This window comes from Leiobunum rupestre, chromosome 6 (genome assembly GCF_980474605.1).
Source record: "Leiobunum rupestre chromosome 6, qqLeiRupe1.1.hap1, whole genome shotgun sequence".
NCBI lineage: Eukaryota > Metazoa > Arthropoda > Arachnida > Opiliones > Sclerosomatidae > Leiobunum > Leiobunum rupestre.
Genome location: NC_143389.1, coordinates 47,289,208 through 47,350,155, shown reverse-complemented (window position 1 = coordinate 47,350,155; position 60,948 = coordinate 47,289,208). Strand labels below are relative to the sequence as shown.

Genomic DNA, 60,948 nt, shown 5'->3' with positions numbered 1-60,948 from the left:
TTCCCCGGAGTACGTTAGGCTACGCGGTAACGGACTCGGGGGCTACGTAGAGTAGAGAGAGATCATTCTTTAAATTACGGAGGGTCTTCTAGGCTATGGCAGTAGTCTTATATGAAATAGCACTATATAGTACTATTCTTGTGATAATCATAAAATAAAGTTAACTATTTTGAATACGTTTAAAATTAATGTTACCAACATAATCTAACTTCTAAACATGTTTAGGTTTTTTAGGCTTATAAAATGACATTAGAACATTGTATATGAGACCAGTTTAATAATTCATAAGCTAGGGGGACACTGGTCATATTGACCAGTTTAATAATTCATAAGCTAGGGGGACACTGGTCATAATGACCAGTTTAATAATTCATAATATAAGGCCCTGGGTCACTGGTCATAAGGACCAGTTAAAATAAATACCTTATTTCCAAGGCTGATCGCAACTCAACGGTTGATAAACTGTTTACTCTCCGATTACGGTTACTGAACGCGGCCTTGGATTTTTCTAATTGGTTGACTTAAATTCTTATGTACCCAATCGAAGTTTTCAGAATAAATTATGGAAAAGTAGTTCTATAGCAGTCAGTTTTCGAGAGCTCATATTTTGATATTCGTGTTTATCGCGTAATACAATGGCTAATAATCACAAATCTACGCAATGTAATTTGTACTGCAAAATTGTCAAAAAAAGAAACATCAGTACACAAACGTTTGAAAAGGGAAAAAATGTTTGTACACAAACAATGAAGCAGAGAACTTCAAAATATGATGTGGCGAATTTAGGCCTTGAACCTAGTGCAAACTGCAAACAACAAATGTAGAGAATAGACATGTGTGTGGTTATAGGATTGTTTAATTCGTAAATTTTTTTAAATATAATTTTAAATTTTTCCCAAATATTTATAAAAAGGTTTTTGCTACAAAGAACATCATGCAGCCTTAGTAATTTACTTTTATCCCCAAAAAGCTTGACCAGGGCATGGATTAAATAAGTATTTCATTGAGTTGCCTGTTTGAACTAACTAGTTATCTTCCATGGCTCTATTGAGAATAAATTATTACTCAATAAATTATTATTGTATAAATACACGGAAGTGTGTTATTTACTTTAAAATTTAAGACGAATTCCAACTTTCAGGCTATTTTTAAAAACAACCAGTGACCACGATTTTGCAACGACAGACCTAACTGCTAACTCTCCCTAAGCCGTCTGCTACCTCATTAGAGTAATGGCAGTGCTACGTCACACAACGTCACCCATGCTTTTTCCTATTCATAAAAAATTCGCGTCCACAATGGCGGCCATGGCCAAAGCTACGGAGTGCTACTACTCTATATCGGTTAAAAGAGTCGTTTACGTTTAGGCTTTTAAGTGAAAAAATTTAGTAACTTAGCTTAAATTTGTATAAACTTTCTCGAAATTAAAAATTTTAATCCTACCAAATTTCCATAACACCTAACAACTTCGACCTTTATATTATGGTTTTTCAGATGAAGCTAAAATTGGTGGCATACTGGCATTTTTCTCGCGGAGGATATTTCCGAATTTGGTGACGTGGCTCGTACGTCACTATTACCCCCTCCCCGATCCCAGTTCATTCTCCTCAGTGCAACAAGCTCCCACTGAATGATTTACCTTTCTGACACACTATTTGCTTGTCGCTTTTGGTCAAAGACTATATATACGCTTCGCTAAATAGACTGGCGTGTTCAATGCCTCAACTTGCATACGATAGCAGACGCTGGTCAAAATTTTCCCCGCCCTTCAGAGTGCTACTAGAGGCGCCTCTAACGGCTGGTCAAAGGCTTCTCCCATGTTTCGAAAGTGTTAACAGGTTTTTCTTATGGAGATGCCTGTCTAGTAAGCGAAGCGTATATATAGTCTTTGCTTTTGGTACTAGTTATCAGACGCACAACTGTTCCCGTTGGTTCTTATAACTTTTCGTTATTAACATCTCTAATTGAAGGGAAACATTAACCCACTTTTCTGGACTGAAATAGTTGCAAAAAAGTCAGAAGTTCCAAATCGAGTTTTCAAATGAATTTTATTTAAAAAATGGAGAGAAATATGCAGTGGCGTCGTTAGGAAACGCCTCCTATTATTGTTATTGTTGAGTGGGGTGGCAAGCCAAGCACTTCGACCCGAGGTCCATAGAGTAATGGCAGTGCTACCTCACACAACGTCACCCATGCTTTTTCCTATTCATAAAAAATTCACGCCCACAATGGCGGCCATGGCAAAAGCTACGGAGTGCTACTCTATTGTAACGCCTCCTCAAATTTGAGATTTTTCACTTAGCGAAAAGTTTATAAATTTTTTTTTAAATTCTTATTAAATAAAATGGCATAAAAAACTCGATTTTGCCTAGTCGTCCTCGATGTTTCAACTTTCCCGCCCCTGAACACGGCTTATGGCTTAAGCGCCACCAATTTTGAAATCCTGGCAACGCCACTGGAAATATGCCTGATCATGGATAAACTAAGACCCAATAACGTAGGGGTAGTGTCAAGCTCTAAACCTCTTGAAAAATAAGCCAAGAGCTGAACATAGAGTTTTATAAAATCAAGTCTAGATTATCGTTTTTATGTATAAAAGTCTCAAGAGTTAAAATTATATCACTTTTTATACAAAATTAGATTTGTACATGCATTATTTAACACCAAAGAGTCAAATAATTTCAAATGTAGCACAACTGAAATGTCAGTATTTATAGCGGAGTGGCGCACTTTCTTAAAAATTGATTTATTAATACTGTCTGAAAAATTGGTATATGTATAAAAAACTTAAAAAGTAGTAATATATTATATCACAGCAGTGGTTTGCTACTAAACCAAACAGTAATTAGAGTTCTAACATTATTTTCAATCAAACGACTGATTCACGTTCTAAGCTGTAAAAACCTGGACGAGCATTACGAAGCATGAGCTCAACAGCTTCAGTCGAAGATGCATGGCTCAAACCTTGAACAAAAAGTTCGTCAATGATAGTTACCATCAATAAATCAGAATAAATACTAACTTTGGTTTTTAACAGTGGTAGCTGGACTCTTAATTTGTTCCAAGCTGGTGACCAAATCTTCTCCAGAATCAGCTTGCTGCCTGGCAAAGCTGACAAAAACTTGCTCCAAAGTTGTCTGAGTTACTGAATAAGTTTCAATGTGTAAATGCTGGCGGGCGTACTCCAATTCTCGGAAGACAGAGGAAAGCAGAAGCGAAGAGTGAAGTTGGTATTCTAGTTGATTCAAATGGTGTTCTCTCAAACAAGCTTTATTGCCAAAAGTGGTCTCCATAAATAGCATTACATCTTCTACTTTAAACGAATCTTCAACTTTGAAAGACACGGTGTAACCCGCTCCATATCTTGAAAGAATGAATTTCGGAGATTAACATTGAAATGCAGAACATTTCAAAAATAAGGAATATCTTACTTGTTTTTCAAATGTTGAATGCTGCCTAGACATTTGAACTGCCCACTAACCATGATGGCTAACCTCGTGCAAAGAGCTTCACATTCTTCCATACTATTTAATTTTCAAATATATTTTACTTTTAAAGTTTTCACATATTTTACTTAAAAAAAATATATACCTATGAGATGTTAATACAACACAATGACCTTCTTTAACAACATCGGTGATGCAATTCCACAAAAATCTTCGTGAATGAGGATCCATTCCCGTTGTCGGTTCATCCTATTATACAGAATTTAACACATTGAATACACATATAGTCAAAACATTCGCACTAATTATGTACCAAAAAGATCAAGGCTGGATTTCCAACAAGGGCAATAGCGGTAGATAGTTTCCTTTTGTTACCACCAGAGTAGGTTCCTGAAGAGTTGTGAGCATATCGACATAAACCTAACTTTCTTATACCCCATCTTGCAACCTAAGCAATAAGGTTTTTTAAACACTAATCCTCTTCATTTTACTTAAATGAATAAGGTGCGTACTTTGTTGACATATTTCTCTGGAATACCACAAAGTCTGGCATAGAACTCTAAATGCTCAAGAGCTGTTAATAAAGGATCTAAAGCGTCAAATTGTGGACAGTAACCAATCATCTGACAAGCTTTATCTGGTTCCGATTTGATGCTGGAAGATGTTTTAATTAATAACCTTTCACATATTTTGCTATAAAAATGAGTTAGTACCTGTGGCCTCCTATATAGGCGTTTCCATTTGTGATGTTTGTGTTACCAGTCAACATTTTGAAAGTGGTAGTCTAAGGAATGAAAAAAAGTATAAGTTTAAAAGCGCTTATCTTCCGATAAGGCATATCTCTCGACATTTTTTTTTGGACCTATTCCCAGCATGCCGTCAACGGCCAACTTGCATATGTGATGAGAGTTCTTGATTTTGAGTGGGCAGTTGACGATATACTGTACGTACAAGTAGAGGAGAGCATAGTGGCAATTTGGGTGGGCAGCGCGAAAATCTTTCAGAAATTATTGAACTTGTTTTTAGAAAAATTTACTTTTGATATAAGAATTATGTAAAAAATGGTTTCGGAACAATGGTAAGTAAATGCTCTATGCTCTACCTACAAGTTCTGGTGCAGGGTATATATCCCACCCCTTGCCGTTGACGGAAAACGCCGTTGGGTACCTCATACTTCTCAATTTTTTTATTCTTGCATATATTTTTGAGCGTGCAGTCTACCTCCCCAAAATTATGGTACTTACTTTTCCTGCTCCATTGACCCCAAGGAGTCCAAAGCACTGCCCTGGGCCAACAGTTAAGCATAATTTACGCACAGCTGGATGTTTTTGATGCTCATATACCTAAAGAAATTAACATATTAAATATACTGATAGTTTTGATAATATCATTAGCTTACTTTAGTGAGGTCTTTTAAAAGAAGGATATGATCAGAAGTATTTTCATTGTGAATCTTTATTTTTTCCGCTACCACATCTTCATCACAGCCTTCTAATTCATCAGTAACCTCTGGTTCTGGACAGCATGGAATATGAAATCTATAAAATACATTTTATAAAAATCCAAACAAATTGGTTTATTGCAGATGGAAAATGTACCTTTTTCTAAAATATATACAATACTCTATCAGCAAAACTATGAGGAAAAATGTGATTCCTTGAGCTATTGACAAAAAATGAGATGCATTTATATGGAAATTAGGAAGTTAGAGCATATTAAAAGAAATACACACCTGCCATGCTAAAAAGGTTCCTCCCTAAGAAATCCCAATCCAAAGGATTTCTGTACATATTTACTCCTAAAATGTTGAAAAAAAAAGGTTGGCCTTAGAAGTTTGGATATCTAGAAATTTACTTTCACGCTCTCAGGTGTCATTTAAGAGTCGTTAAAGAATTCGCCAAAAGCGGTAAATAAAAAAAGTTAAAGTTTGCCTTACCAAAATCTGCAAAAGCATCAGCCATTAGTTGGTTTGTTGACATATCCATGAGACCGCGTCCAAGACAAAAGTGAGGGAAGATTAAATAGACCTAAGATGTGGTTAAAGTTAATTAAATGCTTTTTTCAGGTTAATTTTCAGTCCAATATTGACCAACCTTCTTTAGAATTGACGCAGTATGTTTCAAAGCCTGGTAAAAATAAAAATTAGATGGGTCTTTTCCACAACACTAGACTATAAAATTTTTACTTCATCATCAAAAAGCTCTAATACAAAAGTCGAAAGGGTAGAAACTATTCCAATGAAGAGATTTAGGCTAGAAGTCGCGACAAAAGCAGAGCTAGGGGTTTTAAAGACAAATGATGCTGGATACATGAGAGGAATGCTTGAGAAACTAAAAATTTTAAATAAAAAAAGTTTGAAATTTTAAAAAAATGTATTGGCTGACTTGAAAATATTACAAAGTACCTACCCATACATGAGAAGAAGGAATATTAAACCTGGAATGTTTTGCTCCGATACATACGCTTTTTCATTGAATAAAATGAAAATAATTGTACAGAGGAACCCTGGAATCAAATAATTGCACATGTCCCAAGTATAAGCTCCAATCCAGTATAAAATTGGACGCAATCCACTGACAAAGAATAAATGCTTGGAACCTGTATTGAATTTCAAAATTATAAAAGTATGTAAAAAAAGGGGGTATATTTTAGCTTTTTTCCAAACACACCTGAAGATTTGTCTTCTATAAGGACCATCACAAAACTTGCAGGAACAAACGACATGGCAAAAATAACACAGACAGCATGAAGAAGACCTAAGCCTCCTCTCTCAACCAAAACATGTTCCAGCTGATCTTGAGTGAAATTCATGGGATGATTTGTAACACCCATTCCATAATCTCTAGGGTCTTTGTTTGGGCCGAGTCTGGCCCTCAAGAGTATGTTGTTCATGGCATTCATATAAGCCACCGAAGAGACCCATCCTTTATTGTTAAACCAAACTTTAGCATTATCAATTGGTTGGTAGTGTTTCAATTTTTCATTGGTTTCATCTAAGAGTTTTTCAATTCCATCAAGTTTGAAATTACGAGACCATGGTTTAATTAGTCTCTGACTGATATTGGTGAGTAACCCTTGCCACATTGTACCAAAAGGATTTTTTACCCCAAATGAGAAACCACCAAATCTGTAACGCAATAAATTGTATTACAGGTGGTTTGTCCATAAAATTAAGTAATATACCTTTTCTTATAATATTGTTTTTCTGTTTTTAGTAGCCAATCTGAAAGATTTCTCCCAGTTGCATTTAAAATTATGTCAGTTGTACTAGTTAAAACTGCTGGAGGAGGTGGTCCTCCTGCTCCTACAGGACACAACTGCGCACCAAGTTCGCAATCACAACCAATAATTCTATTGGCTTCATCTAGGTCATACTTTGGAGTTAGAAGGCTTTCATTAACAGGAGGAACTGACTGGCAGGTGTGTCCACTAAAATATTCAGACTTAATATCATAGTCCACTAATAAATCAAAAGAATAAATGAAGCTAACTTACGGCACTGGATTATTTTTAACACATCGATTTCCCAATCCCGGGTCTTTTATTAATGAATTTATATAGCCTGCGGTTATTTTACTGCCGGGATTTTCGTTGCTTTGTGGGGAAAAAACAAACAATTATTAAATAATAATTCAATAGCTACGTATAGAAATAGAATTATACTTGTAGAAAACGTAATTGGGTGGTCCATAATGCCATGGAATCAAGTCTACTGGTGGTTCTTCCACGTATGGTGGCAAGAACTCTGTCAGCACAAGAGCCACACAAACAAAAACTGCAGGTAGAGCAACCTAAAGTAAAAAAGAAAATGCAGCATTGATTTTTAATTTGTTTATTTCTGGGAAACCAAAGAGTGCTTTGTATTATATACCTCACAAAACAATCCTTTATAGTTTCTTCTGGTATGATGAAAACGCCTTATGTACAACGCAACTAACTGTCTCCACCACAAATAAGCGCCAGTAATTCTTTTTGATGGAGATGGCGGTGGTGATGCATCACCTTTCACCAAATCTTAAAATAATAATAAAGTTATAAATTAAAACATCATAGCTTCTTAAGCCTTAGCTCTACAGCTTAAGCTCTATGCCAGAGGTAAAATTATAGCGCAAATAATATTATTATTTAACAGCCTTCATATGGATATTGGTTATTTCGTGCAGAGGGAGTGTCAGTTTTAGCCAAAATCTATAGCGTGTTCTGAAATAAGCTCTTGATTATTATTTGTTTTGAGACTCCCAAGACTCACAACTTGTCCTTGATGCTAGTTGTTGCTGAATCCTGGCTGCATTTAACAAAAATATTCTTAAAAAATTCAGGCAAAGAAAAACGTACTAAAATCTAACTTTACGTAAAAGTTAGAGACTGAAATGTTAGTCATGGCAGTTACATTATAAACAAACATTTCTTTACCAATAAAATTTAAGAAAAAAAATGTATAACTTTACCAGCATCTTGAGCTTTGAGTTCACTTGATCTTGAACGTGGGGTTTTAACAAATCTCTGAAGGCATCTCTGCTGAAAAGATGAAAATGCCTTTCTCAAGCTTGAATTGTTTTGACAGCATGGCTTTTCTCCACAAGGTACAGAACTGGCGTCAGATGTATTTGACTTGGTAGCTATATTGAAAGTTCTCCAAAAATAAGTAATTTTGCTTATGAAATGTCCAAACCAGAAATTAATACCATCTATATTGATGACAGCTCCATTAGGCTCAGCTTCCCATTCCTCTTTTTCAGATCCAGTAACTCTTAAGAATACCTCTTCCAAGGAAGTGTCAGAGATACCATAGCTATCAATTGGTAAAGATTTCTGTTGGGTCTCCAGCCCTTCTAGAAGTTTGAGCAAACTTCCATCCTTTTGTGCGGATGTAGGAATTAGGAATGTCATATCAGCACCTACATCTTCAATCAGGTCTGCTCCAGGAACATAATTCTTAACAAAAGCTTTCATTTCATCCACACCAGAGGAGCCTCCTTTAAAAGGAACAAACGTAAATAATGTAATTACTATAAAACTAGATAAAATTAAAAAAACCCACCATAAACTGAAGCTGATTTTGACAGCAATCCAGTTCTTTCTTGCGAGTTGAGTCTACTACCATCTGGAGATTTTTTATGACCATTTGTTGCATCTGATAGTAATTGCTTGTCTGCTTTCACCATGGTCAAATAATATCCTTTTCCATATTTTTTTTTGAGGAATAAGGATGACCCACAACAGCTCAGTTTTCCATTCGCAATGACGGCTATACGATCGCCTAAGAGATCAGCTTCATCCATATGATGAGTCGTCAGAATGATTGTCCTTCCTAGTACGAAATACTTAATTAGTGAACTTTGTAATTGGAAATTCGTTCAAATAATTTTACCATTTTTGTATTTCAGAAGTAGTTCCCAAATGGATCTTCTTGCATATGGGTCTACACCGGCAGTGGGCTCATCAAGTATTACAGTTTTGGACCCCGCTGTAAAAGCAATGCCAATTGACAGTTTGCGTTGCATTCCTCCTGATAAGTTGCAAGCCAGTTCATTTCTTTTGTTTTCCAAGCCCAGATCCACAATCAGTTGTTCAGATTCTTTTTTAACATCTTCATTATTGGCACCCTTTAGCCTTCCATAAAACCAGAGGTGCTCCATAACGGTTAAGCTAGAAAAGCAAAGCTTTATTAACTCAATTCAAATAATTTGACAATGGCCAATGTTAATGAACCTAAGTTTATAGATTTAAAATTTTAAGTGGCATTTTCCGTAGCCTGGATGGCGTAATAAATGGTTGTCAATTTAGCCCACACCATTGTCATCTCCCACTAATCCACTAGGGGGTAGGGAATGCTGAGAAAAATGGCACTCACAACACTCACATTGTAGCTATTGCTATCCAATAACTTTAGTTAATTAACTTCTGATTATAGAGAACTTACTCTTCAAATAAAACATTGTACTGGGGGCACACTCCCATACTTCTCCTAACTGTATCAATTTCGGTCCTTATGCTTCGCCCATAAACAAAAGCAGTGCCAGAAGTTGGCGGATATAAACCTGTCAATATTGAACTACAGAAAATCATTAGGTTACACTACATGAAATTTACTAACCTCATATTTTTTTAGAATAATTACATGGTTGTTGTTTTCCCTGCTCCATTGTGACCCAAAAAACTTTAAAAAATAATAATTTGAGTATGTGTTGGTTTTAGCTGTTTCAAGTTCTTCTTTTCTGCTGTACTAACCTTGTGATCTGGTTCTCGTAAAAGTTTAGTGTTAAGTCATCCACTGCCAACTTATTATTGGTTTTATAAACTTTAGTCAGGTGTTGAATAGAAACACCCAGCGTTAAATCCTTGGGCTCTTCTTCAAAATCTAGATTTTTACTATCTGTTAAAAAATATTAAGGGTTTGAAAATAAAAATTTCAATTTTTTTTCAACATTTCAAAAACATACCACTGAATTTTATAGGATTCCCATTAAATTCCTTGTCTATTGTTTGTTTGGCAGGTCCACACCAGTAAGATCGGGTTACGAAATAATACCATGGACGAGGAACTCCATATTGGCCTATAAAATACACAGGAATATGTGAAAAAAGTTCAGTTTATAACTTTTGAGAAAAACATTACCAGGGAAAACAGCTTCAATATAGAGAGCGATAATAAGATACAATAAAGCATCCAAAAGCATCATCCCCATGCTTGAAGCAAGACTAAATCCATCTCCCGGAATAGGACTTACAGCCATATTTGACCACTAAAAAATATTGAAAAGTCAACTAAATTAATGACCCTTCATAAATTTATTCAGAGTAGCATTTTACCTGAACACCAACACCCTCTTCTTCATACCAGGCAAAATAGCTGCACCCAAATCCAAACGCTACATTTGTCAGCAGGCTCTATTTAAAAATTAACACAAGTGCTAATCTACTTTTAAGCTTATAATAAAAAAAAGTCTGAACGTAAGTTACCCCAGTAGCTTTTTGATGAACCGATAATCTTTCTTCCCAATGTGTCATAAAAGGATAGGGAAGATATAGCATAAAAAAAGCCATGCCTCCCGCTGCAGCAGCGATATTGGCTTGTGAAAAGAGAGTTGAAAGGAGAAAACTTTTGGCTATAACAGATACACAGTAGCACATCAGGAAAACATATACCACTGTTGGATCTGACCGTTCAAGAACTTTGCCATACTGTAAAAAAAAATTTATAGGTAAAAGCAGATGATTTATTTAGGTAAGTTATTGATAATGTAAGAGTTGACCTGTTTATAGGTCAGACTGAAACTTGCCACAGGCATTATTTCTATTTCCTACAAAGTGGCACTTTTTGGAAGCAGTCAAAGGGACAATGTTGAAAAAGTCACTTTTAACTGGATTGCCAATTATTTTTCATCCCAAAAAATGCATAGCCACACTGTTAATATAGTCTGGTTCAACATTGTCCATCTGCCAGCTTAGAAAAACTGGCATTTGGGAGAAATAGGAAAAACATCCATACAATTGCAAAAATTAAGTTACCATTTGAGAGTGCAGCTTAGGTCGAACATTCTCAGTAACAAAATGTGTTCTTAGTAAAACATATGCCATAATTTCAGGTAGTGTTTGCTGTTATTAGCAAAGATAACTTCATCAGGGAGAAATCTTGTTTGCCCCTCGGCCTACACGGAATTTGTACCGGTATTGTGCATATATGTATCCACCTATTTTGTTTTTACCAATTTAACTGCAAATATGAATGCACTTTCATGGACTACACTTATAAAACAATTTTGAAAAAGTATATATTAACGCTTTGATTGATCAAAGAACCTATACCCCATTCTCTATAATCACAGTGGGTATATATAAAAATCCCACCTACTCTGACTTAGAAATTTGAAACCATTAAACTTAAACACTTAAAAAAAATTATTTTATTTTTGGAGGATACATATTTGCATTATACCATTTGTACCGCCCTCTCTCATTCCACCTGGTAATGACTAAGAATATAGATGTAGCTTTATTGAGCACTGTTTGTATACTAGCATGGATTTAACCTAATAGGATCTTCCATCGATAGATTGAAAAAGCACTGCACCTCGACGATGGCATGAATAAAAATTCAGGATGTCATTGCCAGATAGTGTAAGTATGTTTCCCCTTTGACAACACATGGAACATGGGTTCGCCCATTGCACCCACCATTTTAGGGCTTTCCCAAAGGATTGTTTATTAAATTTATGTAGAAAAAATGTTGGTTTGTAAATGTAAGCCAGAGTTGTCTATTCGAAATTCAATTGTTTAAAATTAATGTTACTTACCACAAGAATGCACATGAGAAACACGCAACTAACTGACATGACTAGAATTGATTCTAAAAACCAAGAAAGCCATAGAACCTCCGTGTCTAGGCCCATTGTCCTACAATAAAAAAAAAATGTTACCAAATTATAATTAAAACTCTCATGTTATCAAGATACCATAAATGTACTCTTAGGTGTTCTTATTGAATTTACCTCATAACTTCTTTCAGTCTTTGTTCTTTCTCAAAAACGATTCCTTTGATAATCATAGCGCAGGTATAAACCCAGGATAAGACCATAAACATGGGAAATGAACGAGAAACCGCAAGAACAAACTGGTCAAAAATGTAACAGGGGTATGGAAACTGTTGCAGGTAAATTCCAGTTTCAACGTCAGAGCCTGTTTGCACTTTAATAATTGCATGTTCCAGCATATCTTGCAAAAATGCAAAACCAAAGGTCAAATATTTCAGATCAAGAGTCGGACGTCGTCTAGGACCTGGACGGGATATTCTGAAACATTTTGTCAAATTATGAGAATTCAAATTTAAATAAATAATAGTAGGTGAAAAACAACCTGTCTTCAACTCTTTTGGTGCTATCCACCTTTTTGGCATCCATTCTGAGCTTGTACCAAAGGAAATTGGGCAATTCTTCAGTCTCATTGTCAAACATAATGTTTGTGAAAACAATTCCAGCCCATAGTTTATTCTCCTTTATCAAATCTAAGCCTCGATATATGACTTCATCTTCACTAGGGTAACCTTCAAATCTATCAACTTCAATACACTTAACGGAACACAAAAGAAATCAGACATTGAAGTAAAAATTGAGCTTTAGTTTCTTATACCTCCAAATAAGTGCTAAAATCATAAATAAAATCGGATGCTGCTGAAAATAGTTGTATAATTCTCTGCAGTTTTGGTGTTATAAATTCTTCATAAAGTTCTTGCGTACTGTATCCAATATTGTCACTTTCTAGCAGATCATTCATTCTGGTTATAAATTCCTTTGATAAAATAAAAAATATAATGCATTCCAAAAAACAAATTGAGCAAACCATTAATTTACCTCAACAGTTGCCATAAAAGACCAACTATTATTTCCATCGACAATATCCAAAGCAGATATTGGTGACAAAGAATCTATTACTTTGGTTAAATACTTTTTAGCTTCAACTATAGGTGTAAAAGTAATGTTCATCTATATAATATAAAATTTTGTGGTTAAAACCCTAACCACCTTTGTAAAACAATGCTTTTCTAACCTTTTTAATAACTTTTTCTACCGCTGGTGTGTTAGGAGTATAAAGAATTTTCCCACGAACAAAAGGTTTTACTTGTTGCCATAAAAATCTAGTTTTTTGACTTCTTTCTAATACCTCAAACAAATCGTTACATTTTGTTGCTAAAGAAGCAAAAGAGTGATTTTTTGTAATATTGTTGAGGTTATAATAGATTAAAAAGTCTTACATGTTGTATTGTCATAAGAGTATTCAAAGGTATCATTTTTTGGCGATTCAGTCTCCTTCTTGATTTGCTCTCTTAGTTCTTCCAGTTGGCGGACTGAGCCTTGGTTTTCTGGATCAAAAATTGAAGATGTGTTTCTTCCGCAAACAAACAGTTGGAAAAGTTGAGCACTTAAGTTCTCAAACTCAGATATATTCTTAGCTTCTTTCCAAGAACCAAATTTTTGGAAAATAAATGATAGACTAGGGATTTTTTCCAACTGAAAACCAGAAAATTTTGTCGTAATATAACACAATTTCCTATGATTCTATTATAACTATAGTTATGACCACCCACCTCTAGGAAAAGATCACCAAGCAATTTCAAATTTTCCTCCAACTCTTTAATATGAGGTGGCTTCATGCCAACATTTTCTTCAGTGATTTCAGAGAGCTAAAAACATAAATTATTAGAATTCAGATAATTACTAGAGATAAAAGGAAAAAGTACAAACCTGATTGTAAAAGACTTTCCATTTCACAAATTCTAGTATTTTCAGGGCAAGAGTGGAGCCATCAGAGGGGTTCAACCCACACAACTCCATTTTAAATTTCCTATGTTTGGTTTTGTTTCTCACTGTTATTAAATCACTTAGGCCATTGTTTACGCATAAATGAGTGTGAATGTCGACCTTTTGCAGATCAAACAGCTGAAATAAAAATTAAATATCAATAAAATAACTACAAAATTAATAAAAAAAAATTATATCTTACAGGTTGAATGCCTGCAATGTTTATGGAAGATTTTAGCAGAGTGTCCAAAGTATCAGAAGACAAAGATAAATTTAAACTTTTTACAGAATCTTTGACTTCACTAACATTGGAAAATATATGAGAGATGCTAAAGGCTCCTGTAAAGTTCCATGGGTGTAAAAATTAGGCATCTATAAAAGCAGGCCACAGTAATATAACAAACCTTTCACTTTGGCTTTTGGATTAGTTAATTTCCTAAGTAATCTACTAAATGCTTCTAAATCAGCCACCATTTGTTTCAAGTTTTTCACTTTATCGTCCGTAACCAGCTTATTTCCTATTTCCTCAATGTCATTGATTACATTATTTACTCTATCAAAGAACAAAAATCTCATTTGATAAATTTTCATACTGAAATGAAAGGAGTGTAAGACCTCATTATGCCAATTAGATTGTATAGACTTAACTATAAAGGTTTACATTCCCTTCAGTATTCTGATAAAAAAAAATTATATACAGTTGAGTTGTGGTGCTGGCAACTTGACTTTGTACATTATTTGTAACTTGTTGGTGACAAGTATTGTTGAACGTGCAAAGAGTGTTCTGTAGGAACGGTAATAGACCAGCAGAGGGCATTGCCTTTTCGTCAAAGTGACATTCAGGTAGATAAAGTCTAAGGCCACGACTTCTAACCCACATCAGAATCAAAAATAGAATGAGTGGCCATACAATCTCCACTATAAGCCGTAGCTAAAATAAAAGACAAAATGTCAGTTCAGGGCTATAAATATTTCAACAATACCAAAAAAAAATAACCTTGTGCCTTCTATGAAGAGTGAAATTCTTCCATAGCAATAAATATAATTTGGTTAACCTTCCCATGATTGGTAATATTCAGTCAGCTGTAACAAAAATATTTTTTTTTCTACAAAAGCCCAAAAACACATTTAAGCCCAGGAAAAGTTTTTACGAATGTTGTGTTAAAATATAAAAAATATTTTAAGGATAAAATATTCCTTAAACAATTAACAATTTTTCAAAGTAGCTTCCCAATATTTCCAAACTCCCTTTTAAACCAAAAACATTACCCTATGTTAAAATTAATTCTACACTGCACCAGCACAATTCATATCCCCATTCCACATGAGCAAACATAGTACGAAGAAAAAACTTTTTGTGCCTCATTCATTGATTCAAAGAGTGAGAGAGAGAAAATGAGAGAGTGAGTAATACATCTCGCAGATAAGCTCCAAAATTTATTGTCACTGTTCCAACATTACAATTACATACATCCTCAACTTCAAATAATAAAGTTATTTGGGGTCAAGTGAAGAGTTGAAGGGAACTACGTTTATAAAACTCAGCTAGACAAAAAGAAATAATAACTCCGACTTACATAACAAGCTCCTAAGAATCATTTTAAAATTCATTATATTAAGGTGCCAAAGTGTCTTCAGAGCAGCATTTTCAAAAGAATTCACAATGATCCTAGCCTTGAAATTTTCATAATTACACTGCAAAAAAATTTGAAACGATAAGACATTTTGGTGTCACACAATTAAAATTAAATTATTCTACAATATCTTTTTAAATCAAGATAGGATATAGGTCCACAGTAGAAAATATTAATTATTCCCTCCTGCCAAATACCATGCCATGGTGGCGCTCTAATTTTTAACACTTCACTCAAAAACCTATTAGTCACAATATTATACACTTATGGTCACAGTCACCTATGAACTGTGTACCGTTAATAATAGTATTTTAATGTCGAAAATTAATTCACCACAATTCTAGCACCGGCGCGCCTGCTCGTTTCGGTGCTGCACAGCCGCATTAAGGCATGTGCCATGTGTGCCATGGTACAGGGGCCCCCGAGGTTAGGGGACCCCGTCTTCAAACTAAATGTTTTTTTCTTTCTATTGGTATTTTATGTTTATAACCACATTGACGTTAATAGAGTCAAAAAGTAAGGTCTTAATATTTTTAGGGGCCCCAAATTCTACTTTGCACCGGGCCCCCAATAGAGTAATTTCCCTTCGTAGCTTTGGTTATGGCCGCCATTTTATGCGGGTTTTTTTCTCTATGCGAAAAAGCATGGATGACGTCGTGTCTCGTGAGACTGAAATCACTGAATAGTGTGAATCCGGCCCTGCGCGAAGGCAGTATAGAGATTGACCATAGAGAAAGAAGGATGGATTGACCTACAAATGATCTCGATTACTGTACATATTCGGGGTTGGAATATCCGAATATATAGATCCACGCCTGCCGCCAACGCCTTTAAAACTCTTTTGAGAGGAACCAGCCAACCCGAGTCAACCTAATCTAATTGTGGCAGGACTGTATTGGACGACTATACCCAACACGAAATTGAGACTCGCTTTCATTATGATATTCGCCATTAATTTTAAAAATTTCCCGGCGCTTTACGGAAAAAATTTGGCTAGTGATCAAATACCAGAAGTCTGGGGAAATGCTTTTTCTCAACTCCTCGACTGGAACTTTCACCGGCGAAGTAGCTACTAGTGTAACTAAAATACATACTCCCAAAATATTTCTCACTGATGAAGTCAATGCTAAAAGGGTTTTAAATGAGACCTTTTAATTTTTCTCAAAGGTAAAGCGCGCGTACGAAAGTTAAAAATAAAATAGGGGGAGAAACTGGTTTCGCTATCATTACGGGATAACAGCTCCCAAGAAAATTGTACACACGATAGTGTGGCGAACTTCCCAGCAAAATGAAAAATACCAGGCCAAGCAATTTAAAACGGTTCCTGTAGCGAGTGGCAAAAAGGTTTTCATCGTTAACAAAAAAAGTCAAATCTCCACAAAGAATAAAAATTTAGTTTCGAGAGGGGGGGGGGGGGGGGCAGAAACGAAAAAAAAAAAACTGGCGACCATTCGACGGCGACCTAGTAGGCCACACAAATACGCGACTTTCAACCGTTGCGTAGAGAAGTCGGCCACTGATATGGATTTCACGCCAGATATAATCGACCCGAGCGAGCGAGAGTGCGCGCAGCGACCAAGGAACAACCCATTCGCTCTTTTCGCCAACTGACCTTGTCGGACACCGAAATTGTAGATAGAACGAAACCTTTCCAAGCGCGTAACGCGCCCCCTCGAGCTACAAGTATTTTTTTTGGTAAATATCAGGATCAGAGTAGGATCAACGGACCCAACGAGGCTGAAAGCAATTCAACCACGCTGTTATATACGTAAATTCAGCGTAATCGTATCATTTTCCCGCTCCTTGCTCGAAAACCGGATCTCACCGAACGAAAGGGGAATAGTTCTTTTTATAAAGAAACGTGGCCTTCTTGTTTCAATGAGGCTCTTACGTCACAGTCTCTTCCTTTTACACAAGTCTACGAGCGTGCGCTACAGGGATGTAGGTTTTTCTAGCGCGCGTGCGAAAAATATACTAATAAAGCTGTGTCTTGTGACGTAAAAGCAACATATTATATATTTTTCTCTTATTATTATAGGAACATCTATTGATCTGACTCCGATCGGGCTACTGTACAGTCGCGAGCAAATCGCTCGTGTGAAGAGCAACATTTTAACATTTATTTTTTAAAATCAACTATTTCGTAGAATCGCGAATTATTTTAAATCATATTATTTAATTTCACATCTGGTTAAAGCTTTAGGCATTGATTCTCAAGCCCGAATACGAAATAAATAATCACAAATAAATATTCCATTATATAGAATTTCCGAAAGTGACATCCTTACCAATTAAATAAAGAAAAATGGCTGACCACTTTGTCACGCTCAATGGGGTGTCAAACGTTAGACATCCTCCCGCTAAATCAGTTTATAAGAGACACGTGACATCGGTTTCAATTCAGTTACGAGACAAGAATTTTCAGACGGTCATAAATGAGAAAGGCTTCAATTGACAACGCTCATGTTGTTGAACTTAATACATCAAGGCCTATTCGCCGTTCCCGCTTAAAATCAAGGCGGTTGGTATACGATGGTATCATCTGATTTAGAGGGAAGTTATCTATGTCTGGAATTCCATTTAATGGAGAGTCAAATCGGTCTAAAATGTCAAATCATCAAATCCTTAGAATCACGATTTAATCATATTTCAATCACGATTTAAACATTTTAATCATATTTCAATCACGATTTAATCATTTTAATCATATTTCAATCACGATTTTATCATATTTCAATCACGATTTTATCATATTTCAATCACGATTTAATAATATTTCAATCACGATTTTATCATATTTCAATCACGATTTAATAATATTTCAATCACGATTTAATAATATTTCAATCACGATTTAATAATATTTCAATCACGATTTAATAATATTTCAATCGCGATTTAATATATTAACTCGATTTAATCATTTTAATCACAATTTAATATATTTACTCGATTTAATAATTTTAATCACGATTTAATTATGATTTAATATATTTAATCGACTTAATCAAGATTTAATCTATTTAATCATTATAACCATGATTTTGAGGGTGTCCTAATAATCATGAAAGTGACTTGCCCCTCGGTAGACCGAATGAAAATATCGCCCAAAATAATACAAAAGTAGAAAGATTTCATTCAATAAATTTATATTAAATTAAAAACATGACTGCATTCCCAAGAACCGCGCTCAGTTTTGGAGGAAAACCAGCTAGAAAAGCCTAAAATATTTAGAAAAAAAAACAATATCTAAACATATATAATAGGTGTTTCTATAAAATAAATCAATAAAAAAATTAAATGTATAAAATGTTTTTCCCCGCGTCACGAGCTTAAGCTTTTTAATGCTTTATTGGCACGCGCGTTTCGCACGTCGACTTCAAATACCAAAATCTTTATCGATTCGGGCGCACGCGCTCTATTCTATCTTCAATAACTTTAGCTAGTGACGTAGAAAAAACATTTACACGTGACCTACCGTATTTTATAGAAACACCTATTTACATTGGAAATTTATAGAATAGTAAGATCAATTGAGGTTTGTCGATCTGGCTTTGTTAATTTTAGAAATTCTAAAATTTGATTGGTCGGATCCGCTATCACGAGGAGAGACCGCTTGAAATTCGGGTCGAATTTTCCAAATGAGGCTGTTGTCCTTTAAGTTAGATTTCAGTTTTGGTTGTGTTAGGTTACGTTTTACGTTAGGGTAGGTTATTTTTAGGTTGCTAATTTCACTTTTGATTAAGGTAGGTTATTTTTAGGTTGCTAATTTCACTTTTGATTAGGGTAGGTTATTTTTAGGTTGCTAATTTCACTTTTGATTAGGGTAGGTTATTTTTAGGTTTCTAATTTCACTTTTGATTAAGGTAGGTTATTTTTAGGTTTCTAATTTCACTTTTGATTAAGGTAGGTTATTTTTAGGTTTCTAATTTCACTTTTGATTAGGGTAGGTTATTTTTAGGTTGTTAATTTCACTTTTGATTAGGGTAGGTTATTTTTAGGTTTCTAATTTCACTTTTGATTAAGGTAGGTTATTTTTAGGTTTATAATTTCACTTTTGATTAAGGTAGGTTATTTTTAGGTTGCTAATTTCACTTTTGATTAGGGTAGGTTATTTTTAGGTTTCTAATTTCACTTTTGATTAGGGTAGGTTATTTTTAGGTTTCTAATTTCACTTTTGACTAAGGTGGGATATTTTTAGGTTTCTAATTTAACTTTTGATTAAGGTAGGTTATTTTTAGGTTTCTAATTTAACTTTTGATTAAGGTAGGTTATTTTTAGGTTGCTAATTTCACTTTTGACTAAGGTGGGATATTTTTAGGTTTCTAATTTAACTTTTGATTAAGGTAGGTTATTTTTAGGTTTCTAATTTAACTTTTGATTAAGGTAGGTTATTTTTAGGTTTCTAATTTCACTTTTGACTAAGGTGGGATATTTTTAGGTTTCTAATTTAACTTTTGATTAAGGTAGGTTATTTTTAGGTTTCTAATTTAACTTTTGATTAAGGTAGGTTATTTTTAGGTTTCTAATTTAACTTTTGATTAGGTTTGCTTATTTAAAATTTGATTAGGTTTGCATTAAATTTTAATAAAACGTTTATGTGTTTTGATTTCTGGTTTTTCCGTATCGTACAATACTTTAGACCTAGTTTAATTCGTTAATTTTTTTTATAAATATATCTGTAAGCGTATTTTCCCGTGGGAAATTTGGTTTACTAAATTATAATTATTTTATAAAGATAGTTTAAGCTAGGAGCAACAAACACAGCACCCCACACAAGGAGAACGCGAGCCGTCAAAAATTATGAACTTTCTCGCGTACATTTTTCATTGGCTAGACGCTTTAGCGCCTGCTGCCGTCGGAAGGGGAAAATACGGAAATTATCTTCCCCCTTTCCGTTAAACGTTCAGCGTAAAGGCTCGTCCAATGAAATTTGTACACAACACTGCGTTAGCGTGTTTAAAGGCTAGCTGCATTATCCTTGTGTTTGTTGATCCTAGCTTTAAGAAACAAAACAATATAGCGACAGTAAACTGCTCAAATCAGGTCAATCAATCATGATTATCCCCTTGAGAGAAGTGATACGAGAACGGCTGAAAAGATTGTAAATGTGCGAGCCTATTATGTGAAGTTAGCAGAGCGGCAGATTTTCATAAAGCCAAATACCGAAAAGCTTTTTAATTTTTAATATAATTCTTCCGCAACTAACTCTACCGAGCGTTAATTTTATGGCGCGAGAGGGCGTTAAATCCCGTCTTCGCCCAAGGCACCCCCCTCCCCCCCAGATAGAACAACCATAATCAAAATGGCCCAAAATCGACCCTCGCGAGGCTGCCTTTAAAAGAAAGTAGTGTTGTTAATTTTCCGCAAATCGGAAAAATAAAAAATTGAAACTAAAATTACTTTTTAAGGGTTTTTAATGTTTTTAACTTTTTATCGATATAAAATGTCTAATATCAGTAAACATACTACAAATCATTAATAGTGTTAGATTGTTAATCAGTTTAAACTAGTCTAGAGGTTTAGTTTTACTTTCAGATTCGGAAAAATGAGGCGAAAATGCCGCTTTATTTCCATTTGCAAACAATATATTAGACTAATCATGGAATGAAAACTTTTCATATTTTTTGCGGAAAAATACAGAAAATTTTCCCGAAAAAGGGCCTCGGTCATTTTCCGACTTACAACACTAAAAGAAAGTAAAACATTTCAAGAATAAAATTAAAACATGGTTTCTCAGAAAGAGCGCTCTGTTTAGGATTCAATAAATTCACTCTTCGCGTTAAAACTAAACAATTCTAAGGGTCCTAAATCCCGCTTGAAGAAACGTTTACGCGCAGTTTCGCGTCAACTAACATTCTTTAAAAAAAAAAGAGGTTGTTTAACTTTTGACCTATAAAACAAACGGGCGTAAATTATTAGCGACACCCGCGGGAGACTTTCACGATATGTTTCAATCGATCGGATGGTTAGTTTATTCGACTTTTTAATCTATCGGGATTCGGGGAGAATATATTACTTTGAAAAGAGTGATACGGACGCGCCGCTTACGAAAATCCGAGGGGTTTATTGCCGTCGGCTGACCGATGTCACGAATAACAAGTCGGCCAAGGCCGTAATAATAGTTCCACATCGAGCTGAAACGTGCACACAGTGCAGAGGTATAGCAGTAATATAGATTAAAAATGAAACGGAATTTAAAAGTCAATCGGATCCAAAATTATAAGACTGCGTATTTTTAAAAAAGTGTTTAAGGGGGTCGGATGAAAGGTGCTGGCAAATCGCCGCTAACTACTTTTAACCAGCGAAACTTGGTTGTGCAGATAGAGAAAAACCTTTTCATTATTCCTGGAGAAAACGTCGTTGTTACGTCACTCCATTAAAAAGATATGGAAGGTGTTGCAAATGTGGACGCCAACAACGCCACACAACTTTCCATCGAAAACAATAGTTCCACTCGATATATATATATATATATATATATAAAATGCTCCGGGATTTGAAACAGTTTCTGACCATTTTTAGTTCCACATCATATGATGTGGAACTAAAAATGGTCAGAAACGGTTTCAAATCCCGGAGCATTTTTCAGAGTACGTGACTAGGTTGCGCGATCAGCGGCCACCGTCCGGACCCTATTTCGAATAAACGTCCAAATGATATTTTCGCGAAGGTTCACTGCACCCTTCCGTCAACGTATCCAAATGGCCCTGCTGACGTCAAGGAACGGGACCAGGGAAAGGGGAGTTTACGCAAATTGGCAATAGCGTGACGAAACAATCGCGGTAACCACATACCTTAGCGGATCCGATTTCACAAAGGTCAAAAGCCGATTACCCCGTCAAACCTCGGAAAAATTACCCGAAACTTACAGCTTTATTCAATGGAAACGCGCTTCTAGCTTCTGGTTATTTCGACGCGACTAAATGAGCTTGTTCACTTATATCGAAACTTTAATAAATGGGAAATTTTTAAGAAAAAAGTAAAACGATATTCGGTCGTTAATTGTTTGAAGTCACGTTTTGGCTTCAATCCAATATTTATTTTTATAAAACCCATAATTTTACAAGCTCTTAATTTTAAAATGAAAAACAATTTCGCGACAATGGCCACGAGGATAAAATGTTTTGGAATTTTACTTATAATATCGGCTATTACAAATTGAAATCAAATAACGCGATTAAACGTGACATTCTATCATTCATTAAATGTCAAGTTTTCACGTTAAAAGTCAACAACGAATAAATGTTTTGGAATTTTACTTATAATATCGGCTATTACAAATTGAAATCAAATAACGTGATTAAACGTGACATTCTATCATTCATTAAATGTCAAGTTTTCACGTTAATGGTCAACAACGAATAAATGTTTTGGAAATTTACCAATAATATGTATGATAATATTTAAAGGTCTAACTAATATTTTTACCTCTCCGAGGGGACTGGACTATGTACGCATTTTCGGGGCAAAGGGTAATCGCTGCGTACGCATTTTCTTAGAATTAGGGAAAAGGTTTTTCCAACAATACCCTCTTTTAATCATTGGGTGTAGTATAAATATTTTTCAATTTGCGTTAGTATCGGGCGGGATTCGAACCAGAGCACTCCTGTACGACAGGTGAGCGTTCTACCGCAGAACCACGGATACATGCTACGCTTGCAAATTTGTTTTCTTTTCCATTTGATTAATTAAAAATATACTATCGTTAATATTTAAATAATATTTAATTACTTCGCAGAAGGATTTAGACTAGCGAGTTTTGATCCCCCGAGGCCAAAAACAAACGCGGCCTCGAAAGAACGTCCAGGGTTGCCACGAAATTGCCGATTAAAATTCCCTGACTATTCCCTGACCACTTTAAGAGATTTTCCCTGACTTTTTAGGCCAAAATGTTATATTTTACTTTTATCAGGAGTTAATTAATTTAAATGGAATTGTATTTCAGTAAAAAAGGTTATTGCAATGTTGAAATAATTATCCAAACTTTCAAGGAAATAAATAGTAATCATAGAATTTGTCATAGATCTAGAGTAAATTTACCTTCCAAAAGTGTCAAGATAAAATTGAATTCCCTGACTTTTTCCTGAATTTTTACAAATTCTTAAAATTCCCTGACCTTTTCCTGACTTTTAAGGCCCATTTTTAAATTCCCTGATTTCCCTTTTTCCCTGACGTGTGGCAACAATGACGTCTAAGAAATCAATAGCCAGAGCCCAGTCTATCCATCAGCCAGTTCAAGCAAGGAACCTATATATGTTCAAGGCTATCCCTTCATACCCTATCTAGCCGCTCTCTGACGAACAAGAAAAAGATAACGCGTGAGGAAAACCTCTAAGTTGGCGAATTTGACTCTGAATCCCCCGTCGTGGCTACTACGTGAAGGATGCTAGGTATTCCTCGAAATGGAAACCACAATATTTGTCTACTTTCGGTTTTTGTCAGTTTTATCGCGTCCTAAAAGAGCTCGTTAATCAATATCGCCGTAAAACACATGACGATGTAGTGCTAACACAGCAAATACTTTATTCACTGGGAGAATAGTGACGTTATAAAAGTATGGCAACGCGACGAATTCCCGTTATTTGTAATTTACAAGGGAGCTAAGTTAATTATAAACTCGACTAATGGTTGGATACATAAAATGCCATTGTAGTTCTGTTTCAAGTTTAGATAACATTAGACAGTCAAGGTAATAGCGTCTGTAGACGAGCCGTATTAAACCGGGGACGCTAAAGGAACACTAAGAACGAATGAAGGTTATTGAGAACGTTCGCGCCTACCTTACAGGCCCGCTTGAGACAAGAGCTTCGTCTGTAGACTAATTGTATAACGCCATCTTCTATCGGTCGTATAAACGCTTTCTTTTGTCTTTCCCAGAAAACGCGTATAATTAGTTATGAAAAAGTTAATTTAACTATTAATTTAGTTCGGGGAACTTTAATAAAACCCGAATTAGTATTTTCATTTATTTAATTAAGGGGGTTTTCCCCCGAGATCTTTGGTTCCCCCTTCCATAAAAACTTGTAGAGGTTAACGGTTAGTTAGTGTAGGGAGCTGTTGGCTCGCGTGGCATGAAGGACTTGCCACCACCCTCCTACCCGGTATAAACCGACCGCCTGAATTAATGGTTTTAAAAGTCGCTCGATGACTTAGGCCTAAGGCTAGGCGCCCACTGGCTCTCCGTTTCGTATCCGTCCTGCCTTCCATAAGGCATTGTCTCCGTTACGAAGCAAAGGCTTGCGAGAGGTAGGACGGATACGTTACGAAGAGCAGTGACAAACCGTCACTTCAGTTTTGCTCAATATGTCTTTACCGAAAAGATATATTGCGAAAACCGTCATTAGTACGCGAACAGATAAACAGCGCAGTGTTCAACCTTCAGATAAATACGCAATTTCCCATTGGCTTATTTGGCACATTGCGCCTATTTTCGTCGATTAGTAAGCGGGAGTCGAGGGGCTGATCACTCGCCGTAATCGGTGTACAAGCCTGTAGCTTTGACTGTTCCAAAGTGATTAGTCATCACTGATTGCGTACGGATTTTGCATTTCCAAAGACTGTACTCAGCTTCAAATGCCTGTAATCGCTATACAGAATTTAGGAAGTGGTTAGCCCTCGGCGGTTGTCTAATAATAATCAGCTATAGCTAATACCCGAGGTACCACCTTAGGCTCAAGTCATCTAGCGACTTTTAATGCCTTAAACAGATGGCCGGGTTACAACGCGTATAGGGTGGTGGCAAGCCCTTCATGCCACGCGAGCCAACAGCTCCCTACCCTCGCTATTACCGTTAATATCTAAAAGTTTTTTATGGAAAGGTGAAACCGAAGAAGTCGGGGGAAAACCACTTTGACCAGTGGGGAGAGAACTTGCAAACTCAACGCGGAAGGAGTGGTTCCAAGTTTTCACCCGACTTCTCTTGCTGCGAGGCAAAGTGCTAACCACTCGCGGTACCGAATTAAAATAGCTACATGATGAAATGCGACTGTACAACGAAGAAAAGAACCGTGGTGGCTAAATTTCCGTTTATTTTAATTTTTCCCCGTCTGGTTCGTTTGTATTCCGAATGCTATAAAAATATAAGGCGCCATAAAACAATTTAGTTCGAAATTGCCTAAAATATTAACGAACGTCTACCGCTAACGACGTCGCGTATGGATTTAACCCACATAAAACATCGATTTAGCATACGTCCGACTCGAGCTCAGTACGAATTTTCCTTTTTTAGATTTTGCTTACGTCTACGCGTGACGTCGTTGGAACCCTAAAAGTGTAAGCTATTTTGTCCACGCCCTGCATTTCCAACAGTATCCTGGGTTAGCCAATAACGAATGTCTTATTATAAACCCAGATGCGCTCAAATAAATTACCGGGTTCATACAACTGTTGGCACACCGAATTAGCCGATTTTTCCAAGTGCACGAGCGCCTAATGTTTTAAGATAACCTAAATGAAAACTATGTCGCCAACACTTACTTACGAGTGAGGGGTAAGACAGTCTCAGATAATCTGTACACCGAGTTCGTGCATTTAGCACTGTTAAATGTACATATTTTCAAGAGTTCGCGAGTTCCATTTAGCACTGTCAAAGGTACGGCAGTGTACAATGAGTTCGCAGAGGGTCTTACCCCTCGCTTACGTGTTAGTGTAACTCTCCCTCCGTGTCATTGCTAACTTAACCAAACTTTTCACGAAGAGGTGATTGACATTTAAATTTAATTGATTTGATATTATTATATACAGGGTGTTTCAAAGGTTATGCAAAATTTTTAAGGAGTTATAGGGGGTGAGTTGAGAAGTATGCCTGTTTTTCCCCATTTTCCTACGATGAGTTAGAGAGCTTCAAAGTGTGGCATACTAGCCCCTGGAAGTAGGCTGCAACAAGCGCAAAACCAAGCAGCAGGGACTTTGAATACAGTTTAAGTTTACTTTTTTTAAGATGGTTACCTCGATTTGTTTACAAAGTCCTTTTTTACCTGTCACACGAATCCAAACCTTAATGTTCGAGTTTCCCTGCTGCTTTATTTTGCGCTTGTTTCAGCCTACTTCCAGGGGTTAGTAGGCCACACTTTGAAGCTCTCTAGCGTTCTTTTCACTCATCGTAGGAAAATGGGAAAAAACAGGCACACTTTTCAACTCACCCCCTACAACTCCTAAACATTTTTGCATAACCTTTTGAAACACCCTGTATAAAGTCAAATCTTTAATAAGAAACTCTTACTGGTGTGAATTTGTATTCTTTGAAACAAACTTTCTGAACCCTCATAAAATTCCTTGATTTCAAATATTTTTATAAAAATTAAATAGGAAAATCCCCGATATTCCCCTGGATTTTCTGACGATTATCTAATTCCTTGTTATAGCCAGGTCTGTTTGAACCCAGTTACAAAGTCTTAAAACGTATCTCAAAATGAAATAGTATAATTTTTTTAAATATTCAGGAAAACTTGATATCGCGCGTTCCATAGGTGGCATTTTAACAAGGTCGAAAAATTAAATTATTATAGAGTTACTGGGGGGAGGGGAGGGGGCTGTTAAAGAGGCACAAACCCGCATTAGTAAATTAAGTAGAAACGAAACTTCCCGGGGAAGTAGGTCTCGCTGCAATATGACGCCTCATTTACGATCACAAAGAGAGCGCGTTTGATATTGGAGCCGACTAAGGGCCACACCGTTCAAAATTACCATAGCCATGCCTCCTCCCTTTATAAAGAATTACTTCGCGTACTTCATAAACAATGTTAATTCCGAATGAGAAGGGAGTGGCGAAATTAACAATATCGTCTACTAAACCCAATGGACGTCCACCTCATTACAATTTGCCAATTTTAATAATGTAAAGGTACAAATACCAAAAGTACAGCCAACTTCAATAGTTTTGACACGCGCTTTATTTTATCGCAATTGGCCAATATCGTACTTTGTTCGAGACTAATTTTAAGAACGCGCTGCCTTATTCAGTGCAACATTTTAGAAACCGATAGATGGCGGTAATGTTATTAAAACTGGCAAATTTCGTCACCCGTGTATTGAAATTTTACAGCCATTAAAGATTATTAAAAACTAGTGTCGTTAATTTTCCGGAAAAATAAAATGCGGAAAAATTTCTAGAAAGTTTTCCGAAAAAAATAAAAAAATTAAACAAAAATTACTTTTTAAGGGTTTTTAATGTTTTTAACTTTTTATCGATATAAAATGTCTAATATCAGTAAACCTACTACTAAACAATAATAGTGTTACATTGTTAATCAGTTTAAACTAGTCTAGAGGTTTACTTTTATTTGGCAAAAATGCCGCTTTATATAAATATGAAAACAATATATAAGACTAATCGTGGAATGAAAACGTTTTTGTATTTTTTTCAGAAAAATACGGAAAATTTTCCGGAAAAAAAAGGCCTCGGTCATTTTCCGTTAACTTTTCCGACTTACAACACTAATAAAAACCCGTTGATGTTATTTATTTAAAAAAAATCCTGATAACATTTATGGTATTTTTCGGCCAACTCGCCGTTGTTCACAGCCATGGAGCGATTAATTAAACTTGATTACTCGTCAATTACTTCTAATTAAAAGGAAACGCGTCTGACTCCTGATAAGAAGCGTAACACTCAATTTGATTCCGAAAGACATAAATTTCTCTTTTTGTAGAAACAATTTAATTTGTAACTCCTACGCCGCAATTTTATCGACATAAGGTCCGCCTACCTCTTCGAGTAGGATAGTGTTGTAAGTTGGAAAATTTTCCGAAAAAAATAAAAAAAGTTTTCATTCCAAGATTATTCTAATATATTGTTTGAAAATTTACATAAAGCGGCATTTTCGCTTCATTTTTCGAATCTGAAAGTAAAACTAAACCTCTAGACTAGTTTAAACTGATTAAAAATGTAACACTATTTATGTTTTGTAGTATCTTTACTGATATTAGACATTTTAAATCGATAAAAAGTTAAAAACATTAAAAACCCTTAAAAAGTAATATATGTTTGAATTTTTAATTTTTCCGATTTGCGGAAAATTTCCCGGAAATTTTTTCGCATTTTATTTTTCCGGAAAATTAACAACACTAGAGTAGGATATAGGCTAAGAAAACGTGCCGAACGAACTGTCAAATGGAGACGGGACAATTGAGCGGCGCGAATGTCTCCTTAGTTTAATCTAATTTAAGAAAATAGCGGAGGCGATGCTTGGCTGGTATCTCCGGCTCGGAGCTATTAGGCGAAGTTTGAGCTTATCCCATCAGGCCGCCGTTTAGATTTCCATTCAATTTTATCTTTGTCAACTGGGCCGAGTCGCCAGCGGAGAAAGAAAAATAATAGGCTCTCTTTAACGACATAGCGGCACTGTCATCGGAAATCAATGCTTTTCCCGTCCATAAGACAGACTCCGCGCGACTAGATTGGAAGGACAAAGGCTTAGGAACGGACTTTCCCTATTTTTTTTTTTGCTCAGAGGATAAAAATAGGTCTTATTATATTTATGGAAATGGACTTTCCAGAACAGGTAGGCCTCGCGTTACCGTAGCGTCATTCTTCGGAATAATTATATAATTAACGTTTATCACTATTAAATAATACCATTTTATCAATTTAGGCGTAATTAGAGCGTCGCTCGAGATAGCTTCCTACTACGCAAACCGTACCGGACGGTGTTCAGGGAGAAGTCTACTTCCAGGGTTTGGTCTAACAATGGATTCTCGGCCTGTATAGCTTACCGTATAATTACTTTATAAGTAGAAGTCGCTGTTATAAATACTAATTAGTTATTTTAAGGCGTTATTTTGCATTCCTATGAAATATTCGATATGGAAACCGCGGAATATGAAAAAAAATCAAGGCTAATGGTGGAATAAAATATTATTTTCTACGATCGAATAATTTGCCTATTCGCGCTAATCCGGTAAGGGGCGGGCACAAATTTCACAAAGAGATAACGCAAAATAATATTTGGTAATTAATTTTAGAAGACTGTCAAGGCCAAAGTTTGAAAATATTAAACAATTACCAGAATGTAAATTAACCGAGTAAAATAACTTTGTCTTTTGAGAACGAATTAAAAACCAATAGTCCGCCATAATCGCTTACAGCCGTAGACGGGATATCACTATATAATTAGGAAAATCATTATATTGACATACCTATTAAAACTTTGATGACGTTATACAGGGTGTTTCAAATGGTTATGCAAAAAATTTAAGGAGTTGTAGGGGGTTATTTGGGAAGTATGCCTGTTTTTTCCCCATTTCCCTACGATAAGTGAAAAGAGCGCCAGAGAGCTTCAAAGTGTGGCCTACTAGCCCCTGGAAGTAGGCCGCAACAAGCGCAAAACGAAGCAGCAGGGAAATGCGAACATTAAGGTTTGCGTTCGTGTGATAGGTAAAAAAGGACTTGTAAACAAATCGAGGTAACCATCGTAAAAAGGTAACTTAAACAATATTTAAAATCCTGCTGCTTGGTTGCAGCCTTCTTCCCGGGGCTAGTAGGCCACACTTTGAAGCTCTCTGGCGCTCTTTTCACTCATTGCAGGAAAATGGGGAAAAACAGACATACTTCTCAACTCACCCCCTACAACTCTTTAAAACTTTTGCGTAACCTTTTGAAACACCCTGTATATTAGTATATTACTCCTATACCTCGGGCTTGAAGGGAAATAAAATTAAAACTTGTAATAAAATTTTACAAAATGCCCACAACTACGCTAAAATATTACTGGTGTTGATGAAAATAATTCAATTATATTGGAGAAATTAAGCAACGCAAAAAGGTACAACCAAAATTTAAAAAAAATTTCACTTAGGTTAATTTACAAAGTTTAAAGAAAGTAGGTCATTTCTACGCTTAAGAAATGCGCCATTTAAAGATGACATTTTATACTTTATTCTCGACCAGTTTGGCCGAAAAATAAGAGCGAAATTTTCAAAAGACAGACATTGTTACCAAAACAATCGTATAAAATGTTGTCATATTACGATCAGGTGGACTATTTTTAGGTAGGAGATAGCTTCGATTAGCTCGTTGGTTACTATATCCAGTAAAAAGTGAACTCACTTTCCCAAACGACATCGAGGAAAAACTTCAAACAATAGAATTCTTGGGGTCTCAGATAGCGTACGGGAAAAATAATTATAAAAATTTCTTTTAAAAACAAACTTTTTCGAAGGCACTGGGTTAAGTATCCAAAAAAAAATCCGAACCCTAACGTCTGTCCCGGCAAAAACCGGTTTAGCCATCTCCCTTATTTCTATATATATTATTTTATATTTATTTCGGATTCCTTTTGAAAGTCGGCGAAAGCTGTTTGCGAAATCTCCGCGGCTATTGTCGCTTCGAATCGCTCGATTGCTCGCGAGCTGCCTCTACGACGAACACTTTTTTCGGAATCGTTATTTGGTTCCTTTTTTTTTTGGTAGCTGCTAATGTCCTTTTCAGATCAGGAGGAGACATCGCGCCAAATGATTTTCAGCGTCTCATAATAGTTTTCATTAGGTACGAGAATAGGTTTTAAATATGTAAAGGTTTAATAAAAACCGGCTGGAAACCTGTTTATATCATTTTTATGCCACGATTAAAAAAAAAACTTTTCATTTTTATCGGGCCATATTACGAGAGTCCAACTAACGTCATTAAATATAAAAAATATATAAAAACATTTTCCCCGTAACTGATATTTCCAGCCACATGTCAATTTTATACGTTTTATTAAAATTTAATTAATTAGGCCTATCGTTCAATGTCGTCAAGCGGAGGACAATGAACAAAGAGCGGTATTGTTAAATATGAATCATTGGATGATTGTGGTAAAGGAACGAGCTCGGAGATCAAAAAGGAAGTAATAGCTAATTAACTGGAAGTACGCGTAAATCCGAGGCTTAACGTATTCGCTTCTTGGCCATTATTCAGCGACTATTCCGATTATACGTTGATTATTTCCCGAATGGGTTTTACTTGGGAAAACAATCGAGAGTGGAAGGAGGAGAGGGGTGAAGTCTTCGAATTCAAAGCTAGTACAGTCAGTCTGCCATCGACGTCCGAGCGCGTTTAGCCTCTTCAAAATATTGATTCGGCCCAGGCAGCGGCGGCGCAAAAGGGTGTGTGACGGAAAAAACCTCTCGCGGGCGCAACTGGGATCGACGGAAATATTAACGCAATAACGCTTTAACGCGCGTTTAAATAAAGGAAAAACATTTTTGGTGAAAAAGAATGAAACTTACGGCAATATATGTACGAATGGACGTTATCTTTGGTTGGAAAAAGCGCGGGTTGTACAATAAAACGATATTATTAAAATATAGATTTATTTATTGTTTTTACGGCGAATTAAATTAGTTCTCACGATATAGAACTTTTTTTCGTTATTCAAATTGGTCCGTTATGTCTTTATAAAATAAAAAATATATTTATATACTTTCGTTTTTCGTAGATTTTTGTAGATACAATTTTTCAAAATAACCGGATTTCGCGACTGGTACCCCGTCTTTTCAACCCCGTCAAAAAAAAATGTCAACCGTATCCGTTTCAGCAGCCTTGGTTACCTAGTCACTGGAGGAGTTCCGAAACCATAACCCGAAGACGAGCGCGCACCAACTGCGCTCTTTGCCGCGAAAGAAGTACACCGTTGCCAGGATAGAAAAAGACCCAGTGGACGACTCAACTCTCTCACGTCGACGTAGCGGGCTAGCAGCGCGTTGGGCCGGGGGGGGGGGAGAGAAAATGAAAGCAAGCGGAAAGGGGGAGATAATACTAATCAGCTGACCAAACCATGGAGAAATAAAACGGACAGGAAAATCGGGGAATTCTCCGCTTTGGTATATGTCCAGCTGAGTTCCCGCGTACGTAGATATATTCGAGCCGGGTGCATGAGCACCGGGGATAAATTCGGTAAAGCTTCGTAGACTCGGCTTTGGCTTAGAACTGGAATGGGGAAGGAGGTGGTTTTAGCGAAAGTTGGCCCTCTTTGCGCAATGACTCAAATTAACGTTGAAAAGGAAAGGAGCGGATCTCTCTCGGCGGGGGGCTGAAGGTAATTTCAATCAGATAGGCGATTTTACCACCAGGGATGCTGACGAACGCAACTTTCTCTTAAATAACGTAGCTAGCTTATCCATCACCCTCTCTTGAGATGACGAGGATGAGAAAGTGTCTTTGGGCGAAGGCTAGAGCTCGACGTGAAGAACCACGCTTTTGACGACGTTATTATTTCGATCGCTCAAAATTCCGCGTAATTCGAAAGAATGCGCGGGCTAAAGAAGCTAATTGCGTTCTCGACTACGAAGGAATCTTATTCCGCGCGATAAATATTTCTAAGGGAAAAACCATAAAAAAAGGAATTCCGAAAACTCTTAGACTAAGGCTATTTTTAAGCTAAGTGCTGAGACATCAAACACTAATCCTAGCTTTCGTTATTATTATGATAAATACGTGTACATGTCTTTGATATTTTTTCCAAAAATGAAGAACCAAATATTGGGTTAAACCTTAAATACGACATATACAATAAAAATGCGTTTTAAAGTTTCGTAACGAAATTTAAAAGTCCTAAATCATATTTAACTAGAGGGCGCTGTAAACGTTGAGTGACTGCTGGTAGGAAATATTCAGGGGGAATGGCAACTCTTTAACGAGGCTTTAAAATGCGACTCGAGGATTAAAGCTCCGGGTTTGTGCAAAGTATTTCCGGTTAATATATATATTTCAAAATAAGATGTTTAAGTTATAAAATTACCGGATGTTAATAGGCATAAAGTCCCCCGAGAAGAGGTAACGGCTGAGTTGCTATTCCTCTTCTATATTTTTTATGAATGACAGCGCATGGCTACACAAGCTGCGAGAATCCCTCTTATCGAAAAGTATCGCGCCAAACAATGAACTGAACTGATAAAATATGGCTTCCAAGCAACCCGTTTTGTTGTCAAAAACGCGATTGAAAGTCATACTATAACGGCCCACCCACTTGTTATGTTTACAATGTCACCATGTTAAGTTTTTTAGGTAAAGTTCAAAATGGTTTGGTCAGCTCGGCTAAATTATTCACGGCCGAAACTACGAAACAAGTCTATTCTCTGGAATTAAGCAAGCACTGTGACGTTGAAAATGTACACAACAGCGGAGTTAATTCGATCGATATCGAAGGGATAGAAAGTCGATAGTACGAAATTTTTTCACAGCTTTTGGCGTGATTTTTAAATATGTAAGCTAAACGCGTCCATTTCAGCATGTTATCTGGTGGAGCAAATGGCAGTATCTACATTCATGATATAGAAAATCATGGTGGAAAACCTGACTACACTTGCAAAGCGATTGCCAAAATACAGAGGTTTATATTTTGTAAATTTATATTTCTAAGTGCTAAGAAAGGTGCAAATACATTTCTTGGTACCAATCAAAGACAAATAATAGATATATAAAGAACAGCTAACCCGTACCTTTCCCAGCATTAAGATCGTCATCTTTTCAATATAGCGATCCCTAGTACGATAATTGGAAGGAAAACAATTATCTCGAATTGAGTACACTTTTTGGTATTCCTCAGTTCTTAGCACACATGTTTTTATCTAATATGACATATTTCTGCATTAGACGTTACATTGAGGAGACAAAGGGTGAATAGCTGGCGTGGAAATTTCTATAATTCTACAACAGGGAAAAAAATGAGTAAAATTTTCCTTGAAATTATGCTTTCATCACAGGCGATCTAAATATGCCCATCAGTATAGTGTGGAGAAGGTTCAGTGGTATCCCCTGGATACTGGTCTTTTCACAACTAGTGGTATGGACTGCAGATTAAAACTATGGGACACCAATACTTTGAAACCAGGGGAGACTATTCAACTGCAGGGAGGCATATACTGCCATCATTTGTCCCCAATTGGACAAAGACATTCTCTTATTGCTGGTAAGGTACCAACAGTCTCAATAGGAAGCCTACAGTTGTAAAGTTCTAACATCACAGCTTAAGGTAGCAGAAATTACAATTATTTTCTCATCTTTCCTAAGTAACATATTAGGAGTCTGTTCGCACGTGTAAATTCTTGTCACCTTTCTTGTTGAGCTTAGTCGGTGTTGCATTCTTTTTCAAAATCTTTGCAATAAATATAACTATTCAGCCTACCTTTTCTTAACATATGGTGGATAATGTTTGACACATTCTTCAACTTTATCCATATTAAATGGCACTATTGAACCCCTAATATGTCCACCAATGGTTGCTAAAATCATCCATGGAGAATTTTAAAGTATTTTGCTCTTTACAAACGTAGGCTACCTATATTGCTCTTACCTAACATATTTATGTTTTTAATTAACAGTGGCACTAGCACACCCTCATGTAACTTTAGTTGACATGAGGACAGGGTCTAGATCTCATCAATTGCATGGCCACAAAGGAAAAGTCCTAGCAGTGTGTTGGTCACCCTCAGCAGAAAACCTCTTGGCATCAGGTGGATCTGATAACAAAATCCATTTATGGGATGTTCGATCAGCTAAAGGCTATTTATACACTTTGGACAGACATAATGGTGCGACAGATGCGCCTATGAGAAAGCAAAGCGCTACTACAGCTCATGGGGGAGCTGTTAGTAGTTTATGTTTCAGTCCAGATGGATTACATTTAGTGTCTTTTGGTACAGATGATAAAGTGAGGTTGTGGGATGTTGCCTTACATTCAAATACCTTAGTTAATTACGGGAAAATTGACAGCAGCAGTTCCAAAGGCCTTCAAATGACTATTTGCGGAAATTCCAACCCTCCATTAATATTTGTACCCTCGGAAGGGCATATTTTGACCCTAGAAATGTTCAGTGGAAACAAAGTGGATACTTTACTAGGCCATTTTAACACGGTTAACTGTTGCCAGTTAAGGCCTAATTATCAAGAATTGTTCAGTGGGGGCAATGATAGAAATATTCTAGTTTGGTTGCCCTACGAAGAACAGAGAGACGCTTATGAAGACTTTCTAAAAGAGGGATATAAAACGACTACTAATAAAGCCTCAATTGTGAAAAGAGCAGTGACAGAAGATGCCTGGAGCAGTGATGAAAATTAAAAAGCTCACTTTCTTGTGAAATAAAACTGATGTTAACTATTTATAATTTTTGGGAGTTTGGCAGAAAAATAAAATTTGTTTTACCTCTAGCAATTATTAAAATCCTATTTCCAATGCCAAATTTCTGAAATATTCCATAGTTTCTGCGTGTGTTAGATAATTGGACTCATTATTGTAAACATCAACAACTTCAAATTTAGGGATGTACTCGCAAGCCTAAAGGCAGAAAAAACTCATTTCTGACATTATTTACAAGTATCTTGTGGAGAAAAATTTACCTTCTTGCCAGCAATGATGAGATAAGGAATGCCTGCACCCCTCATGTCTTTCAATCTTTTTCCAATGGTGTATTCAGTTCGGTCATCAAACACTGCGTTATTTTTAAATACTGGGTTTAGTGATAATGTTTTAGCTAAGTGTTTCACCAAATCAAAAGAAGAAAATTCTTTGCTCCCTTCCTAGAGATATATTAGTGTTTAAATAAAATAAAAAACAGACTAGATAACCATTTACTTTTGGTGGTATAACGCCTATTAAAAATGGGGCAATTTTTAGAGGCCATCGAATTTCCTCATCACTTGACATTGATTCTACAAAAGCCGCAAGCATTCGTGTTACACCCAAACCGTAACAACTCATTTGATAAAACCTGAAAACAACAAATATTAATTCATTTAATATACTGATGCAACAGAAATTCTGAAAACTTACTCTGGTTTTCCAGATTTAGACAAAAACTTTGCACCAAGCGCTTTTGAATACTTATCTCCCAATATAAAAGCATGCCCCACCTAACATGATAAGCAATTTAAAACGCATGGTTTATTTGAAATTATCATTATTAAATATTACTTCTATTCCTTTACAATCACTCATTTTTGCTCCACATTTTGGACATTTTTCCAATTCGTTTTCTATTTCTGCATTTTCACCATAATCACAGCTGACCAGAGAGAAATATATTTAAAAGTCTAGCACTTGCAATTCAATGTAAATATTACCTACTACAAAGCCTTAAAATATCTTCTCCAACTTTGGATAAAATATGAAATTCTTGAGAAAAAGAACCCCCCATAGCACCGGATGAACCTTTAACTTTTTGGGCATTTACTTTTAGACACTTGAAAAGTTTCATGTACACATCACAAATTTCATTGTAGGATTTTTCAGCAGCTTCTTGGTCAATATCAAAAACATACATATCTAAATTTGACCAAAATAAGTCAATCTCGTTACTGAGATGCAAGCAATGTTAGAATGTTAGAAATAAACCTTTCATAAGAAATTCTCTTCCTCTTAATAAACCCATTTTAGGGCGTGCCTCATCTCTGAATTTAGATGTAATCTTCAAAATAAATTTAAAATATAAAAAGATTGCCTTAATAAAATATATATATATATATTTTAGATCAATACTTGGTAAATTTTCAATGGAAGATGTTTATAGGAATACATGTTTACACTTGCCATTAGGTTTGTTACACTTTCTTCATGGGTCTGCAATATATAATATCTTATAATAAACATTAATCAACTGAAAAATACGCTTATCAAATCTTACAGGCCCTAAGCATAGCTCATTCCCATTTCTATCCTTCAGTTTTATTAATTCATCACCCATTTTGTCCCACCTTCCAGATTGAGACCAATGGCTTTTACTTGCTAATGTTGGCATGATTATTTTCTGACCACCAATGGCTTTCATGTGAATGTCAACCAATTTTACTAGTTTTTCCAAGCTCAAAACTGTTAATGGAAGGATATGGTAGGCTCCAGGGATACCAGGAAATATTAATCCTTCATTCATCATCAACTGAAATTTGAAAATAATACTAAAAGTTAGTATTATAAGCCCTGGCCGATTATCAAAAATTAAAACCATCAAAAACAATACCGTTTGACTTTGACATGAAAACTTTCCATATTTATTCGTTGGTCTTAAGATTGCAGACATGTGTGAGAGATATCTTTCTTTAATAAAAGCCTGTTTAACTACCCATTTGCTAAAACAAAATTTCCCTAAGATTTGGCGCGACGCCCATTCGTATCTTCTGAACGCCATTTTGTTTTAACTCCTGCCGTCCGTGTGCAAGAAATATCAAAAGAGGGCGACACCTGATTCGGTGATTCCATTATTTCCAAAGAAATCGGATAACAAACTAGAACGATTTTTGAAATTTGGTCGCGTGTAGTGGTCCGATTAGAACTTTTAAAGAACCCTGCATTATCTTTGGCCCATGCTTTTCGTTTGGCTGGCAACGTAAGTTACGCCATCGGCGCCGCACTGGTGAACTAACACTCTATTTCGCCTAAGATTAAATGGCTGACTTTTTTTGACATTTTTAAAGCAACTTATGTTTAAAAAAAAAGTTGAAGAATGGCTCTTGCATCAGTGCCTACGTTATTCACAAAGTAGCCCTGATCACTAGATAAAATAAGCTTCGTGTGCGCGGCGTAGATGGTGTTACTGTCGTTTTAGCCAAGAATCTAATCGGTGGGCTGCCAGCCATTCGATTAAGCGTTCTAGTTTGTTATCCGATTTCTATGCCGGATTCCAAGTGCCTGCCATCGTCCGTCCGTGCACGGGAAACTTTCAATACTTTTTACATGGCTTTTTAGATTCCCTACAGAAATTTAATTAACAGAATTTTAGAAAAAGTGAGGACATATATTTTATTAATTTATATGTTTTAATATTAAAAGATTCTTTTGTCTCATTGTAAAAGGTGAAGCCTAACTTTTTTAAAACAATTTTTTAGGTCCAAATCAGACGAGCTATCTTCCGTGAATCAGAAGCAAAGACTCGACTTTCATCTAAGAATATGAAAACTCGGTACTTGAATCCTCCTAGCTTTCATAGTCTTTGTCAGAAGTAAATAAACAAGTCACTTGTTGTTAAAATATACTGCCCCGCCCCCTTTGTAGTTAGGCGTGCACGTAGGCAGCGCTGCAATAAAGAAATAAAAGGGGTTCGTTCAGTAACTGAATTTTACGTTGAATGAAAAATAATGAGATAGGATCATTTGATCAGAGTTAAAATCTCCCAGTTCGCCACCGCCGTTATGGGTTACAAGAGCCGGACCCCGACTCCCCGACTCCCCAGTACAGCCACCAGTTATTGCACACTCTGACCCATTAAGGGCCGATGAGTCTATTCAAGAAAAAACGTTCTTATGATTTTTTAATTTGTCTGTAGCATACGCTAGATCATAGACGCAACTTCGGAGAAGCTAGACCCGTTACGCAACCTAGGCTCGTTTCGGTCGCGAATAGCCGAAAAAAATAGTTAAAATATTAATACTAGCGACTTGATGATGGCGTTAACTAACACCCCCGAAACTGGTCGACGATGGTTCTGTTTTAATATTTCAATTAAAAATAATTTCGTGTTTTTATACTTGTATTAATAGAGACTTGCTTTCTTCAAATTTTTCCTCTTTTATCGTTATTGCACGGGAGCGCCATCTTAGTTAATTATATTCAGTAAAGATAGCCACAATTTGAAAGAAATATTTACCGAAAACAGTTTATTTAAACTATAAGATTAAACTATTTTCGTAATTAATCGACCTCACCATTGTTTTCTTAATTTTCATGAGCTTCTATTTATCTGCCACAGAGGGCGCTCTTGACGAATCATCATAAAATATCACTCTTTCACACAGGACGGGGGAAGAAAGTCCGACTTATTGTGGGGCACGCGTTTCTAATACTGGTATAGACTATAGCGTTGCAATTTAACCTCCTCAAAGATAATAGTCATGTTAACACTGATATTTGGAAATACAAACTTGAGGCAGTAGAAGCGCTTTCTACCGCTCTTAGGTGGCGCTAGCGTCAGATTAATAAAGTGAAAAAAAAAAAGTGCTGGAAGGTTTAGGCATGGGAAAAAAAGTAAGGTTGGGAGGTATTCGCGACCAAAAACTATCGCTACGCCCCCTTTGGTTCGCCATGGAAACCTAGATAGGTAGCGCTATTAGTTTTTTATCATCGTTATTCGTAAATTTGACTTTATAAATAATGATACTCATGGCCGTCTTTAACCTATTGAAGGCCCTGGGCACATTAGGATAATGGGGCCCCTATGACCTTGACAGAGCACTATCTTGTTAGAATAGACAAAGAAAGTAGATAAGCAAAGTTCTAGATTTATTTTTGTTTCTTTACAGTCACATTAAATGAATAAATATCGGTTATCGTTTTATGATCTGGCAGGAACTAGTGGGCTCCTATCGATCGCGGGGCCCTGAGCACGTGCCCAGTGGGACAGAAGGGCTGAATGAAATTTACATTTTAATATAATTTTTGCATCGTTTGCTTATATTTTAATAATTATATTTAAGAAAAAACGTTCTTATGACTTTTTAATTTGTCTGTAGCAGATGATAGATCATAGGCGCAACCTCGGAGAAGCTACGCCACCTAGACTCGTTTCGGTCGCGAAAAGGCAATTAACTTGATTAAGAATGAAAAGTAAGGAGTCGTTAATTTATTAAACCAATTGTAATTCGTCAACGTGATAACTAGGAGCAATAAACACAAGGAGTACGCAGCTAACCTTTAAACACACTAAGGAAGTGTTGTGTAAAAATTTCATTGGACGAGCCTTTACGCTGAACGTTTTACGGAAAAGGGGAAGACAGTTTCCGTATTTTCCCCTCCCGACGGTAGCAGGCGCTAAAGCGTCTAACCAATGAAAAATGTACGCAAGAAAATGCACGACTTTGACGGGTTGCGTTCTCTTTGTGTGGGGTGCTGTGTTTGTTGCTCTTAGGTGATAGCAGGGAGTGGGGTTGACAAAGCTAATAATAATAATAATAATAATAATAATTACCCAGAATGCGCCAAATAAGTCCACTCTTGTCCTTTTCTCTATGGTATAGGGAGTTTCATATCTCTGTACCAGGTGAAGATAGTAGATCAGCGGTTCCCAAAAGGTGTTCCGTAAAAGGGTCACAGGGGTTCCGAGAATTCGCAGCGCGGCCATCTTTGTTTGTGTCAAGAGTTTAAAATGAGTAAAAAAATGAGTTGGGGTTCCGCCAGAATTAGGTGGATAGTTTTGGGTTCCATAGCAAAATAAAATTGGGAACCGCTGCCTTAGATATTGTGTAAACATCGATTTTGAAATAAATTTCGTAATGAAAATAAGAAACTTCACCTTCTTCGGAATAGGAAACAAACGAATCCGGTTTGTATAACTTTTCCATTTGGCTACCCGTATCAACTTTCATGCACCATTAGAGCGCTCGGGAGTCGGATCTGCTCCGATCAGTTGATGTGTGATCCATTTACTGCTCTCGAGCTCGCCGAGATCGTTAGAAACCCATCTGCCAATTTCGACAGATCAACGGATCGAAATCGCTCTCGGAGCACTTTTTTAGTGTTCCTACGCGCACGGTCCGCTAGGGGTAATTTATTTAGCGTGTTCTTGCTCAGCTCGATAATAAAATGCTTGAATCTTCGAAAGAGGTAACAAGTTTCTAAAAAATAAAATTAATAAAAGGAAAAAAATATAATATGTTGCTCTTAAAGGCCTAGTATTTCTTCTGCCTGTTTTCCTTTAAGTTTTCTTCCCGCCGCGCAAATATCCTGGTGGTAGGCCAACGTGTTCTGCGGTTGGCCTACCACCCGGATATTTGTGCGGCGGGTCTTTTTATTTAGTAAACTAGACAAGAAGAGTCTATAAATCGCATTTTAAATTCCTTTAAGATTAATAACATTAATTTTTATTGAAATCTTAATTTGGAAAAAAAAATTAAAATGCTTTCTTTATTGCTAGTTCGTCCTTCTTATTTAATTTATATTGGCCGCCTTCGCTCAATTTGGAAATCAAATCATATTAATAAAATAAATAAAATACCCTAGATGCCAATTAAATACAAATCATCAACCAGAAACGAAACGGATATCTTTTGAAAGATCTGTTTGTAGATATTCCAAAACACTCAAAAAATAATTATTAAATTTTGGACTACATTATGTTATGGTCCATAGTATCGGACCCCCCACCAAATTTTCAAATATTCATAACAAAACACGTAAAATAATTAGCCAATTTTTAGTTGCATCATCGTATTCCTCGCCTACTGTTTCATAAAAGTGAATGGTTTCAATAGATTCAACTGAAAAGAACGCGACTTATAGGTCATTGAGTAAAGAGGCGCAAACGTTTTGCGAAAATCATAAAATTTGGGGGGTTTACTTCAAAACCCCCCCAAAATTTATTTTTTGATATTTTTGCCTCCAAAACTAGCAAACGTGGTTTTTGAACATACAAACAAGCGTGTAAAATTTCATAAAGATCGGCCGACCCATGGTGGCATGCCTCGGTGAATCCATATGGAATAGCACTACAACTATATTTTAAATATTAATTTTAAATTTGTACAAATACACCAACTTAATAAACCCAAGAGGAATTTTATCGAAAATTAAATTTTCGAGCTACCAAGTTTTTTGGAGTTAGATGACGCCTGTATCAATTGGTACGCGGGTTATGAGGTCCCGCGAATTGGCCAGAAATCTCCCTTAAAATTGAAATTTCCTAATGAAACCGAAAAAGTAGTTCAGAAATGACCAGTAATGACTTAAAATATAATTTCCAACCAAGTCGGTCTTAATTTAAAAAAGGTATGTAGATTTAAGGTCTAAAATCGTAAAAAACCACTGAAATGGAAAAATGATTAACATTTTTGGCTCAGATTTAAAAAAATATATATTGGGATACCGAGGTCGGTAAATGTCAAGGGGTGCTCACGCTTGATTTGAAATGGTCAATTTTTTTCTTTTATGTTTCAAGGGTCTGACACCAACGTCACGATTTAAAAAAGTTGTATTATGTCCTCGGATTATATTTGCTCTGACTTTTGACTACCTAACCAATGTATTTTTGATATTTTTGAGCGTACTTTATTACGTCTGAAACTCTAATCGATTGTTTTAGTGACGTAGTCATCAGACCCTACCACTTTCATTTTGTCTCGTATTTTAAGGCTTCAAAAACGTCCGCGATAGCAAACCTATATTAGCGTCTCTAGCAACCTTGGGTAAATGTAGCGTTGGGCTAGATAACGTGGAAATTTATTATCCTAACTGGTGAAGAGTTATGTACGACACAGCGACATCGGCTACACTGTACGTGAAACCAATACACACAAATCCCCTGCATTGTGTGTAAAAAGGGGGATAACGTACTTCGCGTTTATACCTCACAAAAAAAATCCTGACAGCGCCACTGTTTGCTAATTTGCGGCATTATTTGTGAAACGCTTCGCCCCAAAATAAGCTCCACTTGCACGCCACTTCTCACAATAATTTTCTTCAATCTTAATGTAGACAAGATATACTAACAAAATAGCACCCTTATTTGATAGTGCTAGACAATTTAGCTACGTTCACACTTACCCCTAAATTCGCTTCGTTTAGATAACTGGTTTTTAAAACCAACGTGAGAAATCGCTTCGTGTTTGTTCGGGAAGCAACTATATAGTCCAAAGTCAGTTTGCTTAGAATCGCTTTCAAAACGACAAGGCGGGGAAGTAACATTGCTCGTATTTTCAAAAATAATGGGGATAAAATTGTAAACAATGTCAAATAATATTACTATGTGTATATTAAACATGATTAACTAATTGTTTTGGGATACATTTTAGTATTTTAAAAATTATAGTCATATTTTGAAATGGCGTTAAGCCTTGGCTATAAGCGAACCGGGGTGAAGCGATTTCGCACGTCTGAACCAAGAATTATCGTAGCCGGTCAAAACTGGCATTCAAACCGACCTAAACTGGGTTTTAGGCTCTAGTGTGAACGTGGCTCTAGTTATAGTAAAGACCATTTCTTTGAAAAAAATCCCAAATCAGGAAATATAGGGAGAGCAGAAGTTTTTTTCAGAACCATATTTATTTCCAGGAATTCAAAACTCGTCTGGATTCCTGATATTTCCCATAATGGAGGCAAGTTCTCTCCTCACTCGTTTTGAGGGGTTTTCCCCAAGTTCTTCGGTTTCCTCTTTCATAAAAACTTGTATAGGTTAACGGCAAGGTTTTTAAAAATCGTGCATGCACTACTGGGGAGAAGCCTTTGACCAGCCGTTAGAGGCACCACTAGTAGCACTCTGAAGCGCGGGGAAAATTTTGACCAGAGTCTCCTATAGAGTAGTAGCACTCCGTAGCTTTGGCCATGGCCGCCATTGTGGGCGCGAATTTTCTATGAATAGGAAAAAGCATGGGTGGCGTTGTGTGACGTAGCACTACCATTACTCTATCATGCCAGTCTATTTGTATATAGTCTTTGGCCACCACCCTCCAACGCATTGTAACCCGGCCACCTGTTTAAAAGGCATTATAAGTTGCTAGATGACTTGGACCTAAGGTGGTGCCTTGGGTATTAGCCTAGCTGATTATTATGATTATCATTATTCAAATTTCCTTAGGCGACATCCTTTCACTCGCAGTTTTAAAAATTTGGGCGTTTCGACGTTGCCGAAGCTAAACCTTTCTATCGAAAAAAGGGCTAGATTTCGGCATCGATTTAATTATGTACGGGATAATTCCGTAAGGGATATACTTCAAAGTGTTCGACTAATTTCAATAAATGTGCTCAATTATTTCTGAAGAAACAAAATCTGCATTCCAACTTTATGTTAAAAACGTCCAATAACCTTCAGAGTATTTAGTGAACCATAGTCAGACAGTACATTATACGGCTATGATTGAACATATTTTTACAAATCTAGGCAATAAAACATATTTTTCGGGACAAAAAAAACACTACGTGTCTTCCAATAATAAGTTTTGTACAAATAAAAAAGAGAAAGATGAAACAAGATGCTCTAGACATTTGAACGCGCACAGATATGCTAAGTATGTCTTGCGTATTAAAGTTACATTTTAACAATTTGCCAATCATCCTGTACATTAAGGTAATGAGCGCATTATAACGGACTTCCTTAATCTCCCCGTCCATTCGCAAATGTAAGGCGTTGCGTTTTACCATGTCCATTAAAAATCGCATATTCTGATAAAATCAATTACAATACCGTCTCGATTAAAACTTCGACTGACCTAGGAGCAACAAACACAAGGAGAACGCAGCTAACCTTTAAACACGCTAAGGCAGTGTTGTGTACAAATTTCATTGGACGAGCCTTTACGCTGAACGTTTTACGGGTGGGGGGGGGGGAAGACAATTTCCGAATTTCCCCCTTCCGACAGCAGCAGGCGCTAAAGCGTCTAACCAATGAAAATTGTACGCAAGACAAGTTGACAAGCCAAAATTTACCTCTCCTCGGAAGAATTGTCCCTAGTGGTATTAATTTCTCGAGATGACCCTTAAAGATATATCTCCACAATTCAGAGTTATTTACTAAAAACGTAATCCCGGTTCAATCCCGCCAAGTATAAAATTTTAATTATAATTAAAATAATTGAGACGAAACAACCGAGTTTAATTTATTCAGAATATTATAAATTAAGTAGTTACAACAGTGAGTTAGACGTACTAAACAACAACAAAAATAACCAATAGAAATATATAAAAGAATATTCAACCAAAGAACAAGTTAATCCAAATACTTCGAAATCAAGAATAAATAAACTCAAATACTGAAAGTTGAAAAAAATATGTGAAAGGAAAAACGAAAAACACCTTACCGTTAGCAATATACGGCTTACAAGGCTCCGTAAACTTGGCCCCTCCAAACCTCATAATCAAAATTTACTTAATCCATCATTTTGCTCTCATTTTGCTCTATTACGCTCCGTGTCGTAACCATTTTGCTCCGTCTCCATTAATTACTTATTAACATTTTAATTGGGGGGGCTAAGTTTACAATAGCCCCCCTTACTTATGATAAAACAATGATTAAATAGATAATTAAATTGGCTTTGGTTTGCTCCATTATGCTCCACAAAAATCAAATTTTGCTCCACATTGCTAATCGAGATAACTAATTTCTAATTGGGGGGGCTAAGTTAACGCTTTCCCCCCCAGTTCACCGATCTCTTTTAAACTTAGAATATAATTTTTCGCTCTAATGCTCTAACGATTGCACTTAGTTAGAACTTTTGCTCCATATGCAATAGGGAGTTAATTGCATTTTAATTCGGGGGCCAAGTTAACATTTGCCCCCCCCCCCCCCCCCCCACCTGTTCCGATTAATATCAAAATGTGAATTCTTTAACTTCTCATCTTGCTCCGACGACCGCTTAATTCCAAAACATTTGCTCCATTTTAAAACTGAAGTTATTCAAATTTTAATTGGCGGGGCCAAAGTCACGGTCGCCCCCCCCCCCAAATCTCTTCGCAATTCGAAACGCAAATAGCCATTGTTTCGACATTATTTTGCTCCACAGTATTTTATAAAAAAATTCATTTGCTCCACAATTAATCCGGAGATATAAACCATTTAATTTTTCAAAAATTACGTTCGACCCAAATTTATTGGTAATTATTAATTAAAAAATTTACTTTGCTTCGTAATATTTCGCCGAAAATTTAAATTAGATTGAATTCATCTGGAAAGTGTTTATTATGGGTGGGGTCTCTGTAGAGGCTAACGGTTAATTTGAACAGAGTAAATTAATCGATATTACTTAATATTTTCGAACCTATAAAATCACCTAATGTGATAGTTATTTTTGGTAAAGTCACTTAATGTTTTCAGAGTAAATTATTGGATATTACTTATTATTTTCGAACCTTTAATTGTAAATATGTTCCCTAATAATTTTATCAAAAACGTTTTAAACGAATTGCTTCATTTTACAATGTAATAACAGTTCATCTATAAAAACGTTATAAAAAAAGGTTAAAACAAGACTTTTTTCACTGACAAATAACTTAAAATTCTAATGAAATTGAAAGCGTTTAATTTTAAACTCCATTCTTAATTCTGATTAATTTAATATTAATTACATTCTACAATGTTCAACAGTTTATCTATAAAAATGATACGAACGTGTTAAAAGAAGTGCATAAAAGATTAGTTTTTTTACAATTCTAGGTAAATTTAAAGCGTTTATTATAAAATCCTTTCTTAATTCTGTGTAATTTAATTTTTAATTGGTGGGATCCGAATCACGTTCTGCCTAACCCATAAGCCACTTCGTGATGAAAAACTCAACTGCACATTAATTTGCTACGAAATATTCCGACGAGATATTCTAAGATATTAGGCAAAAACTCATTAACTGGAGGGGCCAGAATCACGGTCAGCCCCCACAAACTACATCGCGAAGAGAAACTAAAATACCCATTATGTTAATCTCATTTTGCTCCGCAATATTCCGAGAAGATATCAAATTGCTCCATACTTAATTCTAAGATATTAGGAAAAAAACTCATTAACTGGAGGGGCCAGAATCACGGTCAGCCCCCACAAACTACATCGCGAAGAGAAACTAAAATACCCATTATGTTAATCTCATTTTGCTCCGCAATATTCCGAGAAGATATCAAATTGCTCCATATTAAATTCTAAGATATTATTCTAAAACTCATCAATTAACTGGCGGGGCTAGAATCACGATTAGCCCCCACAAACTACATCGCGAAGAAAAACTAAAATACCCATTATGTTAATCTCATTTTGCTCCGCAATATTCCGATAAGATATCAAATTGCTCCATATTAAATTCTAAGGTATTATTCTAAAACTCATCAATTAACTGGCGGGGCTAGAATCACGATTAGCCCCCACAAACTACATCGCGAAGAGAAACTAAAATACCCATTATGTTAATCTCATTTTGCTCCGCAATATTCCGAGAAGATATCAAATTGCTCCATATTAAATTCTAAGATATTATTCTAAAACTCATCAATTAACTGGCGGGGCTAGAATCACGATTAGCCCCCACAAACTACATCGCGAAGAAAAACTAAAATACCCATTATGTTAATCTCATTTTGCTCCGCAATATTCCGATAAGATATCAAATTGCTCCATATTAAATTCTAAGATATTATTCTAAAACTCATCAATTAACTGGCGGGGCTAGAATCACGATTAGCCCCCACAAACTACATCGCGAAGAGAAACTAAAATACCCATTATGTTAATCTCATTTTGCTCCGCAATATTCCGATAAGATATCAAATTGCTCCATATTAAATTCTAAGATATTATTCTAAAACTCATCAATTACCTGGCGGGGCCAGAAACACGGTCAGCCCCCACAAACTACATCGCGAAGAGAAACTAAAATACCCATTATGTTAATCTCATTTTGCTCCGCAATATTCCGAGAAGATATCAAATTGCTCCATCCTTGATAGGACATTTTTCCTTTGGGGACAACTCAAGGACCTCATGTACAGTCCCGGACAAAAGTTTCTGGACACTTTGTTTTTCAAATATTTTTAAGACTGCTTATAGTAGAAAGTCGAATGATACCTTTTTATAAAAGTTAAAATACGGAGAAAAATGTAGCTATTTTCGTTTTTTAAAATGGGAAGAAATATTTGACCAAGGCTTAAAAAACTAAAACATCGCCTTTTCAACCAATAGAAATTGGAGATATTCGTACACGTGACCAACACCAATCGACTAGCGGAATTGTTCCCTTTCCATAACCGGTTTCGGTTTCAAAATCGGACAAGTGGTTCCGGATATATTGAAGAAAAACGAAACCAAAAATCAAGTTTTTTAAGCCTAATCGAAATTAATTTCAAATAAAATCGATTTTAGTTGGCAGCGAGGAATCATACGATTTGTTTGAGTTTTTGACGGTATTTTACGATATTTCTTTGTAGTTTTTTCGGAAAAAACTACGAAGAAATATCGTAAAACACCGTCAAAAACTAAAACAAATCGTATAACTAAAACTGAATTTAATTTGAAATTAATTTCGACTTGATTTTTGGTTTCGTTTTTCTTCAATATTTCCGGAACCACTTGTCTGATTTTGAAACCGAAACCGGTTATGGAAAGGGAAGAATTCCGCGCGTCGATTGGTGTTTGTCACGTGCACGAATATCTCGAATTTCTATTGGTTGAAAAGGCGATATTTTAGTTTTTTAAGCCTTGGTCAAATATTTCTTCCCATTTTAAAAAACGAAAATAGCTACATTTTTCTCCGTATTTTAACTTTTATAAAAAGGTATCATTCGACTTTCTACTATAAGCAGTCTTAAAAATATTTGAAAAACAAAGTGTCCAGAAACTTTTGTCCGGGACTGTACAAAACTGAAGTCCGCCACATTGACAATCTACACCAAACAATAATTGACGGCTGTGACACTATTCCTAACACGCCCGGAATCTTTCACCGAGTTCGACCATCTTTCATAGGACGGGCTTATGCCTGTATCAGATCCCAAGGTGGTCATTTCGAACAGTTTCTGTTCATATTTGTACCTTGATTGTTAAATAATTAAAAAAATCCAATTTCAATTAAAATCTGCATTTGTAACTGCGATGACATTCTCAAAGACCTTCATTATTATTAAAATAACTAGTACACGCAGTCTACTTTAATGGAATAATGCACTTTTGATACTAATTTATCTAATCTCATAAAAAAGCATGTGGATAATAACTGAAAACAATTGGGAACAAAGCAGATACGGGACTTCACTTTTAAGGGGGTTTTTGGTGTTTTGACGGCAGATTTCCGAGGGCCCATAACTTTGAAACGAAACGCTTTAGGGCGCATGTTCATCAGACATTTTTAATTCAGTAGGACCAAAAGAATTCACCCGATAATTTATGACATTGTCTCCTGTAACACCCTGTATTTGTTACACTTTGAACTTTTAAAATTAAACGGCAACAAAAATGGTGTTGGGAAAAAGGGAACACGTAACGCGATTTAGTTAACACCATTTTGAAAATATGAGCTACTGTGGCAGTAAGAAACATTTCGCCAATTAGTTATCTCCCTTTCCCGAAATTACACTTTTTTCCTTTAATATAAAAGTTAAATTGTCAAAACGGCAATTCGAGTGAAAATGAAGTTGCTTATTTTTTTACCATTGTTTACCATTGTAACTAAAAAAATTATATAATATCTATAGATCAAGGTTCACCCATTTCCACCATGTTCGAATCTTTTGAATAAAGAAGGGCCAGACGACGGACCATTGATTTGCCGCGACTGCCTGGAAAAGTCGGCCAACGAAATTCAGTGTACTCAGGATAACAATTCCTTTGAAAATTGGAGAGCCCAAGGAGTTACAAAGCCTAAAAGACCTGGAAAGTCGTATTTATCTCCTTGTCCAGACTTCAAGGAGACAGATTTAGTTAACCTCAAGTCTTTGGCAATAAATGTTTTAAAAAATAGCAATAAAATTCGGAAAATCTAGGATATGTTTATTAAATACATGTGCTTTCGATAGCTTCGCCCAGTTGTTGGCTACAGTTTATTGCGATGACAAACACTGGAAATCAATTATGGAAAAATCTGATTTGCCAACTATGAAGTTTGTAAATTTCTTCATGAAGCAGAAAAAGATTAATCAAAGTGTATACGAAGAAAGAATGACCCTATTAAGAGAAATTTCACAACGGAGAAACATTCCAGGAGAAGATATGGAAGAAGTTAACTGCCAAATATCTGTAGCAGAACTAATTTCAATACTTTTTAGAGAACTTATTTCTTGCACTGAAACTAGCATGTGCTGTTCCGCAGATTGTAGAAGAGCACATGCTACTTTTAACCGGCCATTAATTTCTTTGGAGTGTGTTCCAGACAACGTGCACAATCTTCAAGAAATTATAGCCGAGCATTTCAGCGTATTTCCCCAGTACACCCAATGTTCGTTAAAAGGATGTGACGATTTGAAATGCACGGACCAAAATATTGATAATTGCGAATTCGGTTTATTTTTTGAGTTTGCCGCTACAGGAACGAACATGCTAAGTGAAACCAGGATGATTGTTCGTTTGTCCGAAATCCCAAACACCCTCAAAATTAAGGGAAAAGCATTCAAATTGCGTGGCACTGTTGTTTTCCGCGGAGAAAATAATCCAAAGGGCTTAGGCCATTATGTTGCGTACGCACTTAGGCCAGGTAACCGTTGGATTATTTTTCTTTTTTACACTCTCGCTCAAAGCAACAACGATTAGTATATACTAAAACTTAAAGGCCGGCTACATAAATATCGGGTTACTCTGTCTTTCACTAAAAGTAAGCTGACAGAATGGCACACGTGTATTGCAGTCAGCATACTTCCAGTGAAAGGTAGAGTAAATCGAATATTTATGTAGTCGGTCTTTAATTAATATATCTTATGTCAAATATATTCTCTAGTTCAAAGAAATAAAAAAATTACCAGTTAAATTTGTTTGGCGATTCTAATCCTTTATTTGTAATTAAAAAAAGTTTTTTTTATCAAACTTACAATATTATTCATTTAGACGTTTTACTAATCGTCATTCAATACGTTATAGTATTCTTAAAAACGAAAAAAGGCTGAACGGGGTCAGTTAGAATTGTATAGAGGTTAACAAGATCGAGGAAGGATAGACGATCAACCAGAGAAGGCCAGTCGGGTGTGGCAATTCGCTGCTCACGTTGTAGGTTTCCTAATGGAAACATTATTTTCGAGGCACGAGCTGAGACATTGTCCAACCGATTGATATCGACTCCAAAATGTGGGTTCCATTTTAGTTAGTTCTATTTTTTAGTTTATTACATGTGATTGGAAAAGTTGATAATACTAAACTTTAAAACCAAAAATGTATTTATCATTTCAAGAGGTAAAAACGTTAACTACTCTATTACTGTATCAATGGTACGCCGAAGACCACAAGGGAATAGTATATTAGGTATAAAAGATATATTTTTATAAATAGACTAAACTAAAATTCTACGAACTTTGACCTTTAATTCTGGACAAACCATGAGACCTAGGGAAAAGTGGCCATGGACAATTTTGAACCTTTGACTAAGTTTTAAAGCATATCTCAATTTCAACAAAATCCGTAGAAAGCCATTTTCCATAGAAAAAGTGCGATGTCCTTTATATCGAAATGTTTTGAACTATTTTTTGCCAACATATCACAGATATTTAAGTTTTCAGGTGCAAATAAATTAGGGGGAGATGATTTTGGCCCCGCCAACTAAATTGTTAATAGCTCCGAATTAATTATGGAGCAAATTTAAATTTTAGCGTATTATTACAGCAAAACGAGGCCAACGTAGTAGGGATTTTAGTTTCTCTTCGCCATGTAGTTTTTGGGGGCTGACCGTGATTCTGGCCCCTCCAGTTAAGGAGTTTTTTTCCTAATATCTTAGAATTAAGTATGGAGCAATTTGATATCTTCTCGGAATATTGCGGAGCAAAATGAGATTAACCTAATGGGTATTTTAGTTTTTCTTCGCGATGTAGTTTGTGGGGGCTAATCGTGATTCTAGCCCCGCCAGTTAATTGATGAGTTTTAGAATAATATCTTAGAATTTAATATGGAGCAATTTGATATCTTATCGGAATATTGCGGAGCAAAATGAGATTAACATAATGGGTATTTTAGTTTCTCTCCGCGATGTAGTTTGTGGGGGCTAATCGTGATTCTAGCCCCGCCAGTTAATTGATGGGTTTTAGAATAATATCTTAGAATTTAATATGGAGCAATTTGATATCTTATCGGAATATTGCGGAGCAAAATGAGATTAACATAATGGGTATTTTAGTTTCTCTTCGCGATGTAGTTTGTGGGGGCTGACCGTGATTCTGGCCCCTCCAGTTAATGAGTTTTTTTCCTAATATCTTAGAATTAAGTATGGAGCAATTTGATATCTTCTCGGAATATTGCGGAGCAAAATGAGATTAACCTAATGGGTATTTTAGTTTTTCTTCGCGATGTAGTTTGTGGGGGCTAATCGTGATTCTAGCCCCGCCAGTTAATTGATGAGTTTTAGAATAATATCTTAGAATTTAATATGGAGCAATTTGATATCTTATCGGAATATTGCGGAGCAAAATGAGATTAACATAATGGGTATTTTAGTTTCTCTCCGCGATGTAGTTTGTGGGGGCTAATCGTGATTCTAGCCCCGCCAGTTAATTGATGAGTTTTAGAATAATATCTTAGAATTTAATATGGAGCAATTTGATATCTTATCGGAATATTGCGGAGCAAAATGAGATTAACATAATGGGTATTTTAGTTTCTCTTCGCGATGTAGTTTGTGGGGGCTGACCGTGATTCTGGCCCCTCCAGTTAATGAGTTTTTTTCCTAATATCTTAGAATTAAGTATGGAGCAATTTGATATCTTCTCGGAATATTGCGGAGCAAAATGAGATTAACCTAATGGGTATTTTAGTTTTTCTTCGCGATGTAGTTTGTGGGGGCTAATCGTGATTCTAGCCCCGCCAGTTAATTGATGAGTTTTAGAAAAATATCTTAGAATTTAATATGGAGCAATTTGATATCTTATCGGAATATTGCGGAGCAAAATGAGATTAACATAATGGGTATTTTAGTTTCTCTCCGCGATGTAGTTTGTGGGGGCTAATCGTGATTCTAGCCCCGCCAGTTAATTGATGAGTTTTAGAATAATATCTTAGAATTTAATATGGAGCAATTTGATATCTTATCGGAATATTGCGGAGCAAAATGAGATTAACATAATGGGTATTTTAGTTTCTCTTCGCGATGTAGTTTGTGGGGGCTGACCGTGATTCTGGCCCCTCCAGTTAATGAGTTTTTTTCCTAATATCTTAGAATTAAGTATGGAGCAATTTGATATCTTCTCGGAATATTGCGGAGCAAAATGAGATTAACCTAATGGGTATTTTAGTTTTTCTTCGCGATGTAGTTTGTGGGGGCTAATCGTGATTCTAGCCCCGCCAGTTAATTGATGAGTTTTAGAATAATATCTTAGAATTTAATATGGAGCAATTTGATATCTTATCGGAATATTGCGGAGCAAAATGAGATTAACATAATGGGTATTTTAGTTTCTCTCCGCGATGTAGTTTGTGGGGGCTAATCGTGATTCTAGCCCCGCCAGTTAATTGATGAGTTTTAGAATAATATCTTAGAATTTAATATGGAGCAATTTGATATCTTATCGGAATATTGCGGAGCAAAATGAGATTAACATAATGGGTATTTTAGTTTCTCTTCGCGATGTAGTTTGTGGGGGCTGACCGTGATTCTGGCCCCTCCAGTTAATGAGTTTTTTTCCTAATATCTTAGAATTAAGTATGGAGCAATTTGATATCTTCTCGGAATATTGCGGAGCAAAATGAGATTAACATAATGGGTATTTTAGTTTTTCTTCGCGATCTAGTTTGTGGGGGCTGACCGTGTTTCTGGCCCCGCCAGGTAATTGATAAGTTTTAGAATAATATCTTAGAATTAAGTATGGAGCAATTTGATATCTTCTCGGAATATTGCGGAGCAAAATGAGATTAACATAATGGGTATTTTAGTTTCTCTTCGCGATGTAGTTTGTGGGGGCTGACCGTGATTCTAGCCCCGCCAGTTAATTGATGAGTTTTAGAATAATATCTTAGAATTTAATATGGAGCAATTTGATATCTTATCGGAATATTGCGGAGCAAAATGAGATTAACATAATGGGTATTTTAGTTTCTCTCCGCGATGTAGTTTGTGGGGGCTAATCGTGATTCTAGCCCCGCCAGTTAATTGATGAGTTTTAGAATAATATCTTAGAATTTAATATGGAGCAATTTGATATCTTATCGGAATATTGCGGAGCAAAATGAGATTAACATAATGGGTATTTTAGTTTTTCTTCGCGATCTAGTTTGTGGGGGCTGACCGTGTTTCTGGCCCCTCCAGTTAATGAGTTTTTTTCCTAATATCTTAGAATTAAGTATGGAGCAATTTGATATCTTCTCGGAATATTGCGGAGCAAAATGAGATTAACATAATGGGTATTTTAGTTTTTCTTCGCGATCTAGTTTGTGGGGGCTGACCGTGTTTCTGGCCCCGCCAGGTAATTGATAAGTTTTAGAATAATATCTTAGAATTAAGTATGGAGCAATTTGATATCTTCTCGGAATATTGCGGAGCAAAATGAGATTAACATAATGGGTATTTTAGTTTCTCTCCGCGATGTAGTTTGTGGGGGCTAATCGTGATTCTAGCCCCGCCAGTTAATTGATGAGTTTTAGAATAATATCTTAGAATTTAATATGGAGCAATTTGATATCTTATCGGAATATTGCGGAGCAAAATGAGATTAACATAATGGGTATTTTAGTTTCTCTTCGCGATGTAGTTTGTGGGGGCTGACCGTGATTCTGGCCCCTCCAGTTAATGAGTTTTTTTCCTAATATCTTAGAATTAAGTATGGAGCAATTTGATATCTTCTCGGAATATTGCGGAGCAAAATGAGATTAACATAATGGGTATTTTAGTTTTTCTTCGCGATCTAGTTTGTGGGGGCTGACCGTGTTTCTGGCCCCGCCAGGTAATTGATAAGTTTTAGAATAATATCTTAGAATTAAGTATGGAGCAATTTGATATCTTCTCGGAATATTGCGGAGCAAAATGAGATTAACATAATGGGTATTTTAGTTTCTCTTCGCGATGTAGTTTGTGGGGGCTGACCGTGATTCTGGCCCCTCCAGTTAATGAGTTTTTTTCCTAATATCTTAGAATTAAGTATGGAGCAATTTGATATCTTCTCGGAATATTGCGGAGCAAAATGAGATTAACATAATGGGTATTTTAGTTTCTCTTCGCGATGTAGTTTGTGGGGGCTGACCGTGATTCTGGCCCCTCCAGTTAATGAGTTTTTTTCCTAATATCTTAGAATTAAGTATGGAGCAATTTGATATCTTCTCGGAATATTGCGGAGCAAAATGAGATTAACATAATGGGTATTTTAGTTTCTCTTCGCGATGTAGTTTGTGGGGGCTGACCGTGATTCTAGCCCCGCCAGTTAATTGATGAGTTTTAGAATAATATCTTAGAATTTAATATGGAGCAATTTGATATCTTATCGGAATATTGCGGAGCAAAATGAGATTAACATAATGGGTATTTTAGTTTCTCTCCGCGATGTAGTTTGTGGGGGCTAATCGTGATTCTAGCCCCACCAGTTAATTGATGAGTTTTAGAATAATATCTTAGAATTTAATATGGAGCAATTTGATATCTTATCGGAATATTGCGGAGCAAAATGAGATTAACATAATGGGTATTTTAGTTTCTCTCCGCGATGTAGTTTGTGGGGGCTAATCGTGATTCTAGCCCCGCCAGTTAATTGATGAGTTTTAGAATAATATCTTAGAATTTAATATGGAGCAATTTGATATCTTATCGGAATATTGCGGAGCAAAATGAGATTAACATAATGGGTATTTTAGTTTCTCTTCGCGATGTAGTTTGTGGGGGCTGACCGTGATTCTGGCCCCTCCAGTTAATGAGTTTTTTTCCTAATATCTTAGAATTAAGTATGGAGCAATTTGATATCTTCTCGGAATATTGCGGAGCAAAATGAGATTAACATAATGGGTATTTTAGTTTCTCTTCGCGATGTAGTTTGTGGGGGCTGACCGTGATTCTAGCCCCGCCAGTTAATTGATGAGTTTTAGAATAATATCTTAGAATTTAATATGGAGCAATTTGATATCTTATCGGAATATTGCGGAGCAAAATGAGATTAACATAATGGGTATTTTAGTTTCTCTTCGCGATGTAGTTTGTGGGGGCTGACCGTGATTCTGGCCCCTCCAGTTAATGAGTTTTTTTCCTAATATCTTAGAATTAAGTATGGAGCAATTTGATATCTTCTCGGAATATTGCGGAGCAAAATGAGATTAACCTAATGGGTATTTTAGTTTTTCTTCGCGATGTAGTTTGTGGGGGCTAATCGTGATTCTAGCCCCGCCAGTTAATTGATGAGTTTTAGAATAATATCTTAGAATTTAATATGGAGCAATTTGATATCTTATCGGAATATTGCGGAGCAAAATGAGAATAACATAATGGGTATTTTAGTTTCTCTCCGCGATCTAGTTTGTGGGGGCTGACCGTGTTTCTGGCCCCGCCAGGTAATTGATAAGTTTTAGAATAATATCTTAGAATTAAGTATGGAGCAATTTGATATCTTATCGGAATATTGCGGAGCAAAATGAGATTAACATAATGGGTATTTTAGTTTCTCTTCGCGATGTAGTTTGTGGGGGCTGACCGTGATTCTGGCCCCTCCAGTTAATGAGTTTTTTTCCTAATATCTTAGAATTAAGTATGGAGCAATTTGATATCGTCTCGGAATATTGCGGAGCAAAATGAGATTAACATAATGGGTATTTTAGTTTATCTTCGCGATGTAGTTTGTGGGGGCTGACCGTGATTCTGGCCCCTCCAGTTAATGAGTTTTTGCCTAATATCTTAGAATATCTCGTCGGAATATTTCGTAGCAAATTAATGTGCAGTTGAGTTTTTCATCACGAAGTGGCTTATGGGTTAGGCAGAACGTGATTCGGATCCCACCAATTAAAAATTAAATTACACAGAATTAAGAAAGGATTTTATAATAAACGCTTTAAATTTACCTAGAATTGTAAAAAAAACTAATCTTTTATGCACTTCTTTTAACACGTTCGTATCATTTTTATAGATATACTGTTGAACATTGTAGAATGTAATTAATATTAAATTAATCAGAATTAAGAATGGAGTTTAAAATTAAACGCTTTCAATTTCATTAGAATTTTAAGTTATTTGTCAGTGAAAAAAGTCTTGTTTTAACCTTTTTTTATAACGTTTTTATAGATGAACTGTTATTACATTGTAAAATGAAGCAATTCGTTTAAAACGTTTTTGATAAAATTATTAGGGAACATATTTACAATTAAAGGTTCGAAAATAATAAGTAATATCCAATAATTTACTCTGAAAACATTAAGTGACTTTACCAAAAATAACTATCACATTAGGTGATTTTATAGGTTCGAAAATATTAAGTAATATCGATTAATTTACTCTGAAAAAATTACCTGACTTTACCAAAAATAACTATCAAATTAAGTAATTTTATAGAAAAATTAATTTATCGTTATCGTATATATAAATTAAGAGATTATTCTTTAACACTTTATTATTTTTATTGGTTGGTTCAAATTAACCGTTAGCCTCTACAGAGACCCCACCCATAATAAACACTTTCCAGATGAATTCAATCTAATTTAAATTTTCTGCGAAATATTACGAAGCAAAGTAATTTTTTTAATTAATAATTACCAATAAATTTGGGTCGAACGTAATTTTTGAAAAATTAAATGGTTTATATCTTCGGATTAATTGTGGAGCAAATGAAATTTTTTATAAAATACTGTGGAGCAAAATAATGCCGAAATAATGGCTATTTGCGTTTCGAATTGCGAAGAGATTTGGGGGGGGGGCGACCGTGACTTTGGCCCCGCCAATTAAAATTTGAATAACTTCAGTTTTAAAATAGAGCAAATGTTTTGGAATTAAGCGGTCGTCGGAGCAAGATGAGAAGTTAAAGAATTCACATTTTGATATTAATCGGAACAGGTGGGGGGGGGGGGGCAAATGTTAACTTGGCCCCCGAATTAAAATGCAATTAACTCCCTATTGCATATGGAGCAAAAGTTCTAACTAAGTGCAATCGTTAGAGCATTAGAGCGAAAAATTATATTCTAAGTTTAAAAGAGATCGGTGAACTGGGGGGGAAAGCGTTAACTTAGCCCCCCCAATTAGAAATTAGTTATCTCGATTAGCAATGTGGAGCAAAATTTGATTTTTGTGGAGCATAATGGAGCAAAACAAAGCCAATTTAATTATCTATTTAATCGTTGTTTTATCATAAGTGATACTATTGTAAACTTAGCCCCCCCAATTAAAATGTTAATAAGTAATTAATGGAGACGGAGCAAAATGGTTACGACACGGAGCGTAATAGAGCAAAATGAGAGCAAAATGATGGATTAAGTAAATTTTGATTATGGGGTTTGGAGGGGCCAAGTTTACGGAGCCGGCTTGTCTCGTACAATAAATGAGCGTAGACGAAATAGTTAGGGCTCTTTATAAATAAAAACAAACGAACCCAACTGATGAACTGCATCAAACATCTTAATCCGTCGAGAAAACGTTTAAAATAAATTACGAAGTTATGACGACCCAGTTAAAAACCAGACCAACGTAAATGTAAGAGCACGATGTATACAACTCGAAATTATCTTCATAAATGAACCATTACGCTTGAAAACTAAATACGCTAAATACACAATAGATAAAAATATACGACTGAAAAAACCAAATAAATTACAAAAAACTAACTAGGTGGACCACCCACGGGTTCTACCCTTTAACCATCTTATTTGCTGACTGCGCTAAAACAAGATTTGACATTTAAATTTTCATACGTACACAATTTTAAAGAAATGCAATTACACAATTTTAAAGAAATACAATTACACAAATTTGATACAGTTTACAAATAAATTTATAATTACAATATTTAATACTAAATGAATTAACTGAATTTATATATGATTAAACATTTTATAATGCGTGATTTAACAGGGCACTGCGAAAATATTGCGGCAGTTAGGAGAACGCAGCTAGCCTTTAAACACGCAAACGCAGTGTTGTGTACAAATTCCATTGGACGAGCCTTTACGCTGAACGTTTTACGGAAAGGGGGAAGACAATTTCCGAATTTTAACCTTCCGACGGCAGCAGGCGCTAAAGCGTCTAACCAATGAAAAATGTACGCGAGAAAATCCACGACTTTTGACGGGTTGCGTTCTCCTTGTGTGGGGTGCTGTGTTTGTTGCTCGTAGGCGGCAGCGAGGGCATGTAGTTTCCATATCGGTTGGAGTCTGGAGAATCACGTAGAAAACGGCGGCGACGGATTACGCGGTACGTGAAACTAATAGGCGCAAATCCACTAGAGATTGTGTGTTAAAAAACGGTAAGGGGATTTGTTTTTCCTTCGTTCAAACACACACAAAACTGGAATGAATTTTCTTCTTCTCCGAAGCAGCGGAGGCACGCGTTTTTTTTTCCGCTTCTTCATTTTCGTTTTGACGCCTCTTCACTCATGGCAAAAAGGCATATTCTCATTCTCGCCCTTGTTATATATATAGAAAGAAAGAAAATAAGGGAGGGGGGGGAGCGGACTGGAGAAGGAAAGAAAGCGGAGAAATATTTACTCCGCGGCGCTACGAGCTCTCCTCTCTGACAAAATATTGCTGCAAGAAGATTGTCCAAAATCAACGGTTTTCGAATTCCTTCCGAGCGTTTATTAGCTCGAGACTGGGGTGCCATCTGACGCCGCTTGTTCTTACTAACCCCCATTTATTGAAAATTCCAGAGCCGGGAGAAAGATAATATATATTGTCTCCATCGCGCCTGGAAGAGAGAAAAATACCTCGCTTTATCCCCCCCCCCCCCTAAAGAGAGGGGAGGGGGAGAGGCGAACTATGAAAGTGGATATCTCATTAAGCCCCGGCTTTCTAACCCGTAGACGTCTCCCCCATTCTCGTTTAATAGACAGTTGTAGAATATTCTTTGTAGTGCATTATACGCTGGCTTTAAAAAGGTGGCGAGGGGAGGAATTTTTCGCAGAGACGGCGTCGAACAATAGATGGCGCTAGTGACGGAAAATCCGCTGGCGCGTGAGGGGAAAGCGTCCGATACGGGGCAGCCATCGCGAGTAAGAGGTGGGGGGGGAATATTACGGACCTATTGCCTTCAGTCCGGAGGGCCCGCGTTATTGGCACCCGTAGCGCCCTACTCAAATGACGCCAAATAGCTAAAACACGCGCGGTTTTCCAACGTCAAATAGGAATAAATATGAAAATCACCGGGCTAGAATATCCGCTATTCCAATCAGCGTAGACTTAACGCATTCCGCCGCCTTAAAACGAAATAGCGGCTTCTCGAAGTGATTCCCCGGCTGAATTATGACGAGCGTACGTTTATTGAAGGAAGGAAAACCCGATTATATTAGGTCTAATCGGAAGTATTCGAAGGCCTCGACGCTCCCTTCTAAAAACCCAACACGAGCCGCTGACGCGTCATTTCGAAATGTACGGAATTTTCACCCGCTAAAATATCAAATATAAAGTCAATATAAAACGCTATAGTGACCAATATTTATTAAATATTTGGAGCCACATTTCAAAGAGAAATAAGACCGCTTACGTTGGAAAGCGTAACGAAGGAGAAGCATTTGTTTTCAAGTTTATATGACTCGCCAGATGTTGGGTCGCTAATATAAAACCAAAATTAAGGCAATAAAAACGGCAATAAACTAAGGCAAACTTTGCTTTTGTAATATTTCCTTTATCTTATAACGGCCATAAGATTTTGTATGTTTTAGCTTTTATACCCCGAACGTGGGGGGGGGTCTAGAAACAGTAGTAGACGGCGAAAGAAAGCGTTAAATCAATTGTGGCGTTTTTCCGAGCGTTTATTAATAACCCAGGCTAAACATTATTTCCCACCGCCAGTTATTTGCTCGTGATAAGGGCAAAAGCTCTGTCGGTTTCCCTACTTAAATGAGGGACGGGGCAACCCTCGAAAATGAGCTAAATTACGGGGTCATAAAAAGTGCATTTTTATCG

General features: G+C 36.2%; 3 protein-coding genes across 5 annotated transcripts; 1 reads left to right on the top strand and 2 right to left on the bottom strand.

The window, feature by feature from the left end:
* Positions 1–2,612: 2,612 nt before the first annotated feature.
* Positions 2,613–32,062, bottom strand: LOC149941230 (phospholipid-transporting ATPase ABCA1-like). Of its 3 annotated transcripts, none has more exons than XM_090177025.1 (47): positions 31,591–32,062; positions 15,322–15,439; positions 14,742–14,827; positions 14,443–14,675; positions 14,149–14,297; positions 13,947–14,083; positions 13,688–13,882; positions 13,531–13,626; positions 13,198–13,453; positions 12,993–13,132; positions 12,797–12,928; positions 12,576–12,734; positions 12,303–12,514; positions 11,939–12,238; positions 11,744–11,843; positions 10,410–10,631; positions 10,260–10,337; positions 10,066–10,192; positions 9,890–10,003; positions 9,678–9,822; positions 9,568–9,606; positions 9,370–9,501; positions 8,818–9,095; positions 8,488–8,757; positions 8,132–8,422; positions 7,895–8,065; positions 7,696–7,731; positions 7,318–7,460; positions 7,110–7,237; positions 6,942–7,040; positions 6,630–6,875; positions 6,116–6,573; positions 5,855–6,044; positions 5,632–5,776; positions 5,540–5,572; positions 5,383–5,473; positions 5,179–5,244; positions 5,045–5,108; positions 4,846–4,984; positions 4,691–4,789; positions 4,160–4,230; positions 3,959–4,100; positions 3,760–3,894; positions 3,592–3,695; positions 3,432–3,524; positions 3,023–3,363; positions 2,613–2,964 (listed from the first exon to the last, which is right to left on the bottom strand). In XM_090177025.1, the coding sequence occupies exons 3-47, from the start codon at positions 14,805–14,807 to the stop codon at positions 2,870–2,872; spliced, it is 6,960 nt and encodes a 2,319-aa protein (XP_090033151.1). In that variant the 5' UTR covers positions 14,808–14,827; positions 15,322–15,439; positions 31,591–32,062; the 3' UTR covers positions 2,613–2,869. The 3 variants fall into 3 exon arrangements, with proteins under 3 accessions (XP_090033151.1, XP_090033152.1, XP_090033153.1); XM_090177026.1 differs by having other exon boundaries at positions 31,785–32,062; XM_090177027.1 differs by lacking the exon at positions 7,696–7,731 and having other exon boundaries at positions 2,614–2,964; positions 31,591–32,060.
* Positions 32,063–33,102: 1,040 nt separating this feature from the next.
* LOC149941229 (DNA excision repair protein ERCC-8-like) lies at positions 33,103–35,509 on the top strand. The gene is made up of 4 exons (XM_090177034.1): positions 33,103–33,524; positions 33,591–33,692; positions 34,066–34,271; positions 34,684–35,509. The coding sequence occupies exons 1-4, from the start codon at positions 33,352–33,354 to the stop codon at positions 35,418–35,420; spliced, it is 1,218 nt and encodes a 405-aa protein (XP_090033160.1). The 5' UTR covers positions 33,103–33,351; the 3' UTR covers positions 35,421–35,509.
* On the bottom strand, positions 35,430–37,454 carry ProRS-m (prolyl-tRNA synthetase 2-like protein, mitochondrial). Its single transcript, XM_090177033.1, has 10 exons — positions 37,315–37,454; positions 36,982–37,233; positions 36,837–36,917; positions 36,693–36,765; positions 36,422–36,623; positions 36,273–36,363; positions 36,132–36,211; positions 35,934–36,069; positions 35,699–35,878; positions 35,430–35,636 (listed from the first exon to the last, which is right to left on the bottom strand). Exons 1-10 carry the CDS (start codon positions 37,372–37,374, stop codon positions 35,517–35,519), a joined length of 1,275 nt encoding a protein of 424 aa, XP_090033159.1. The 5' UTR covers positions 37,375–37,454; the 3' UTR covers positions 35,430–35,516.
* Positions 37,455–60,948: the final 23,494 nt, after the last annotated feature.

What these genes read in the sequence shown, in the direction of transcription:
- LOC149941230 (XM_090177025.1), bottom strand. Translation starts at nt 14,807, where the DNA reads ATGGGAAGGTTAACCAAATTATATTTATTGCTATGGAAGAATTTCACT. An exon ending in CTCTTATGACAATACAACAT is followed by an intron (nt 13,133 to 13,197) that starts GTAAGACTTTTT and finishes TTGCTTCTTTAG; the next exon opens with CAACAAAATGTAACGATTTG. An exon ending in TAGAAAAAGTTATTAAAAAG is followed by an intron (nt 12,929 to 12,992) that starts GTTAGAAAAGCA and finishes TATATTATATAG; the next exon opens with ATGAACATTACTTTTACACC.
- LOC149941229 (XM_090177034.1), top strand. Translation starts at nt 33,352, where the DNA reads ATGTTAAGTTTTTTAGGTAAAGTTCAAAATGGTTTGGTCAGCTCGGCT. An exon ending in GAAGGGATAGAAAGTCGATA is followed by an intron (nt 33,525 to 33,590) that starts GTACGAAATTTT and finishes CGTCCATTTCAG; the next exon opens with CATGTTATCTGGTGGAGCAA. An exon ending in AAGACATTCTCTTATTGCTG is followed by an intron (nt 34,272 to 34,683) that starts GTAAGGTACCAA and finishes TTTAATTAACAG; the next exon opens with TGGCACTAGCACACCCTCAT.
- ProRS-m (XM_090177033.1), bottom strand. Translation starts at nt 37,374, where the DNA reads ATGTCTGCAATCTTAAGACCAACGAATAAATATGGAAAGTTTTCATGT. An exon ending in TTCCATTGAAAATTTACCAA is followed by an intron (nt 36,766 to 36,836) that starts GTATTGATCTAA and finishes TTTATTTTGAAG; the next exon opens with ATTACATCTAAATTCAGAGA. An exon ending in TCTAAATCTGGAAAACCAGA is followed by an intron (nt 36,070 to 36,131) that starts GTAAGTTTTCAG and finishes TGTTGTTTTCAG; the next exon opens with GTTTTATCAAATGAGTTGTT.